General features: G+C 48.7%; 1 long non-coding RNA gene across 1 annotated transcript; it reads left to right on the top strand.

Annotated features, from left to right (window-relative positions):
- The first annotated feature begins 26,697 nt into the window (after positions 1–26,697).
- On the top strand, positions 26,698–63,911 carry LOC112547668 (uncharacterized). The gene is made up of 4 exons (XR_012897604.1): positions 26,698–26,774; positions 41,327–41,396; positions 58,543–58,651; positions 60,418–63,911. It is a non-coding gene; the product is annotated as an uncharacterized LOC112547668 (long non-coding RNA).
- Positions 63,912–71,941: the final 8,030 nt, after the last annotated feature.

Genomic DNA, 71,941 nt, shown 5'->3' with positions numbered 1-71,941 from the left:
TTTAGAGCTCTGTTATGTCCCCCTTTAATCCACTCTTTTCCAAGCTAAACATACCCAGTCCTTTAGCTTTTGATCATATGGCTTGTGTTCCATCCCTTTGTTGCTTGTCTCTGGATTCTTTCCAGTTTCCCTAGATCCTTTCTATATACTGATGAGCAAACTGGATACAGCGCTCCAGCACCAAGTACAGTTGTGCTCTCACCTCCCATGACTGGCATGCCATGCCTCTGTTAATACAACCTAACACTATATTTGCTTTTTCTGTCACAGCCCCACCTTGCTGACTCATGTGAGACTGTGATCCACCGTAACTCCCAGACCATCCTCAGCTGTGCCACTCCCAAACCAATTCTCCCCCATTCTGCATTAGTGCCTTTGGTGTTGAATTTCATTGTGTTGTCAATAGCTCAGTTCTCCAATTGATCAGGATCCCTTTGAATTGTAGCTCTATACTCCAAAGTGTTAGGAAGCCCCCAAGCTTTGTGTCAGACTCCATACAAGCCCAAGTGTTTGCACAGCAATTTCACAGATCCTGGCCCTCACCTCCTGAGCCTATGCCAGCAGATCTGGGCCAGTCCCAGGTGTTTAATTGCTTTGTGGATGTACCCTTAGTCCTTCATGCTTCTCAGCAGAGCTGCAGAGGCCTCCCAGTTCTAGCTGTCATGCTGAGTCAGCTGAATAGCTCCCTCTAGACTAGAGTAAAAGGACGGTCTGAACATGAGCACTGCCAGGCACTCTAGTGGTGGGCTATGGCCATGGATCCACCCTCTGCTGCACTGGCTGGCAGACTGAAGCCAGCACAAGGTGAATGTGCCGCAATACCTGCTTCTTGAAATGAGGAGCCACCTCTAAGCACTGTCCCCCCTGCTGTCTCCAAGAAGCACATGTGCACCCTGGTGGTGGAACTGGGAATTGCTGGTGCTTCTGTGGACCTTGCGCCACCTTCTACTTCCCACTGTGGCTGTAGCTCAAAGCCACATTTTCTGTAATAAGTTACAAGCCCATAACAATTCTGCCTTATTGATTTGGAAGATGAAATTCATATCTGCAATGTTGCTTGTTTGCCCTTTGTTCATTTCCTCTGTTTGCTTTCTTTTATTAGCTGGAGACCAGCACAAGTCTGGAGGATCTAGACAGTGTTGTATAACAGCCCCCTCCTGCAGACTTCAGCACACACATGGCAGCACAACTGCACTGGCTCTGCCATCCATGCAGAACACAGAGAGAACACCGAGGAAGCAAGCTCAGCCAAGCATCATGGCAAACCAAGAGGAGGTGTGCACCTAACAATAACTGACAAGAGATCAGTACGCTGAGAATGAACAACAAAATTCACAGCTAAATGAAAGTAATTAAAATACACAAAATAAAAATCAGAGCTGCCCTTGTTTGGTTTTTTACAAACTGCAGCAAAGCTACAAACAGTAAACGGAAGGGAAGAATTGGCATAGAATCATAGAACCATAGAGCTGGAAGAAGGCCATCAAGTCCGGCCCCTTGCCAGCCTCCTGATCTCCACGACTTTTCAAAGATAATGGCCAAAGGCTCCTCAATGACATTTACCAACTCCCTCAGTACACTCGGATGTATTAAGTCCGGACCCATGGATTTATGTACTTTTAGCATTTCTAAATAGTTCCTAACCTGTTCTTTCCACACCAAGGGCTGTCCACCTTCATCCCATATTATGCCACTTAGTGCATTATTCTGGTAACTGACCTTGTCCATGAATTCAGAAGCAAAGAAAGCATTAAGTACTTCAGAGTTCCCCACATCATCTGTCACTAGGTTACTGCCCTCATCCAGTAGGGGCCCCACATCCAGTAGGGGCTCTGATCACCTTTTTCTTGCTAATATGCCTGTAGAAACCTTTCTTGTTATCCTTCACATCACTTGTGAGTCAATTCCAATTACACTTTCACCTTCCTGATAACTCCCCTGCATTCTCGAGCTATACATTTAAACCCCTCCCTAGTCATCTGTCCAAGTTTCCACTTTTGTAAGTTCCCTTTTTGTGCTTAAGTTCACCAAGGATTTCTCCGGTGAGCCAATCCGGTTTCCTACCATATTTGCTTCTCTTGCTACGCATTGGAATGGTTTCTTTCCATGCCTTCAATAAGGCTTCTTTAAAATACTAACAGCTCTCCTGGGCTCCTTTCCCCTTCATGTTAGCATCCCAGGGGATTCTGCCCATCACGTCTCTGAGGGAATCGAAGTCTGCTTTTCTGAAGTTCCAGGTGTGTATTTTACTACTCTCTTTTCTTCCTTTGGTCAGGATCCTGAAATCTACCATCTCATGATCACTGCTTCCCAGGTTGTCACCCACCTCCACTTCCCCTATTACCTCCTCCCTGTTTGTGAGCAGCAGGTCAAGCTGTGCACAGCCCCTTGTTGGATCCTGCAGCACTTGTAGCAAGACGTTATCCCCAAAATTCTCCAGAAACTTCCTGGATTGTCTGTGTACTGACTTACACATTGGTTTCCCAACAGATGTCAGGGTGATTAAAGTCCCCCATGAGAACCAGGGCCTGAGATCTGGGAACTTCTCTCAGTTGTCCGAAGAAAGGCTCATCTGCCTCATCCATCTGCTTTGGTGACCTGTAGCAGACACCAAACACAATCGCAGAGCCTGTGGAGAGAGCCTGAAAGCGATTACTTACCTCCGTAGGAATGGTGGATTCCTGTGCTGGCCTTTTTTTCCTTCTAGAAGTTACGCAGGGGCTGGAGCAGGAGGAGGCAGGAACCTGTCCAGTAGGGTCTGGAGGTGACCTCTGAGGGCACGGCTCTGCTCCTCCAGCACCTCCAAACTCCGCTGGCGCAGCCGCAGGTCCTCCCGGACCCAGTGGTCCTGGGTGCGGAGCTGGTGCTCCAGGAGCCGCAGGTGCCGCCGCTGGTAGTCCTCCTGGTTCCTGGCGCGCCTGCTGGCCCGGGTGCGGGTGGCTGTTGCAGGCGGGGTGGTGCGCCCTGCATTCCCAGGTGCTGCGGCTGAGGTGAAACAAGAGCAGTGGTCAGTTCTCCCTGGGGACAAGGTGGGTGAAACCCAGCCCCCCTCTGCAAGGCCAGGGCCCCTGCATGGCACCCAGCTGCTGCTCCATGGTGGGCAAGGCCCAGGCACACGGTCCCTGGGCTCCCTCTCCCCCCACCCTCCTGTACACAGAAGGGGAGCATGATGGCACTCACATGTGGAGCCCTCCCCGGCCTCGGACGACACAGGCGATGCTCTGTGGGGTGCCTCGTGGGTCCTGGGTCCTGGGTCCTGGGCAGGCTCCCTGCAGGCTCCTGGCTCTCGGCGTCCTCCTGCTCCTCCTCCTCCGTGTCTGGGATGGGTTCCTCTGCCCCGAGGTCGATCACCACCCGGGGGGCATGGACAGCATGAGCCCCCAGGATGCGGTCCAGGGCCTCAAAGTGGGGACAGGTCTCCGGGTCAGCCCCTGGCTGGGAGGCCCTGGAGCAGGCATGCCACAGGTCCTTGATCTTGCAGCGACCTGCTCCCGGGTCCGCACGTGGCCTCTGGCGGCCAGGCTGGCAGCCATGCGGCTGTACACTGCCGCGTTCCTGTGGCTAGTACGGAGATCGTGGAGGCTTCCCCCCAAACCTGGATGAGGTCCACGATCTCCGCACTAGACCAATCGGGCGCCCGCCTCTTGCTGGTTCATCCCGTGCCAGCCTGGTCCCGGGAAGAGGGGGAGGGCTGGGTGGCAGCGGGTGGCTGGTTCATCCCGTGCCAGGTGCAGGGTCTGCTGGCGGAGTGCTGGCAGGCTTGCAACTGGCACAAGCACTGTAGCCAGACCGTGGCCGTTTAAGGGCTCCGGGGCCGGAAGGGGGGCAGAAGAGTTTTCCTGGTTTGGCCCAGAGTGGCCACCAGGGCAAGCTGGGGAGGGCTAGCCTCCCACTAGTTCAAATTAAGTGGCTACACAGCCCTTAATTCAAACTACTTAATTCGAACTAGGCATTAGTCCTCATAGAATGAGGTTTACCTAGTTCAAATTAAGCGCTCTGCTAGTTCGAATTAAGTTCAAACTAGCGGTTTGCCTGTGTAGCGCTTATTAAAGTTAATTCGAACTAACGTCTGTTAGTTCGAATTAACTTTGCAGTGTAGACATACCCACATTTATTTGGGCATAAGCTTTCATTGGCTGGAGCTCACTTCATCAGATCCATGCATCTTTAAAGTGCCACTGGACGCCTCGTTATTTGAGTTGATTAGTTATAGTCAAGGAGAAATGCAAATAAGTCTGTTCAGACGTGCTCATAGAAATATGACATATGACACAACTTAATTCCAGTTCCATCAATAGCTCTCATGAGAAAGAGACGGCATCTCTCACTTCACCTGTCTTCATCCCTACTGATGATTATAATACATTTCACTGATCTCGCTTTCATCCAGGTACCTCAAAATGCTCAATAGACATTAATTAGCAAAGTCTCACAAAAACCTGGGAGGCAGAAGTGTAGTGAGGGTGTTACGCGCCCAGGGGCAAAGGAAAAAATTGCTCTCCCCTCTCCCCCGCCTCCGCGATGTGGCAGGGCCCAGAACCTAGTGCACAGCTGAGCCTGACCCTGGGAGGAGCGGGGAGGGGAACTTGTAACGCATCTTCCCCCGTCCTCTTCAGTTTAGGGCCGGGCTTCCACATTCACTAACCCTATGGCGGAGATGGAGGAGGGTTGGGCTAGGAGCAGAGAGGCAGGGAGGAGGCTCCAGCTGCCGGCGGCAGGCAGAGTAGGAACAGGTGAGCCAAAGGATGACAGGGGGAGCAGAATGGGATTAAATTGGTGCCTCCCTAGCATGGTGCCCAGGGGCAACTGACCCCTCTGGTCCCCACGCTACGCCACTGCCCCCCCTCCTGCAAATCTATCATCTTCTGTATGTGCAAGATCTGTGAGAACCATCCCATGAATCTGCAGTTAGTGTCTGCAGTGCCTGTTTCTGGGGGGTGTCTCAATGCTGCCACATTCTCCTCCAAAGAGGGGGCTTCCCAAAGCAGGTCCTTGCTGCTGACCCCCAATGTGTTCACAGGTCCAGTCTCCTTTCAATGGGCCCACTGCCCAGGGCTCATTGGTCTTGGCTCTGGCTTCCATCCCTTCTCCAACCCTTGCAACTGCCCAGAGGTGTTCACCTTCCGCCTTATCCATTCCCACCTTATTGCCTCACAGGGACAGTCTCTACCTCACTTGTCCTAGGGACTATTCTACCAAGACGTAATACAAAGTTTCCATGTAAAAGGACTCAATACCAAGCTAAAAACTTCAATGAGAGAATGATTAATGCAGAAAAGTGTCTACATCTGCTGCAGGGAGACACCTCTGCCTGCCTCCACCCCTCTGCCCCAGAGTCTACAGCCTCATTGCACAGTGGGAGAGGGGAAGGAAAGGGCTGAGGCCCATCCAATGGGACTGGAGCAGTCATGACCAAGCCATGCCCAGGAGCCATTCCATTGCTGGTGCTGTGTTGCTTCAGGCACGCTGAAATGCAGTCACCTTTGGGGTGGGGCTGGACAGCTGTTTAACACCTGCACAAGGGGTTTCAGGCAGGGGGCAGTGCGGGCTGCCTTCCCGCAGAGCCCCTGTCAGAACCGCTGTGCCCTCCTGGCTAGGAAAAGAATAAACAGGAGGATTGGAAATTAGACAGGGAATGAATCACCCACACTAGGCCCCAACTGGAGTATCGTGTCCAGTTCTAGGCACCACATTTCAGGAAAGATGTGGAGGAACTGGAGAAAGTCCAGAGAAGAGCAACACAAATGATGAAAGGTCTAGAGAACACGAGCTGTGAGACAAGGCTGAAGGAACTAGGTTTGTTTGGTTTGGAAAAGGGAAGACTGAAAAGGGACATGAGAGCAGCTTTCAAGTATCTAAGGGTATGTCTACACTACAGCGCTAATTCGAACTAACTTAGTTCGAATTAGTTAATTCGAACTAAGCTAATTCGAACTAACACATCCAGACTAAAAAAATAGTTTGAATTAGCGTTTGGCTAATTCGAACTAGCATGTCCACATTAAGTGGACCCTGAACCGGGGTTAAGGATGGCCGGAAGCTGTGCCGGCAGGGCATCAGAGGAGGACTTAGAGCGTGGAGCTGCTGCCTCAGGCTAGCCAAGGGCTGTGCTTAAAGGGACCCGACCCCCACCCCAGACAGACAGTTCTCAGGGGTGCCCTGCTTGCAAAGCAGTCCTGGCTTGGAGTGCCCTGAGTGCCCACACTGGGCACATCACAGCACTCGGCCATCAGCCCGGCTGCACTTGCCGCAGGCTGCCATGTGGGGAGACGGGACAATTGGGGGGTTGCAGGAGAGCTTCCACCCCCAGAAGCCCGCAGAGCCAGCCCAGTCCTCCCCATCGGGGGCTCGTACCCCATTCCTCCTTCACCTCCTTCCACTTACCCTTCCCTAGCCCCCCTTCCTGATGTACAAAATAAAGAAAACGTGTCTTCCAAAATAGAATCTGTCTTTATTGAACAAAACTGGGGGAGACTGGGAAAAGGAGGTGGGAGAGGGGAAGAGAGAGGCTGGGAGAGGGGAGGGCAACTAAAATGATCAGGGGTTTGGAACAGGTCCCATATGAAGAGAGGCTAAAGAGACTGGGACTGTTCAGCTTAGAAAAGAGGAGACTGAGGGGGGGTATGATAGAGGTCTATAAAAGCATGAGTGGGGTGGAGAGGGTGCATACCCTTGTCCCACCTCCTTTGTGCCCCTTCTCTGAGGCTCTACTCCTGCTCACTCCATCCTCCCTCCCTCCCCCACTTTCACCAAGCTGAGGGTGTGGTCCAGATTCTGGTCTTGGATTAAGGGATCTGGAGTGTGAGAAGGGGTCTGAGCTGATCTTGGAGAAGGCAGTTGGGGTGCAGGAGGTGCAGGCTCTGGGAAGGTGTTAGGATGCAGGAGTGCCCAGAGCTAGGGCAGGGGTTTGGGGTGCTGGAGGGGGTTCATGACTGGGGTAGGGTTTCGGGATGTGGGCTCCAGCTGGGCCCTGCTGACCTCTGGTGGCTCCTGGGTGGGGGTGCAGTGGGGCTAAGGCAGGCTTAGCCACTGGCCTTGCACCACTCCCAAAAGCAGCCAGCAAACTCTCTCCATCCCAAGCCCTCTTGTGTCCCCTCTCTTTTCTGTGGAGATGGGATACATAGTGGGAGGGGGGCACCCTGACATCAGCACCCCCCTCTCTCTCTCCTGCCCAGCAAGCAGGAGGCTCCTGAGGGGACAGCTTCAAACAGAGGGCAGGAGCTGCACAGCAGTGTGGGGAGAGGCAGCTGAAGTGCGGGCACTTGATAGCCTCTTGGCTGAACCAGTCAGGATCACCTGTCAGAGGCTCCAAGATCTACTAGTAGATCCTGATCGACTGGTTGGTGACCACTGAGCTAGGGCAACTCAACTTTGGAAGCCCTGGGGGCCTCACTGATACTCAGAGAACATGCTGAGGGCCTCAACTTCAGAGTGGTTACATATACAAGCAAATATATATGCAAATACCTTCTTTCATACTGACAGACATGAATCCAAAGATCAAGGCAAGACTACACAACACACAGGCCCCATTTAAGTCCGTTCTGCTGATATTAATCAAATGCAACATTCCACCCACATTACAGCACTTTTCACAAGCAATGACAGTCCAAGAATTTAACTATGCATCTCAACAGAAGACCATTACATTGACTCCTTTTTTGTTTTTGCTCCCACCCGCGGGACCACATAAACCCAAATCGCACCGCGGTCTGCAAACAAACCAGCCATGGACAGCATGCGGCCAGCGGGTCATGTGTTGAGTAGCCCTGGGTGCTTGGTCCTGCTGTAAGGGCAGGGGACTGGACTCTATAACCTCTCAAGGCCCCTTCTAGCTCTAGTGTTCTGTGATTCTATACTGCCCGCATGGGGTTAGATAGGGGCTGGTGCCCCCTAGAGGGGACGGGTCTCCAGAGCCCATCCATACCTCCGTGAGCCAGGGTTCCTAGGTGCTACAGTGATACAAATAATAATGATCATTATAGTAATAAAAGCAAAGTCCACACTGGCAAGATGTAGCACAGTAAATCAATTCCCTGTGCTGTAACTCCTGAGGTGCCCATATTGGTAAGGCACATGTTGTGCAATACCTCCGCAGATGCTGCGCTCGAGATAAAACAACTCAACAAGAAGCATAGAGCTTGCTGCACTCTGGACATAGTGAAACTTGAACTGTTTCCTGTTTTCACTTTTTGGGCACTTCTGGAAATGGCCCGTAATCCCTCAAGTCCCCTCTGGTCCTTGTTTGGAACTGTCTGTCCTAGAGGTATGCACATATCCCCTTTCAGAGCTCTGTTTGGGACTGCCAGCACGCTGGGTGGATTTGCTCTGGGACACAAAGCAAACCAGGTGGAATGCTCCTGCTGTTGAACACAGAGGCAGGAGTGAGTGAGTGAGTGAGTGTGAGAGAGAAAGAGAGAGATGTAATGAGTTGGGGAGGAGGCTAAGCTATCGGGGTTTCCCCTTCCCCCTGCCTCAGGATGGGTTGTTTCCTGGCAGTGCCTGAGCTTAAAGGCAGCATGCTGAAATTCCCCAAAAAACATTGTCTCTCTCCCCAACACACACACACACACACACACACACACGCACGCAAGCACACCCTCCCTGTCACACTCTCCACTCTTCTGTGACTTCTGTTGAAAAGCAGCTGACAATGTAGCAGGATGACCATGGAGCAATAGGATTGTGAAACATGCATCATGTGACACTGACTGTCCCATGCAGCATTGTAAACCCTTCCCAGAGTACGGTACAGCCAGTTGCACAGGGGGGTAGCTACCACAATACACTGCTCTCAGTAGAGTTGCAAGCGCTGCTAATGTGCTTCACCCTCGCAAGGAGCACAGTGTGGACCTATAACAGTCGTTTCCCTGCAGTCGTTTCACAGCCTGTGAGCAGCACTGTAACTCCGGTGCAGACATAGCCAAAGTACTCTCTGGCTTGATCTCATTAACTTCTAAAGCTAGTAAAGACAAACCAAGCTGTGCTTCAGCATGTGCTAAACTGGGAAGTCAAAGCCTAAGTCTACAATGCCTACAGTGCTCTACACTCTCCCTCCAAAATTTTGCCACACACCTCTAGCTGAGGTACCTATGTCAGCAACCCCTCTGGTATTGGTGCAATTATCCTGATATAAGAGTACATCTGTTGTCCTATGTAAGGTCCTTTGGGCTGTGGGCAGGAGAAGTGTGTAGCTAAGCTGGCAGAACTGCTTCTTTGGCTTGCACTGGACCTCACTAGGGGTCTATACCAGGAGGAGATCTTTAGTGTAGGCAAGCTCCTGCTCGTACAAGGTATTCCTTAGAAAATCCTTTCTCACCACAGCCTTTTCAGTGCTTGTAGAGATGAACACTGAGAGCTTCCTTCTCCACTCTGCTAAAACAGTTTTACTTCTGTGTGACTCCACCAATGTGAAATGAGCCACACTGGCACAGTCCAATGTAGGAGAAGAGAGAATCAGTTCCTATAGGATTTTTCAAAGTGAGCCTGTCAGGGGGTACACCCCTGATGGGGGCTGCAGCCCCCCTTATACTGACCCGCGTCTCAGTCCGGTTCTATCCCGCACCCAAAGTCCCCCAAAAGTCCAGGCCCCTCTATCAGGGGATATACAGTATCAAGGGCCTAGTCCCCCTGAGAAGCCTCTCCTGGCCCCAGGCCTGGTTATCCGGGGTGGGGCCGGCGTGGTAGGGGGACCCGGGCCCTCCCTCTCCACCGGGTCCCAGCCCAGGGCCCTTTAGGCAGGGTCTATGGCTCCTGCCGGCTCGGCGGGGAATCCGGCCGATACGCACCGAGCCAAACTTTGTATCCCCTGCCCTGGGCTGCTTCCTGCCGCGCCCCGGTTCCCTGGGGTCCATTGGCCTCTGAGGCAGACCTGCCGGGGTTGTGGGTACGCTCCGGTCTCCCGGGGTCGGGGTCCGCTTCCTTGGTGGCAGGGTCCAGCACTGGCAGCGACTCTGGTCCCAGCGGCTGCAAAAACACAACACTGCACTGCACTGCACTGCACTGCACTGCACTGGCCTGGCCTCCTCCCTCACCCAGCTGTTTTCCTGCCTGGTGGGCTCCCTCTGCCTTTATACCTGGCCTCTGCTGGGAGCATGCCCAGCAGGGCCGGAAGGGCGGGACCCTCTCCGCCAGCTGGGCCTGGGCTACTCCCTGCCCTGCAGTGCGGGCCCTGTTCGTCCCGTCACAGAGCCAAAGGTCATTGATCTAAGAATAGAAACCTGGGGCCAGATCCTAGTTTAACCCAATGGAGCCATATCAATTTATCCCTGCAGAGCAGCTGGTCCCAGGAGTTCTTATTCCCAATCTCCTGTTCTAATATTTTAATCACCATCTCCTCTTTCTATTACCATGGCTTGTTTTAAATGGACTCTTGCAGGAAGTAATCCAAGATGATGTGGAAACTCATCCTACCAGTCTAGCAGTTGTTGGGATAAATACTGCTCTTCCCCAAATTCCACTTTCTATCCTGTTCTTTCTTTCACTCATCACTGCAAGTTGCTTTCCCTTTCTCAATGCATAGGAATAATCCTACCCAACTCTCCGAAGCACTGTATCTCGAACTTAGCCTTCACTGTCCAGTATTTTTGCAAGCCTTGGTTTGAATAAATTGTACATCTTTGTAATTGCGATAATGAATTCACATAAGTTACAGTCTGCACAGATTTCTGATGAGATCTCATCTACCAGCCCTTTGAAGCCATTTTAGTTCTGTGGCCTTTAGCAACATTTCTAAGGCCCTAAAGGAAAGGAGCATGGCTATACTTCACTGCCTGAAAATTTGTTTTTAAAGAAAAGGAGCATGGCTATACTTCACTGCCTGAAAATTTGTTTTTAAAAATGGTACTATATGTATTGTCGTCCCAAGCTGCATTCTGCCTCCTTTTGCACCTGATTGTCTATTGTGCACTGCTTTGTGCAGTCATTGACACCAGTACAAAGTGAATGTGCAGTGGGTATAAAGGTTACCTGATTAGCATGGCAGCATTTTACACCCCCAATGCGCTGGTATAAATGTTGGCACACAGTGAAGAGTGGTGGACAATCAGCCTCCATGTTCTTAAAACTCTTTCAATGTTATTTATTTAATTAACCAATACTCACTGGTGATAACATTTGTTGTAATTTTTGCTAATAAATTTAATCAAATAATTGTGGATAAATATTTTCATTATTCAGCCAGCTGTGGCGGTGTTTTTGCATTCCATTTGGAGTTGAATAGTTTGTCTGTATTGCATAATGCTCCTGATTGGAGCTGGTCAGGATTTTCCATCCAAATAGGTTTCCCTGGGAAAATGATCATCGACACCAAAAGTGAAATGTTTCACAATTTCGACACATCTCCGGACACAACAAGCAGGAAGGTTGTACGCCCTGGGAAGTGGAGAGCAATTGTTCCACAGTGCACTCTGGCCACTCACTGCCATTCTCCTACACCCATAGGCTGGGAACAGGGCTGGTGCTGTGCCCATACACAGGTTCCAGAGGGTCATTCTACTCACTGCAAAATCTCTTTACAAGATCAGGGTGGTTTAAAAGGGCTCAGGCATGACTGAGAGTCTGTCCCCATATTTCATATTGTCTCCATTCATCCACCAATGATAATCCCATTCGCATTACGTTTTCATTGACCCACCGTTCCTGCCCACACACCCAGCTTCCCAATTTACATGATTCCTAGGAAAGCTGAGGCTGCCTCCTAGCTTCTTCTGGTTTCTGTGAAAGTAAAGCCTCCTCATCTGCTCTGATCCCATCACTCCATGAGAGTAGAGTGCAATGAAATAGTTTGTATTTGGTTTTAAGTGATAGCATAATAGAAGGTTATTATAGGTTTAATGCTTGAGTCTCAATTTGCATTTTTAAAAGTCACGATCTCATCCACTCTTGGAATACTGCATTTTGTGTTTACTGCTGAGAATGATTCCATGTTTGATAGGTTATAATTAAAGTAGGCACATTAAGGATTTAATAGCGCTTCTTATTGTTACAAAGGATTAAAGGGGTGTTCGAATTTATTCTTTCACTTAATGACTTTGATTAAATGAGAATAGTGAGATACTGGTTCAGTCTCTGACCTTGAGAAAGTGACATGGCACCTCCGTGGATCAATCAATTCCCAATGTAAAAAATGGGCTGTAGCACATCCAGGTCAATGGTTTGACTTAGACTTACTGACCAGGGGCCACGTTGCCCTCTTATGTAATTAGATGAGCAGTGTGTGCTGTGTTCCCCCTCTGGGCCTGACTCCCATCCATGCTATTGGTGCGCTGTCGGTGACTGCAGCCCCGATGTCTGCGACACTGCAGAGAACAGAGCCACCTTTCAGTGTCACTAAGAAGCAGCCCCTTGATTCTTACTAATGTGGGATCTGATCTTGTGGGGTGCTTAGCACTTGGCTCAGTGCTGACTGACTGCCACGGCAGCTGGGACAGGTGAGCACTTCGCAGCAGCCAGCTCTCACTAGCCATTTGTAATTACTGGATGCCAACACATTTTGCCCACGTCGCATTGTTTCTGCTCCATGATTGGATTATTTGAAACGTATTTGCGTAGGGGGAATAATGGGTGTCATTAGTGACGGTGCAATCCACGCCTGCTCAAGGAGCGCCTAGAGCCGTGGTCACCAACCAGTAGATCGCGATCTACCGGTAGATCTCAGGGGCTCTAAGAGTAGCTCTTGAGCCCGCTCTGAACTGCGCACCTGCACAGTACATTTACATTAGATTTCCTCATGTAATGTAGGCGGGGCTTCAAGGAAGGGGCGGGGCAGTAGATCTTCACCTGTTCTGAGACTTAAAAAGTGATCTTGGGTGTAAAAAGGTTGTAGACCACTGACCTAGACCATACAACAGAGGCTCATGTGTTGCGCTGTAGAGCTCCCAAGTTTGATCCCAACCAGAGTCCATCAATTTTACAATGATATGTAGCCAGCGCTGTGGCTGGGGAAGTATGGTGCCTGAGACCACACCCCCTTCTGCCCCAGATCCCAGCCCTTCCCACCCTTGACCTGCCCCCTTCCTCTCCTTTCCCCAAGCCCTGCCCCTGCTCCATCTCCACCCCACCCATTCCCTCTCCTGACACCATTACACCCAAGCTCCGTCATCTGAGCAAGGGGACCTGGGGGATTACAGAGGGGGCTTGGGGCTGGCAGCAAAGGTTGCCCCCCCCCCCCCCCACATTCACTGTGGTAGGAGGAAGTGGAGCAACCCAGCCCCAGCCTATAATGCTCCCCCAAGCCCAGGGCCCAGCTGCATCGCTCGGGGGAGCAGAGGGAGTGGAGTGGGCTGGGGTTTAGTGCTCTGACCCCCACTTCTGGGATGAAGTGGAGCACCCTGGATGGGAGAGACTGGGGAGGAGCAGAGTGGAGCAAGCTGCTGGGTTGCTCCACTTCCCAAGGCTTCCAACACCACTGGTCGGACTGGGAGTGGGTTAGCACCTGCCCCTGCTGCTGGTGTCAGGCCCTTTCGTAATTCCCAGGCCATCTGGGCCTCGCAGGGTCCCCTAAAGCATGGGGCCCTGAGTAGCCACCTTGAACAGCAATATGGATGGGACGGCCATGCACGTAGCCAATACCAAACGCACACATGCCCTTGGCTTTTATGCAAACCCAGAAAGGACACAGAGTCTCCAACATTCCTGCAAAGAAAGCTGTAAAATTCAGCTGTTGCCCAGATTTCAAAGGGCACACGTATCCCAAAATGTACTCCAGCTAACGGCAACTGTAATACAGGCAGTCGGATCCGCACGTACGAACGGAGCTTTCTCGCCCCGGAAGTCGGGGCGAGAAAGCCCCGTTTGTAAGCTGCTCCGGTGCCCCTGGTCTGCTGGAGACCGTCTCCAGCAGACCAGGGGCACCCAGACTAAAGCCGCAGCCGCGGCGGGGTCCCTCGCCTCTGAGGCTTTGCCAGAGCAAAGCCTCAGAGGCGCGGCACCCCGCTGCCACTGCGGCTCTGCTCCCCGTGTCCCTGGTCTGCTGGGGGGGGGGGGGGGCGCAGCTAGTGTGCTCCCCCCCCCCAGCAGACCAGGCTTTTGTTTTGGACTCTGGGGCAGAGCAGCTGGGGCGCTGCCGATTGGTCCTGCAGCGCCCGTGGGCACTACTGGACCAACCCAGCAGCACCCCAGCTGCTCTGCCCCAGGTCCTGATTCAGCCGCTGCTGGTCAGTTTCAGCAGCGGCTGAATCAGGACGCCTGGGGCAGAGCAGATGGGGTGCTGCTGTGTTGGTCCAGTAGCACCCCAGCTGCTCTGCCCCAGGCGTCCCCAAGTCAGCTTCTGCTGAAACTGACCAGCGCTGACTACAGGAAGCCCCAGGCAGAGTAGCTCTGCCCCGGGCTTCCTGGAATCAGCTGCTGATCAGTTTCAGCAGCAGCTGACTTGGGGACGCCTGGGGTTCTTAAGTTGATTCTGTATGTAAGTCAGAACTGGCGGTCAGTTTCAGCAGTGTCTGAATCTGGACGCCAGTTCTGACTTACATACAGATTCAACTTAAGAACAAACCTACAGTCCCTATCTTGTACGTAACCCGGGGACTGCCTGTATGTGCATTCAGCCACGTATATCTATCTCATAGAGCTAGAAGGGACCAAAACCAGTCCCCACCCTCATGGCAAAACCAAGTACCATCCCAGACAGATTTGCCCCAGACCTCTAAATGGCCCCCTCAAGGATTGAGCTCACAAGGCTGGGTTTAATAAGTCAATGCTGAAACCCCTGAGTTATCCCTCCCTCTTTGAGAGTAAGAAACCAGAACATCACCAAGTCAAGGGTTAATTTGAAAGACAGGCTTTTACAGACAAGGTCAAAACTAGATGGGAGTTTCTGCTAATCAGAATGGGAGAAGGGGACAGATGAGTAAACAAATGAGTCTGAAAACCTGATATTAAAAGTTTAATATGTAACAATCCAGGGCTATGTCTGCACTGGCACGTTCTCATGCAAAAACTCTTTCAGAAGAGACCGTCTACACTGGCATGTGCTTTTGTGCAGAAGCATCCATGCCAGTGTAGACGCTCTCTTGCGCAAGAAAGCTCTGACGGCCATTTTAACCATCGGGCTTTCTTGCGCAAGAAATTCATGTTGCCTGTCTACACTGGCCTCTTGCGCAAGAACAGTTGCACAAAAGGGCTTATTCCTGAGTGGGAGTGTCAGAGTTCTGGCGCAAGAAGCCCTGATTTCATACATTAGAACGTCAGTTTACTTGCGCAAGAACAAGTGTCGACAGTTTTTGCACAAGAGTGGCCGCTTTTGCGCAAGATCACGCCAGTGTAGACACACCCCAGGAGGATTATTGTTTTGTAGAAAATAGTTACAAAAATAGCTAATAAACTATTCTTTGGAGCAGTCCTCTGATGTTATCTTGAAAGGGGTTTTCCTAACACTCTTTCTCTAGAGTGGATGAGCAACCAGCCACTGTGAACCTGGTGTTAATTATTCACTACATTCCAGATGACGGGTAAATATCTGGACTGTTAAACCTATTGCTTATGTTTGTGTGTGTAAATCTAATAAACTGCAGTGTTGAACAAAGGTATGCTCACTGGCATTACTCCTTAGTCAGACAGAATTGCTGCGTTCCTGTAGTTTTATTCCTTATACTGCCTGGAGTGAAATAACTAAGTTTCCCCTGTTGGGGGTTTTATAACCACCAGGTAACACATTGGGTGGCACCACTGAAATCCCATAATTTGAGGGCTGATGTGTAATTTAAGGAGCACAGGCCTTAGCATGTCTGCCTGCACAATAGTCCTCCAAGGAGCAAAACAAAAGCGTTGTGCTCATGGTTGAATTAAACATCTGTTCAGACTTCAGAAGCATATTTACATGCTCCCCTCACTTACGCTGGTGTAAATCAGAAGCAACTCCACTGAACTCGATAAGCCAGATCCCCAGCTGTTGTAAATCAGAATAGCACCATTGGAGTTACACTATCTGAAGATAAAGACCCTAAGTCAATGGAGCATAACCAGGTAAAGGGAAGGGAATATTTAGCCACGTGTGTGGTGAGCTCACCAGCTGAGTGGTGTGAGGAAGCTACCTCTGTTGCTTCCCAGGATGTCTCTGTCACATGGGAAGACTTAGTTGCCAGAGGCTGATAAACACTTAGCAGCAGTATTTAATTAAAGGGGTGAATAAATATCTTTGCCATAAAAAAGCTGTAGCTGCACCTGAACTGGGCTGTGACTTGGATGCAAAACTTCCTGCATAGCCCAAAATCACAAATGGCCAGATCAGCTCTTTGGCAAACTGCAAAATGCCAATGTCCCTGTTGCTAAACCAATGTCTTCCCGTGCACTTGGAGCCAAGCTGCCAGCTGGTGTTAACTGGAATAGTTCCACTGCAGTCAATCCAGCCACACTGATTTGCACCAGCTGGCTCACTGCATGGCATGCTCCCATTTTCTGATCAGCAACATGGCTGAGCTGCAACAGTCTTGTATTAAATTATTCATCTCCAATAAGGATTTAATTAAAATTTCATAAGACAATTGTTGCATGTTTGAAAGCTGGCTGATTGTGGAGGAAACATTTGTCAAGATCTGACAAGGCTGTAGTGAGATCTTTATCTGTTATGGAGCTTGTTGACCTCCATGAATAATTTTCCATAAATAACCAGTTTGGGGACATAATCTTACAGTCTGTGCCCAGGCAAAAAATACCACTGCCTACTAGTTAGTTCGAGTCAGGACTTGGCTACTTTTTACCAGCAACCTAAACTAGATGGCTGCCTCTAGACTGGCAAGTTTTTCCGCAAAAGCAGCTGCTTTTGCGGAAAAATTTGCCAACTGTCTACACTGGCCAATTGAATTTTTGCAAGAACACTGACTTCCTACTGTCTGAAATCAGTGCTTCTTGCGGAAATACTATGCTGCTCCCATTTGGGCAAAAGCTTTTGTGCAAAAGGGCCAGTGTAGACAGCTCAGATTCGTTTTGTGCAAAAAAACCCTGATCGCGAAAATGGCGATCGGGGCTTTTTTGCGGAAAAGCATCCGTGCCAATCTAGACACGCTTTTGCGCAAATGCTTTTAACAGAAAACTTTTCCGTTAAAAGCACTTGCGGGAAATCATGCCAGTCTAGACTTAGCCGGTGAGTGTCTCTTTTGACGTAATAAGAAAAGGATGAATGAGGATAAGGTACTAGCAACCTACTCATAGGGACTCCAGCTCCCCATTCCAGCCCTTTGAGGCAGGGGAATGGCATAAAGGGGTTAAGTAACTGCTCAAGATCATACACACAAAGTATGTAGCAGAGGAAGGATATGTCTACACTACCCCACTAGTTCGAACTAGGAGGGTAATGTAGGCATACCGCACTTGCAAATGAAGCCCGGGATTTGAATTTCCCGGGCTTCATTTGCATAAACTGGGTGCCACCATTTTTAAATCCCTGCTCGTTCAAACCCTGTGCTGCGCGGCTACACGCGGCACGAACTAGGTAGTTCGGACTAGGCTTCCTAGTCCGAACTACCGTTACTCCTCATTCCACTAGGAAGCCTAGTCCGAACTATCTAGTCCGTGCCGCGTGTAGCCGCGCGGCACTGGGTTCGAACGAGCAGGGATTTAAAAATGGCAGCGCCCAGTTTATGCAAATGAAGCCCGGGAAATTCAAATCCCGGGCTTCATTTGCAAGTGCGGTATGCCTACATTACCCCGCTAGTTCGAACTAGGAGGGTAGTGTAGACATACACGAAGAAACGGAACCCTTGCCTTCCAAATCACTGGACCATCCTTCCTCTCTGCTGAAGAGGAAGTCAAGAAGATTAGATTCAATTTTTGGCTATGCCATAGACTCACAATTTGACCTTGGGCAAGTCATGTCCCTGTTCCATGCCTGAGTTTCCCCATCTATAAAAAGGAGACAGCCATACCTTAACTTGTGAACTGCCTGAGGCAAAGGATGTCTCTTTATCTATGTTTTTATAGCACCTAGCAGAGTGGAGCCCTGATCTTGACTACAGACTGTTTGAAATAATAATAATTAATACTTACCTTTATTGAGTGTTTTGAAGTCTACACTTGTCGGCAGAGCACTCAGCATTATTATAAGTGAGATTATGGTATAATTAATTACCAAAATATATTTGAATAGTGATGTATGAAAATATGTATCTTCTGCAGAGCTGTTTGTCTTTGTGTTTGTTATTAATAATCCCTCAGTATTTATTCAATATGCAAGGACTCTTCACAGCATCATAACAGGCTGTTGGACTGAAACAATTTTCCACTGGCCACATGGAGAGTGTGGAGGCAATAAGCCCACAGCGATAAGCCCTTAATATCAAGGGAGACCATATTGCAGCCTCCGTGCAAAACAGTGGTCCTCTGCAATGCCCCTTGTGGACTTCTCTTACGCCCACGACTGAGGAAAGCCCACAGAGATGACAGCTCTCACAATATACCTTTCAGTCTCATTGGTTCTTGGCACGGGGCTTATGGTTCCCCTGTGGGACCATGGCCATCTTCCTTTCTTGTATGGTTGGTAGGAGGGAGAACTGGAAAGCAGTCAATGTTGTAGCACAAGGTCAAAGTCTGGAAAAGCTTGACATTCTCAGCTGCCTCTCAACCTGAGCCACACAGAGCAAAATGCAGCATTACCTGCTGGGTCCTGGGACTGTAGGCCATGATACGGAGGAGAATGGCTGCCTGTGCACGTGTGGCCCAATGGCTCAAATCAAGCCATCAATGTTACCCCATGCGGTAGCCATATCCCGCTGCCCCTCCCTGGCACAACACTCATACTCAGCATTTTATTTTCAGAAATTCCACTATGTGGCTGCCCACTGAGAGCAATGATGGCTGCATAACTAGTGCAGTTCTGGACTGGAAGCCCACCGTTACAACGGGCAGCCTGACAGCCGCAGTGAACACCCCCCAAAATACAAACCGCCAACGCTCTGGTGCTCATAGGCTGTTCTGGGCCCCAGTCAAGGGACGACACTGGTTCTGACACTAATACATGGCTCTTTAGGGTTGCACATTTTCATGTTCATGAGCAGGGCTGGCCTACAACATTTTGGCACATGAGGCGGGGAGTCAAATGCCCTCTCGCTACACCAGCAGCAGACACAATTTTCTATACTCTGCGTCCTAGTGGTACTTCCCTCCCCACAGTCTGGCACCTGAGGCGGCCGCCTCAGTTCGCCTCATGTAAGGCCAGCCTTGGTCATGAGGGATGGCCAAGAACCTGGGGACTAATGGGTTAATTGTACCTAGCCAGGTAGCAGTCAGCCAATAGAAATGCAGATAGGAATTTCAAACTGGGACAAAGGGGTTTTCCCTTTTTTGTCTCTGAGCCACTTTGCTCTAGATACTGAGAGAGAAAGAAGACATGTCTCTCTTCAAGAAAAAGACTCTTCATAATTTGTAAGTAGGGTAAAGTATAGATAAATCTATTAGGTTTTATTTTCTGTTGGGGGACTTTGGATCTGATGTCTGTGCTGTTAGAAATGGGTTTTCCTCCCTTTTGTAACTAAGTTTTGGCCCATGGGAGCCCCCATGAGTATATTAATTGGCGACTTTTTCCATCTAGTCATTATGCTTGCAACAGGAGTATTGTTTTGATAATAAAAGTTCTTTCCTTTTTTATTAACCTGGTATTGGTTCATTTCTGTGTCCTGGAGTATTTGTCTGTGGGATCTGCATGCCTCTGACTAGGAGATAGCAGCCACAGAATGCAGTTTATATTTTCTCTTTCTTTTTCAAGCTCTTTGGAGAAAAGAGCTTGGGTGCCCTGGGGTTGGTTTCAAGGGTCCACCCCTGTTTGTGGGTTCAAAAGCACTTGATGGTGGCAGCAGATTTTATCCCCAAAATCTAGGTTTTTAAAATTTTGGGGGGAAGTTTTATACCAAAGCCTGGAAAGATATTAACATAAACCTCAAGCATTTGTGAGAGTAGAAAACTTAGATTCATCAAATTCTTTGGAAAAGAACCTTCCTCCACATCCAAGGATGCACAAATGGATGGGAAATTGTTTCTTATGTTCCCAGTGTGGAAAGTCAGCAGAAGAATCAAGCCACAGTGCAACTTAATGGCATCAGGAAAAATATTTCATGTGATGATACAAAGAAAGGAGAAATGGAGCCTGTGGGGCAGATCTGAAACTGGTGTAAATCAGTGTGGTTCCATGAAAGGTAACAGAGGTTTGGTTCACACAATTTTATTTGAGAGGTTTGGAACAGCTCTTATTTAATCTAAACTTTTTCATCCTTGTGCCTGACCATGTTTATTGGCTCAAGCAAGATTCCTGCTCATTGGGGGAAATTCACCATAGCATCGGGTTGAGGCATGATTTAATCGTGTGAGAAGTTCTACCCTTCTGCTTTATGGGATTGGATTATGAATATAAATATGCATAACTCAAAGATGCTTTGGACAAAATACCTCATGTAATTTATTAAATTCAATGTTACCATCTGCTGCATCTGTGTATCTTATTTTGGTGCATGCATCCTTCTTGTATGTAAACTTAGAAATAAGAGGAATGAGATTGTTTATGGTTTTAAAGCAAATGACAGAAGAAGCCTTAATGACTGGGCAATCAACTCAATGACTTGTTAACAGCCTTGTTTGCTCTTTAAGTCTGAGCAGTGGTTGGTCCTAGGAAGACATGTGACTATGCCATCTGGTACCAGTTTGGCCAGGTAATTCTCCAGGGAAGAGGGGACAGAGAACATCTGTCTCCATCCCTAGAGGTGTTTAAGTCTCGGCTTGACAAAGCCCTGGACGGGTTGATTTAGTTGGAATTGGTCCTGCCTAGAGCAGGGGGCTGGACTTGATGACCTTCTGAGGTCTCTTCCAGTTCTATTATTCTATGATTCTATATGATTCTATGATTCTATAACAAAAGATTCCCATCCAGGGAAAGTCTATGAAAACAAAGGGAAGCTATCAATCTTTTTGTCTTTGGCTGGCATGACACACCCAAGAGGAGAGCTAGGGACCCAAGTCAGAGACAAAGATCATCTTTGACTTGAAAGCATGCCTAAAATGAGAACAGGTTTTAGGGTGAATCTTATAAATATTTTCGAAAGTTTGTTTGTCCCGAAAGATCACTAAAATGGTAAGAGCTAGAAACACAAAATTTTGAACAGATACTACTGATTTCCTAACTTAAAGAACTGGATTGGTTATAGATCAAAATCAGTTCCCCCAGAATCCCAATTGTGCCCACTGATAATTAGCTTTTAGTAGCGCCTGGTCATAGGCATTTGCTGGACTCTTCTATTAAGCATGTCACATAAACTGCAACTATGAGATCCTTTCCCTATGATAAAAGAAAAAGTATTTCCAATAAAATGTTATGTTAAAGTAATTTACATAGTTCATTCATTACACCTTTTGTAGTCAAGAAATGAGTTAAATGTAAATGAGTTTTGTAAGCACATCACTAGCTATGTTAATTACTTAAAGTAATATATAAGAGAAAAATATTTCCAATAAAATATGCTATATTAATGTAATTGACGCAGTTCATTCATCACACCTTTTGCTATATTTTCCCCGGGCGACGCTGAGTATTTCTGCTAGGGTATGTCTACACTACCCCGCTAGTTCGAACTAGTGGGGTAATGTAGGCATACCACACTTGCAAATGAAGCCCGGGATTTGAATTTCCCGGGCTTCATTTGCATAAGCCGGCCGGCGCCATTTTTAAATGCCGGCTTGTTCGAACCCCGTGCCGCGCGACTACACGCGGCACAGGCTAGATAGTTTGAACTAGCAAGCCATTCCAAACTATCTGTACGCATCATGGAACGAGGTGTACAGATAGTTCAGAATGGCTTTCTAGTTCCGACTATCTAGCCCGTGCCGCGTGTAGCCGCGCGGCACGGGGTTCGAACAAGCCGGCATTTAAAAATGGCGCCGGCCGGCTTATGCAAATGAAGCCCGGGAAATTCAAATCCCAGGCTTCATTTGCAAGTGCGGTATGCCTACATTACCACCCTAGTTCGAACTAGGGTGGTAGTGTAGACATACCCCTAGTTTGTAATAAGTATTAGTGTATGAAAAATTATGTGGCTTACTTTGATCTGTCTCTTTTCACTTGCAATCACTTAAATCATGCTGTTTGTACTAAATAAAATATTTTAGTTTACTATTAAGTCCAGTGTAAATAATTGTTACTTCTCTTTCACTGATAAATAGGGTATGAGCTTTCTTTGTGTAAAACATTTACTCAGAGAAAAACACATTTATTTGGGTTTTGATCCCTTTTAAGGGTTGGTTTTCTGGGTTCTGTGCCCTGGAACTTCATTCTCCCAGGACTGAAGTGGTTAAGTGTCTGCATTGCTCTTCAGGGGGGATGGTTACTCCAGTTCTGTGCCTTGTCTGAAAGAGACCGAGAATCTGACCCAGCAAGACAGAGCAGTATGGAGCCTCAGAAAACAAGAAGGTGAGTGTCAGTGGCATAATCAGTACACCGGGAAACAATCCCAAAGGTTCTTCTGTGACTGCACCCTGTCACAAATCCCAGTTCAGGACACTTGGTTAGGGCTTTCAAAGGGGCCTATGAGAACTAAGGGCCAGGGAAAAAATTTTCAGAGTCATACAGTATGTCTAGACTGAAAGAACGCGTCTGCTTTTCCGGAAAAAAAAACCAGAAAAGCAGACACGTTTTTTCAGCATCCCTGTAAACCTCACTTTATGAGGAAGAAGGAATATTTTGAAAGCGAGTTTTTTCCCGACATTTGGCCCTGTGTAGATGGGCCAAATGTCGGAAGAGCATCTTTAGGAAGAAAAGCAGAAAAAGATACACAAATTGTGTTTCACAATTTGTGTATCTTTTTCTGATATAAGTCTGCAGTCTAGACAGAGCCATAGAGCAAGGGTGGGCAATAATTTTTGGGGTGGGACCTGAAGAGGAAGAGGTGGGACCTAAACAGGAAGGGGTAGGGCCTAAACAGGAAGGGGTGGAGCTACCCCCACCAGACCATGATTGATCTGGGGTGAGGGAGCCTCTTTGCCCCCCTTCCCACTAGGCACCCATGCCCTGGAAGAGACCAATCAGGGTCTGGGGGCGGGGGAGCACGGGAAGCCTCCTCCCGCCCTGTGAGGATCACATGGCACTTTGAAGCTCCGCGGGCTCCTTGCAGGGCTGGGGCAGAGTGAAGGAAGCTTCATGCAGCTCCCCTGCCCCCAGGCCAAGATTGGCCTGGGGGAGGGGGAGCATGCGAAGCTTCCTCTGCTCTTCCCCCCCCCTCCCAACCTGTGAGCAGCACGTGGTGCTTCAAAGCACCACATGCTCCTGGCAGGATGGAAGGAGGTTTGGCAAGCTCCCCCACCCCCAGGCCAATTAAGGTCTGGGGGTGGGGGAGCAAGCAAAGCCTTCTCTGCTCTGCCCCCTCTCTGAGAGCCATGCATGGCACTTTGAAGTGCCACGCGCTGTTTGCAGGGCAGGGGCAGAGCGGAGAAGGCTTTACTTGCTCCCTGCCCCCCCCCCCCAAGCCCCAATTGGCCTGGGGGCCAGGGGAGCAGCAGGGTTTATGCAGGCCCGATCCACCCACTTGGCAGGCCAGATCTGGTGCACAGAGGCCCTTTTGCCCTCCCCTGCCATAGAGCATAAGGCCAGAATAAGCCACTAGGTCACTCTAATCTGATCTCCTGTTTAATACAGTCCACTACACCTCACTCAGCCACTCCCACATCAAGCCCAGCCACCAGAGTGAGCCCAAAGTATAACCCTGCACACCTGCCACTGCACACACAACCCTTGCAGACAAGTGAAAAGCATGGAGAAGGAAATGGCACTGCAGTATTTGATGGTAGGATTTTTGCTTGTTCTGCAGTCTACAATCTGTATTACGCACCTACTGAACAGCTGGGATTTGTATCCATGCTTTCAGGGAGCTGCTTTTTTTTCCTAGTTACATCAACTCCTTCCATTTCTATTGCAAAATGGTTGCAGCAAAATGCTCTTCAAAGACATTGAAAATGCTATTCCTTTTTCTGTCACTTTTCAGGGTTTCGTTTCATAACCACTGGTTACTGCCCTCCTTAGGTGTTGCACCAGATACCATTTCTTCACAGTTGGACCCAGCATTGTCAGCACAGCTAGTCAATTAAAGATCAAACAGATTTGTGAACATATTGACAAATAGAGGGCCTGATCCTTAGCTGGAGTCAGTTGGAACACAGTCATACAATGGAACCCTGAAAATTACACCACGTGCTCAGACTGTCTGATTTTGTGGGATCATCTTGTTGGGGGTTCTTAAGAATCCAGAAGACCTCTGAGGGCTCCTGAAAAGTCTACAAATACTGAGTCACAGATTCTTGAAGGAGCCATTATTTATTCAGACACATGTGATTCACTATTGGCTATGCTCCTGGTTTAAAGTTCCATCCAGTAAGGGAGAATAGCAGGAGTGACTTAGGAAAGGAATCCCAGGAGAAAGAGTGAGACAGCCTAAGAGAAGCGAACAATCTGCTAGGGATGTGAATGTTTCATTGATTAGCTGGTAAGCCTCATCCCTTAATATTACCAGTTGAGGTTAACTGGTGGGGACTTGCTTCTTGGTATTTGTGCTAGAGATGGGAATGGGGGAGGAACTTTTTTGCAATGCATTCTGTTACTGAGGGTCTGTCTAGACTACATGGCTCCGTTGACAGAGCCATACAGATGAGTTTACTAGACATAGGAAAATGAAGCGGCGATTTAAATAATCGCCGCTTCATTTACATCAAAATGGCCGCTGCACTTTGCCGTTTTGGCAGCACAGCGGGGCAGTCTAGAAGCATCATGGTCGACAAGGGAAGCTTTGTCGACCGCTCCGGTAAATGAGGTTTACTGGAGCAGTCGACAAAGGCTTCCCTTGTCGACCATGGTGCGTCCAGACTGCCCCGCTGTGCCGCCAAACAGCTGATCAGCACAGCGTGGTGGCCATTTTGATGTAAATGAAGCGGCGATTATTTAAATTGCCGCTTCATTTTCCTATGTCTAGTAAACTCATCTGTATGGCTCTGTCAACGGAGCCATGTAGTCTAGACACACCCTGAAAGTCTAGTCTGCAGAGAAGCTCATATGCAGCCTTCAAGACAGGGCTATAAATTATAACGTAGAAATAGTCCCCTGTGCAAGCAGAACCCCCAGGGCAGCCCCCTTTGCCTCAGACTTTACCATTCCTTCTGTGTAGCTCCTCTTGGAAGTTCAACACAGACTTTTTCACCCACTTAAACTTTTATAGGGCAAGCAAACGCCATTTGCTCTTTCAGGGAATGAATTTTGCAAAGCCGTCGGAGACCCAGCACAAGCAGTTCAACTCGCTAAAATAAGTTGAGTTTGGGTTTTGTCCTCTAGCAATCAGTATTCAGCTGCTCTGCAGAGAAACAAGACCACTTGCCTCTACCTAGCAAAGGTGTTGAGCAGCCCTAATCTTGACAAAATCTAAATAGAGGTGTATCTAGTAAACTGGAAGGGAAAACAATGCCTGTGGCAGTGCTGCAGAGTCCATAAATCTGTATGCTGATAAATTACTTCAGAAAGTGCACCTCCCTGACACCAAATCCTAATTCACAGGGGGGGAGTGAGCAATAATTATTGCACAGGCTGCTGTTATCGGGACCCAGACAGCCCATATTTCTCTTTTATTGCCATCAGTTTTCAGGAATGCATCCATTGGAAAAATCTTTTCTAAATGTTGAATTTACTTGCTGCCAGGTGAGATTCACTGACACTGGGTAAGTTTATGACACAATAACTAACATATAGTTAATGGATGCCTCCTGTGCTGTTTCTTCCTCTCTACAAGATATGATGGAATGAACTCAGGAGAGAGACTCCCAGCACTACTTACCTTAGCGACTCAAACCCCACCAGTCTGGCTTCACAACTCATGAGACTGGCTTTACAATCAGGAGGGGTTTTTTTCTAAAGTGATCCATTTGGGCTTCAGTTGCCAGCTGTCTAATCACACAAACCCAAATACCCTTCCCCCACCCTCTTCCCCAAGGCCCCGCCCCTTCTCTAAGGCCCCATCCTGCTCACACCATTCCCTGTCTCTCCCTTGCTTACTCTCCATCACCCTCACTCACTTCACCAGGCTGGGATTGGGGCTGAGGGGTTCAGAGTGTGGAAGGGGATTCCAGGCTGAGGTGTAGGAGGGGGAGCAAGCTATGATAGGGAGTCTGGGTGTTAGAAGGGCTCAAGACTGGGGGTTGGAGTATTGGAGGTGTTCTGGGCTGGGGCAGAGGGTGTGGGTGTTTGTTCTGAGAGAGAACCCAGGGCTGTGGCAGGGAGTTGGTACCTGGGAGAGAAGACTCCAGGAGGGCAGCGCTGACCTCCGACAGCTCCCTGTCAGTGATGATGAGGGTCTAAGGCAGGCTCCCTGCCTGCAACTGGCATGTCCTTGCGTGCCTTGTGAGGGGGGCCAGGAGGCCTGCAGGCACCACCCCTGAAGCTCACATTGGCTGCAGTTCCCTGTCCCCCAGACATGAAATCCAATACAGCATGGAACCTGGGAGGAGCACAGGTTGCAGGAGAGAAGAGTTTGGAGGAGGCACTAGGCAGTCTTTGTGCATACACATGGCAAGCATGCTGGCTGCAGTTTGCACTGTGAAGAGCTCTGTCATGATTATGAGGATTAGACAGCAGCCTGGAGATTAAGGGGTTAACTACACCTAGCCAGGTGGAGTGACCAATAGGAATGTAGGTGGGACTTTTCAAACTGGGACAAAGGAATTTGTTTTTTTTCCTTTCTCCCCTTTTGTCTCTCTGAGAGTTCTCTGCAGCTACAGAGAGGGACAAGCATGTCTCTCTCTCTCCAAGACTTCATTCTCCATTTTCTGTAAGTAGGGTAAAGTTTAGGTAGTTTCGTTAGGCGTTATTGTTTTAAAGGTTGGGTATGAGATCTGGCACTGTTTAAAAGATGTTTTGGCTTTTCTTTGTAACTAAGTTCTAGGCCCATGTAGTTTCTCCATGAGTATATTTTGTTACCGTCCTATCTAGTCATCATGCCTGCAACAGGAATATTGTGGTAATAATAAAAGTTCCTTCCTTTCTTTTTATTAACCTGGAAGTGGTTAAGTGTGTGCCCTGATTTTTATTTTAGGGTAAGATTTCCCAAATGATCTTTCCCCTGGTTTCTTTAGCAACATTTGGGTGGTGGCAGCGGAAGTTTTATTCCCAAGATCTAGGTTTTTAAGATTTTGGGGGAAGTTTTATATCAAAGCCTGGTAGGTAAAGCTTTGGGGTACACTTGCTGGCCCCCACTTCTGCATTTATCATGCCAGAGTGGGGAAGGAGCCATGACAAGCTCTCTTAAGGGAGACCCAGTTTAATTTCACCAGCCTGTAGGACTTTCATGTTATTACCCAGCAAACCACACTTTTGAGAGATCAGAGCCTTGGGGTTGCTGTGTGCAAGGGGATTTTTTCAGGTTGGGGGGGTTGGTTTTTTTGTTGTTGTTCTTATTGTTGCCAATATTTTGAGGAGAAAGACAGACTCTTCACTTTCCTGAAAGAAATGCCTTATACTGTGGTGCTTCTCTTTGATACTTAAATAGCAGGATGTCAAAATTCTCTCCAAATATTTATTCAGGCTCACAACCGCATTTCTTCCCCATTGCTCCATCATAGCCCTCCCCACCCCAGCCTGTGTGGCACTTTGGTATATTAGTAAAATTGTCCCCATTTTGCAGATGGGGAAACAAACTTGTAGAAAATTGAGGTTGAAAGATACCTGGGGGGATCATCTAATCCAACCATCTGCTTAAAGCAGGACCAACCTCAGCTAAATCATCCCAGACTGGGCTTTTTCAAGATGGTTGAAACAAAAATACCGAACAGCCCCCCCCCCCCCCAAAAAAAAACACCGGGAAAAAATTCTGTTGAAGGGGGGGACCAAAATGGGGGGGGGAACCAAAGTTGTTGAGCAAAAGAAAAAAAAAGGACTCCAAGGACTTATTAAGCCCCCCAATATTTTTTTTAAATGAAACAGCATTAAAACAGCATGTCCCCTATAAGTGTAAGGATAGCAACAGGGGAACGGTTGAGCACTAAGACCCAGGGGAAGAATTGCTTCCCCTAGGTCTTTTGGCCGGCAGCCACTTTGTGCCAGCAGCCTTATGAACCAGGTAAGCATGGGGGCTGGGGTTGGGGTGTTAAGAGCAGGGGAGGTCTGGGGGTGTTGGGAGGCCGGGCACTTGAGTGTTTGTGGGGTTGCCAGGTGCCCGGCATTTTCACCTCCTGTCCGGGAAAAAATTCAGAAAATACCGGACATTTTAGGTGTCAGATATTCTCTGAATATTTTTACTGGACAGGAGCCAAAAATACCGGACTCTCTGGGTGAATACCGGACACCTGGCAACCCTATTCAAGCCTCACCTTAAAAACCTCTAGGGATGAATATTCCACCACCTCCTTAGGTAACTCATTCCACCCTCCTTGGGAAATCGTTTTCGCTAATGCAGTGGTCACCGACCATGGATCGGGATCTACCAGTAGATCTTGGAGCCTCTGACAGGTGATCCCGACTGGTTTGGCCAAGAGGCTGTCAAGCGCTGGCACTTCAGTTGACCCTGCACCCACTGTCATGCTGCTCCTGCCCTCTGCTTTAGAGCTGCCCCCTAGGAGCCTCCTGCTTGCTGTGCAGGGTGTGGGAAGGAGAAGATAGGGGCTCGTGTCAGGGTGTCCCTCCTTCCCCACTCTGTACCCCATCTCCACACAGAGAGAAGGGGTTGGAGGGAGGTTGGCAAAGCAAATCTCTGTCACTCTCACATACTGTGTGTGTCTCTGTCAGTCTCTCAAACACGCACTGTCCTTCCCTCTCCTCTCCCGACCCAACACGTTTCTAGGGTTTTGTTGTTACTTCTTTTACTGCTTGCAAAGTGGGTTAGTTTTGGTTTTTGACTGGTCTGTACATTTCATAATTTTCATTTCTCTCTCATGCTTAAATGTAATTCTTTGAGTAGTGAGTTCTAAGATGTGGCTGCAGTAATTATCCCTCTGGAAGTGGCTGGTATGTCCCTGCAGCCCCTGAGAGAGACAGACCGGGGGGGTCTCTACATGCTGTCCTTGCCTGCAGACACCACTCCTGACACTCCCACTGATCAATAACAGGGAATTGTGACCAGTAGAAGCTGTGGGCTCAGTGCCTATAGATGGGGGGCAGCACATGCCACCATGGAGCAATTGCTGTAGATGCCATCTGCTTTCAAGAGTGGTGCAGGGCCAGTGCAGGAGTAAGCGTGCCTTAACCCTGCTGCTCCACCACCTAGAAGCCATCTCAGTTAAATGGTGACACTCAGAGCCTGCTTCCTGACCACACCTATGTCAATAAAAGTCACTTCCTCACATCTGCTGGCAATGCTCCTACTAATGCAGCTCAGTATGCTGTTAGCCTTCTTGCCAAGAAGATTACACAGTTGACTCATATCTAGCGTCTTGTCTACTGTAATCCATAGGTCTTCCTCTGCAGAAGTGCCACTTAGCACAGAAGAATCTCAAACACCGCTTACAGGCTGGGGACTGACAGGCTAAGTGCAGGACTTTGTATTTCTCCTTGTTGAACCTCATCAGATTTCTTTTTGTCCTTGTGATGGATAGGAGGAGTGCTGGCCAGCACTCAGAGTGTGTCTAGACTATACAGTTTTTTTTAAAAAAGCAGCTCACTTTTTCCTTCCCTCATTTCTTGATGCTCTTACTAGGTATTTTAGTGTAAACTTTGTCACTTTTAGGTGCCTCAGTGACTAATATAAAACACTGCTACCAATTCTACACACTTTACATTCCCAGAGAATGTGATCTCCCATTTATTTGCCCTTGCATGTCACACACAGCCCATATCTTTGTATTTATTAATTAAGGACAATTTATTGTTTAAGTCATGGTGTCCTGAAAATATTCAGGGTGCAGCTGTCTTGCTCTTTCTCTCAGATTCTTGCAGAGCAGAAGCAATTCCAGTTCTAGAGCATATTGCATGAAATAATTTTCCTTTTGCTCCTTTCATAGTATCATAGAATCCCAGGGCTGGTAGAGACCTCAGAAAGTCATTGAGTCCAGCCCCCTGCTCAAAGCAGGACCAACCCCAACTAAATCATCCCAGCCAGGGCTTTGTCAAGCCAGGACTTAAAAACCTCTAGGGACAGAGATTCCACCCCCTCCTGAGGGAACCCATTCCAGTGCTTCCCCATCCTCCTAGGGAAATAGTTTTTCCTAATATCCAACCTAGACCTCCCCCACTGCAACTTGAGACCATTGCTCCTTGTTCTGCCATCTGCCCCCACTGAGAACGGCCTCTATCCCTCTTCTTTGGAATCTTCCCCCCTTCAGGTAGTTAAAGACTGCTATCAAATCCCCCCTCACTCTTCTCTTTTGTAGACTAAATAAGCCCACATCCCTCAGGCTATGTCTACACTACAGGGGGTTTTGCGCAAAAGAGAAGTCTTCTGAAAAAACTTCTTCCGAAAGAGAGCGTCTTCACAGCAAAAGCGCATTGAAAAAATGATCTGCTTTTTCAAAAGATAGCATCCACATTGATTGGATGCTATCTCACATTTAAGTTGAAATTACTATGGATGGAGTGGCCACCAGGGCACCTGTTCTTTTCCCTCTTGCCTCTTCTTTCAAAAGAACTCCGTCTTCTCCGTCCACACACACCTTTTTCCAAAAGAGCTCTTTCGGAAAAAGGCTTCTTCCACATAGAAAGAGGTTTACCAATGTTGGAAAAACCCCTCTGTTCTTTCGATTTTCTTTCAAAAGAACGCGATTGCAGTGTGGATGTAATTGAAGTTTTTTCGGAAAAATGACCATTTTTCCAAAAAAACCTCTGTTGTGTAAATATAGCCTCAACCTTTCTTCGTAGGTCATGTGCTTCAGCCTCCTAATCATTTGTGTTGCCCTCCATGGGACTCTTTTAAATGAATCCACATCCATTTTGTAAGGGGGTATGCAATATTCCAGGTGTGACCTTACCAGTGATGAATAAACAGGAATAATCCCTTCTCTAGATCTGCTGGCAATGCTCATCCAAATGCACTCCAATATTCCATTAGCCTTCTTGGCTACAAGGGCAAACTGTTGGCTTATAGCCAGCTTCCTGCAATTCCACTCTCAGGGTATGTCTACACTACCCCGCTAGTTCGAACTAGCGGGGTAATGTAGGCATACCGCAATTGCAAATGAAGCCCGGGATTTGAATTTCCCGGGCTTCATTTGCATAAGCGGGGCGCCACCATTTTTAAATCTCCGCTCGTTCGAACCCCGTGTAGCGCGGCTACACGGGGCACGAACTAGGTAGTTCGAACTAGGCTTCCTAGTTCGAACTACCGTTACTCCTCGTGGAATACCTGTAAATGCCTGTTTACTGAGAGATCTCTCTGTCATTTCCCTCCATTTTTCCAGCATTTTTTGCTACTTTATCTGTCACCTCATTTTCTGCTATCCTAATATGCACTAGGCTATTTCTCTCATCTGTGCCAGTTCCATGGTCAGACACGGCCTGCAGGATCACCGAGAGGTACCCCTTCCTGTTGATGAAGAGGGAGGCCTGGTGGCCCGGGGCACGGATGAGGATGTGAGTCCCATCGATTGCCGCCCCCCCTGCAGTTGGGGAAGCCGAGGGCGCTGTATCCCTGGATGATACGATCCCAGGTCGGTGAGGCGGACGACTCTACGGAGCAGCACCCTGTTGGTGGCCTTCACCACCTGCAGAGAGACACACAAAACCAAGGGTCATTGTGGTGCCCGTTTGGCTGGGAGTGTTCTTTCCCTGCCACTGCCCCGCGCTCCACTCCCAGGAGCAACCCCTGCTGCATTCCTGGCCACCGCAGGCGGTCTGTAGTGCCGGGGAAGGCACTTATACCACCTTCCCCCCCTTTTTCCCTAGGGCAGCCCCCGTCCTCCTTGCAGCCCCCCCGTCTTGGCCCAATGGCCACTGAGTGCAGTACCTGCATGAGCACTGCTCCGACGAAGAATCTCCCCACGCCGAACTGGTTCCCGACGGATCGGTAGCTGTCCAGCGTGGAGAGCTTCCAGAGGGTGATGGCCACCCGCTTGTGGAGGGGAATGGCGGGCCTCATGCGTGTGTCCCATTGCTGCAGAGCAGGGGCGAGCCACTCGCAGAGCTCCAGGAAGGTGTCCTTCTTCATCCTGAAGTTCTGGGTCCACTGTTGGTCTCCCCAGCGCTCCAGGATAATGCGGTCCCACCAGTCGCTGCTGGTGTCCAGATACCAGATGCGGCAGGGCGCACTGGCGTCCAGGCGCCGCTCCTCCAGGGCCCCCAGGGGGGACAGGGGGAGGGCCAGGGGGCCGGCCTGCAGCAGAAGGTGCCAGGCAGCCTCCAGCAATTGCTGCCAGGCTTGCAGCAAGAAGTTTAACATGAGCACCAGAGTTCCCAGGCGTGGCTCTGGCTCCATGGTGGTGAGTGCTGTGGTGTCCCAAACGAGAGCGACCAAAACATGCGGAGAGGAAAACACTTTACTGTCCCTAGGCGAGGTAGGCAAGCAAGAAGGAAGGCTGAGAACTGACTGTCCAGGGGGTTCCCTTTAAGCACGAGCCTCAGACAGCAACCACACAAAGCAACTACTGACCTGATGCCCTGCTGGAACCGGTTTCAGCTGCCCTTAAATGCAAGCCAGCGTCCAATCAGTGTGGACTCGCTATTTCAAAATAGCAAAATGCTATTTCAAATTAGTTTTTGGGTCTAGATGCGTTATTTCAAATTAGCTTATTTTGAATTAACTAATTCAAAATAAATTAATTCGAAATAGCGCTGTAGTGTAGACATACCCTAAGAGATTTCATTATTCTAAGTGCTGGGAAGCAGAATGCTGTCCCCAACCTTCCCAATTTACTTACCTTTAGACCAATCCTTTTATCACTGCTATATTTAATATCTTTGTTTCCTTTTCCCTCTTTTATTTCCATATATAGTTCCATATTTATCCACCGCTAATGTGTTTTCCCCCGACTATATATGCTAATTTATTTTAGGTCCTTTTTTTTATAGTTCTTTGTCGATACAGGTTGGACCTCCCTCATCCAGCACCCTGGGGGACGTGACTGGTCCCGAACAAGGGGATTTGCCTCACCAGGGGAGGTCCCTCGCAACATGGCCTGTGCTGCCCTGCTGCCCCAGCTATAGCTCCAGCCCTCCCCATTGCTGCCTGCCCGGCCATGGCTCCCCAGGCTGGAACTCCATGGTTGTCCCTGGGACCAGAGCTCCGTGGCCAGAGCTCTGTGGATGCAGCTGCTGACTCCTCTGCACTCCACAGCTAGGGCTGGCGCTCCAGGGCTGCTGCTGCTGGCCCCCCACACTCCACAGCCAGAGGGATCAGAACTTCCTGCTGTGCTGCCTACCCCGCTGTACCCCCCACCCCACATGGGGCTCCCGGCTGAATCACTGGCCCTTCCTGCTGGATCCCAGGTTTTGCCAGATCAGCGAGTCCTGGGTAAGAGAGGTACAACCTGTACTCTAATTTTATTAACGTGAGGCATTTTTGTTCCTCCACCCTCCATGCTGTCCAATGAATTCCCAGCATTCTTCATATATAATGTTTAGTGTTTCCTTGTTCCCTGTTTCCTATGACTTTTGCCCACAGGGGTAAGTCCTATAATTTCATTCTTAAGGCAACAGGCTTTTCACCAGCAGCTATCTGTGTTGCACACAAAGGGGTTGTGATGAAGGCACTACATGCAAAGAGTAATGCCTGGGCTTGGTCTTAGGTTCATTTTTGATGCGGAATTAAATGTTTGGCATCTGTATTTAATGACTGATCTTGTTAATTCACTGTAAAGAATTACCATTGCTTTCTTCTCCACACCCCAGTTGGTTCCAGTAATATTCTAAGTAGACTGATTTACCTTTAGTTTTATCTACAGTGTTTTCAGTGTGATCCTTCCGGGTTAGCTTGCTGTCAAATGCCGCACCCAGGATTTTGTAGCTTTTCTCTAGACCTGTTTGCTGTCCGTATGTTTACAATCCTACTTGATTTTCCTTTTATTGAACATCATTTCTTTATCATTGAGAATTGAACATTTAAAGCCCCACATGTTACCCCATTCTGCACTTTTTCCAAGTGCTTCATTAACTTTCTTCTCAACTATTTCCTGAAGCCTGTTTTTAGCCCATATGGCACAATTGTCTGTCAATGAGAAGTTCCTATTCTTGTACTCATCCTTTTTGGGAAATCTTTTATTGTTACATTGAATAAAATAGGACTGATGACATTCCCCTGTGGAGTACCATTTGTGGTTGTAGATATGCTAGAGTAGGTTTTCCCTACTTTGACCTAGTTCTTTTACATAAGAAACCATTTATCTACCCATATATTCTTCTTTTTATGCCCACAGATTGTATTTGATGCAAGAAGCCCTCTCTCATGCTTTTTCATTATCCAGGAAAGTCATTATGCTATATTCTTTATTTCTTATACATTTTTGTGCTTCCATCTCTAATCCCACTAAGGGTATGTCTAGACTACATGGCTCCGTCGACGGAGCCATGTAGATGAGTTTACTAGACATAGGAAAATGAAGTGGCGATTATTTAAATGTAAATAATCACTGCTTCATTTACATCAAAATGGCCGCCGCTCTGTGCCGATCAGCTGTTTGGCAGCACAGCGCAGTAGACTGGATGCGCTGTGGTCAACAAGGGAAGCCTTTGTTGACCGCTCTGGTAAACCTCATTTCACAAGGCATAACGGAGCGGTCCACAAGGGCTTCCCTTGTCAACCACGGCGCGTCCAGACTACCGTGCTGTGCCGCCAACAGCTGATCGGCACAGCATGGTGGCAATGTTGATGTAAATGAAGCGGCGATTATTTAAATCGCAGCTTCATTTTCCTATGTCTAGTAAACTCATCTACATGGCTCCATCAATAGAGCCATGTAGTCTAGACATACCCTAAGTGTTCAGCTCTTCTCCTTCCTCTTCTGAATGCCCTTTGCGCTTCGTTTGCAAGCCCATTTCTCTCAAGGTGTATTGTTAATCTTTCAGTCACTACTCTAGACCCTGACATGATGTAAGGCGAAGTGGACTGCGTACATCAGGTCTTGTTCACAGCTAACTTGATTTTCACACTGAGACTACAGCCTAATTTTTCTGCTCCCGTGCTAGCTCACCTTTTCCCCAGATACATTCCCCATCTTTGCCTGGTGCAGAATTTTTGCTTTTTGAAGTTTCCACATACCTAAGTTCCATTACTATGATATCCTCATCTTCGTTCTACCTCTTCCAGTTCCCATCATTCACTTCAGCGGTATTTTGTTTCTCACATGGATTTCTATGCTCTGATTTTCACCTTTATTAACACTAAGAGATATTTCTCCTAGGGTATGTCTACATTACAGCGTTATTTCAAAATATCTTATTTCAAAATAGTTAATTCGAAATAAGTTATTTTGAAATAACGTGTCTACACACAAAATGTATTTTGAAATAGCGTTTTGCTATTTTGAAATAGCACGTCCACACTGAGTGGACGCTGAATCGCATTTAAGGCCGGCTAGAACCAGGTCCAGCAGGGCATCAGGTCGGGAGTTACTTTGTGTGGCTGCTGCCTGAGGCTATCTGAGGCCTGTGCTTAAAGGGACTCCCCCTGGACAGCCAGTTCTCAGCTTTCCCTGCTTGCTTGTCTATCTCGATGAGGGACAGCAAAGCATTTTGTCTCTATGTGCTCTGGTTGCCCTCACTCGGGACACCACAGCACTCTGCAGCATGAAGCCAGAACTGCCCCGGGCACTCTGGTTCTTCTCCTGGACATGTTGCTGCGAGCCTGGCTGCACTTTCTGCAGGCTGCCATCCAGGAGGTCCATCAGGGGGCTGTCAGTATCCAAGAGGCCCTGCGGAAGAGTTCCAGCCTGAGGAGTGATGAGCCTCCCTGGTCTGCCCCACTGGGGGCTTGTGCCTCATTCCTCCCTCACGTCCTTCCACTTACCTCTCCCTAACCCCCCTTCCTGATGTCAGGTAAAATACACTTATTTTCATGAACACAAACGCTCTTTATTTAACAAAACTGGGGGGAGAGGGAATGAAACTCTGGTGAGACTGGAGAAAGGAGGCAGGAGAGGGGAAGAAAGAGGGTGGAAGAGGGGAGGGGCAAACCTGGGAAGAGAGAGCTGGAAGGGGGAAGAAAGGTGAAGAAGGGAGAGGGGAAGCTCAGGGTTCAGGGTTGGGGTCTCGCCAGACAAACTTGATTTTCATGCAAACCTGCTCCTAGGTTCACATGTGGCCTTTGGTGGCCAGGCTGGCTGCTATCCTGCCATAGACAGCCACGTTCCTCTGTCTGGTGTGGAGATCAGGGACGTTGGGGGCATCCCCCCCAAACCTGAATAAGGTCCATGATCTCCACCCTGGACCAGGAACATACCTGCCTTCTCCGGGCCCTGGCAGGCTCCTGGGTGCTGGCAGACTGCTCCTGGGGAGCGGTGGAGGGCTGGCTGCCAGTGGCTTGCTGGCTCATGTTTTGGGGCCACTAGGTATGGGGCAGTGACTGCTGGCTCTGGGCTGGCAGGCTTGGAGCTGGCACAGGCACTGCTGTTATTTCGAAATAATTTTGCTGTGTAGTCATAACTCTAGGGCTTTCACTTTTTCCCCTCAATTTTTCAAGCCTTGGCGTTCTGCAGTTAAGCCAAGCATCGACTTGTTCTTAGCCTGTATTCCATTTATTGTCCTAACCTGCCAATATATCCGAAAGGCTTTAGTATCTTTATTTTCCCACCATACTTTCTCCAGCTTTCTTTTGTTTTGTCTTTTTATAGCCCTTTGCACAATTGCCTTGTTTCTGTTATATTCAATTAAATCCTCACTATCGACTGTAGTTTTTACTTTCTTATATGCCTTCTTCCTTTCCTTAATTGCTTTTTTATGTTCCTCATTCCACCATGGTACATGGTTTCTACCTTTAGGGTGACTTTATATCTTAGGCATTGCTAACTTTGCTGCCATTGTAACTACTTTAGTTATATTGCTACTCAGCTCCTCAGTGTCACCAGTTACACAATATTTTCATTACATTTTCTTCCAAATAGTTCCCTGTTTTCTTGCTTTTTTACATTCCAAGTGGGGATGCTTTCCTCAACATTGCTTTTATCTTGATGGTCTATGCACCCAGGGAAGTGCTCGCTTCCTATTTCCTCCTCTTTGCTGACTTTATAGCTACATTTGCTTGTGATGCTACTTGATGCAATTTCCAGGTCTAGAATTGGCAGGTTCATTACATCTGGTATTTTTACCATCGTACACTATTGCTAAATTATTTGTATCAATGAATTGACCATTTGCCTTTCTTATATTTTTTTCCTCTTCCCCATAATCTGCTATGGCAATTTATGTCTCTCTCTATATTATATACTAGAAGATTTACTTGGTGCAGCTCAGGTCCTTAACTCATTTTTTTGTTTTTGGGAAATCAAATGGTGGAATGAGAGCTCAGAATGCAGGTTGCCCGGCTGGGAGGAGACTATCCCAGCCCTCTCCCATGATCACTGCTTTCTAGGTTGCCACCCACATCTACTTCCCTTACTAGTTCCACCCTTTTTATGGGCAGCAGGTCAAGCTGTGCATGGCTCCTGGGTGGTTTCATCAGCACTTGTACCAATAAGTTATCCCCAACATTCTCCAAAATCTTCCTGGACTGTCAGTATACTGCTGTATTGGTCTCCCAAGAGACATCAGGGAGGTGAAAGTCCCCCGTTGGACCCAGGGCCTTGATTGTCTAAAGAAGTCTTGTGTACCTTATCCATCTGATCTGGTGGTCTATAGAAGACGCCAACCACAGGAAGGAAGACAAGCCTCCATCTTAAGTTCCTTGACTGACCAGCATGGGATTTGAACCCACAACCAGATGAGCTATCTGATTAAACTTTTAATCATTCTTGTGGCTCTTCTTTGAACATAAATGCAAATGAGATTAAGACAGCTCCTTGACAGAGACCTCTCCTCACTGTAGTTGTAACTACTTCTCACTACTCTTGTGCTACCTTTGTACATGTCCATGTTTGAACGTGTTTCTGCATGATCTCAAGCACCAGCATATCTGTTCTCTAGGAACTCTGTCACAAGCCTTCTCTAAACACACAAACACTCATACTATTCCCTTGTATTGCTCCTGGAATTTCTCCTACAATACTTGGACAGCAAACATTGCATTGTTGGCCTTCTTGGCACAAACCAAAATCAGGTGCTGTCTAATTGATGCTCAGGTTCCTCACATAATTTTTCTCAAGAATTCATTCCAGCCATTTCATAGTGTGACTCATCCATTTGCATTCTTGTACATCCCCTTTGTGCTGGGAGACATGCACTTCTTTCACTCCTCAGGCACGTTTTCAGTTCAGGAGATTGAATTGAAGATGTTTGTCATCATCGCTACTTCCTCACAGTATAATGAGTTAAATTCTCCTATTGGTCCATCTGTTCTCACTGCCTTCTGATGTTTTATCATCCACTCTCTGCCTGAGTCTCTACCACAATGTTAGTGTTGTGAAGTGGTTGACTATGCCTGCGTCTGACAGTGGTTTCCTCAGGTTCTTTTCACTGAGTAAAAGTTTCTCTTAAAACTGCAGCCATCTCCTAACAATTTTGCCATCTTCCAGCAGCATTCTTGCTTTTTCCTTTATGAAACCCCTCATGTCGTCAGAGCTTCTTTGCCGAAGTGCCACTGAACTGCATGTTACCTTTCTTCTTTCCTTCATCTGTCATCCTACATGTCTCACATTGGGATTCTGCAATGGCTGGTTTTGACTTTTTCTTTACCAGCTTTCATTCCTCATAACTTTCCACTCTTCTCACTTTCTTCTATCATTTGAACCTTTCTTGCCTCTTCTTTTCCACTTCCTGTATATCACTGGACCACCTCCCTGTCTTTTCCCATGACATTTTCCCATTGTTGACTGGGTTGCCTCTCATAATTGTCTCTCCCTGGAATTTAGCCTTCTGCTTTCCTTCTCATCCCAGCCTCTCTTCTGTTCTGAGAAGGTGGTGTGTACACTACCCTCCTCCAAGGACTTCTCTTGATTGGCTGGAAGACAGTGGAGCTCTGCCTGCCATTACTCTCTGGATCTTCTGTTGCCAAGTACTGGGTTTTTTCCCTATCCAGCTCCTAATTCTCTAGAATCATGTCCTCTCCTCTGCTGCCTAGCCATTTCCTTGGCCTTTGTTTATTCCAGCTCCCTGGAGTCTTCTGGCCCCCTCTGCTCTTAATGAGTCAATTCACTATGGGTACATCTACACAGCGGGGCTATTTTGGGATATGGGAACTATCCCGAAATAGCTACCCTACGTCTTTTAAATGCACCCATTATTTTGAAAAATATTTCAAAATAATGGGTGCATTTAAAAGACCATTTCAGCCTCCCAGTAACCCTCATTCCACGAGGGCTAAGGGATGTGTCAGAATAGCATGTTATTTTGAAATTTGCTGCTGTGCAGATGCACCAAATTTCTAAATATGTTATTTTGAAATACAAAATTAAGATCAGATGCACACTTTACGTAGCGCAAATTGCGTATCTTATTTCGAGTTTAGGGTGCTGTGTAGTTGCCTATGCTATACCAACATAGAGGTACAGGGCTGTGTGTGTGTGTGTGTGAGAGAGAGAGAGAGAGAGAGAGAGAGAGAGAGAGAGAGAGAGAGAGATTAAAAAACCTGGGGTTATCAAATACAAAAACCCTCTGACTTCTTTCCAGTCATCCCTTTCCTTCAACCAACATTCTCTTCCCTCCCCAGCATTGCTGGTAAGTGATGCTCAGGTGGGCAGATTTGTAGGAAATGGGACTTTAACAGTCTCAGAACTGCTGCTGCTGTGTCATCCATCTAGCTGCCAGCAACTGCTTGCATTCCTGAGCCCCTGGTCCCTTTCACCCTAGATGCTTCCAGAAATCTGTCTCTCTCTCTGGTTGCTCTTCATATGCTGATTAGGTTTGCACTGGGAGAGAATCTTCCCAATTCAGCAACACACACACAAATGCTCACCTTTGCTCATCTGCAGGGGGAGAGAAGAAAGCTGTAGGAAGCAGATAAGCCAAGCGGAGAGGTGTAAAATGGAAAGCTGCGAGGGGAAGGGCAGAAATGGCCAAAGGGATGTAACTTTTTTACCTCTCACCAGTTTCTGTATTTTGAAAGTGTGTTAAATTCCCTTTGGGGTACTAGAGGACTATGTAATTAACGATGGCACTATAAATAATAATAATTATTATAATAATAATAAGCCACACAATAAGAGGGGCTGTGCTAACATAGTAATAACTCTTTCCTCAGATAATAAACTCCCAGGCTGAATATTTCTATAAACAACTCAACCACCAACTTTGGAATTTATTTAGCTGAGGATTTGGTTATTACACCTCATAAATAAGAAGTATCCTCAAGTTACCATTATAATAAAACTGTTACAATGCATTGCTTTTTATATAGGAATTATGCAAAGCACTTTAGTGTGACAGAAAATTTATTCACTGGCTTTTGCTACATGTTCAAGTGCAAAACTGCTGTACTTTGGGTTCATACCTATCTAGCTTGATTGGTACTGCTGTGATGGTCCTGGGCTATGCAGATAAATGAAGTACACTGAATGTCATTAACCGGGTACTTTGGAATCCTAGAGGGAGAAAAATGCACATTTTTATTATATTCTGAATGAATAGGAAATTTCCCCATAGTCTAGTTAACTTTTTTTCATCTTGTAAGGTTGAAGAGACAACAATATGTACCATACTAATAACCTGAGCTGTGCAAATAACTAAGTTTTTGGTTCACTGGCAGTTCAAAAAATTGTTTTGACTGAATCAGAACCAATGTTTTTTAGAATTTTTGGTGAACTGAAAAAGTTGGAAATATTTCATGTCCGGTATTGGCCATGAAAGCAAAGGCATCAAGGGTGAGTTTTCCCACTGCTGAGGAAAAGGCAGCAGTGAAGTAGTGATAGTTCCATGATTATGACTCAACTCCCACCTCTCTTCCCTTCTAGGTGATCCCATACCGGTTGTCTAGGTTGGGGCTTTCTCCAGTTGCAGGTGTTCCTCTCACAGCCACTGGGCCAGATAACAAATGTGAGACTGACTTTAAAGACTTGTGGTGAAGTCTCTCACATGAGATGTGAGAAAACCAAGCTTAAGGGATTTGAGCCTGGACAAGATAAGACCAGGGAGTAGAAACAGGCCTTCCTGAGTATACCTCTGGGACTATGCTACCCACTAACATCAAACAAACTGGGATTTAGCAGCTCTGGAAAGGGGAAGAAGGTGGTAAAGGGACACTTTTCTATTTACCCAAAGGGGATTAGAAACTTCAGAAAATGACAGAAATCTGTTCTTTACAAAAACTTCCAAATAAAAACATTTTCCAAAACATTTGAGAAACTTCACAATTTTCTTCTGCTGCCTTTCTTCCTCCAGCTCTGACACAGATGGACAAGCTGATGCCCCAAACGTTTAAGTGATGGTCCCAAGATCAGAGTGAAAGAAAGTGGGTGAGCTAATATCTCTTATTGGACCAATGCCTGTTGGTGACAGAGAAAAGCTTTTGAGCTGCACAGAGCTCTCCTTCTTAAGATCAAGCAGATGATTTAGTAGTGAGGGTTAGAACAGGTCCTCAGCTCCCCACTTTGAGGCTCACCAGCCTCTAGCGGCAAGTACTCAGCATGTTGCAGGATTGAAAACAAAGAGACCAAACCCCTGAGATCAATAGTTCCCAATCCAAACCTTTTACCCTGTTTTCAGATGTATTGCTTTCTGTGATCTCAGCATAGAGGGCACCGTTTTAAAATGGTGTTCTCTGCACAGTGTGACCTCACACACACCGTAAATGTGAGGTCACACTACACGGAGGATACATTTTGTGTAACTAAGGGTACGTCTAGACTACAGGGTTTTGTCGACAGAAGTTTTGTGGACAGATACTGTCGACAAAGCTTCTGTCGACAAAGAGCGTCTAGACTACATTCAGTTCTGTCGACAAAGCAAGCTGCTTTGTCGACAAAACCCTGTAGTCTGGACACAACCCTAGATGCAATAACACCTTCTGTCGACAGAACTCTGTCGACAAAAGGTGTTATGCCTTGTAAAATGAGGTTTACCAGCGTCGACAAAACTGCTGAGTTCTGTCAACGTTATGTCGACAGAACTCAGCGGTAGAGTAGACGCAGGTATAGTTTTGTCGACAAAAGTCCACTTTTGTCGACAAAACTCTGTAGTCTAGACACACCCAAAATGGTATCTCATGCACACCAGCAGAGTCCTTCATGTAGTGTGACCTCACATGTGCCATGACAGGTATGGAGAAAGTGAATAAGGAAAAGTTATTTACGTGTTCCCATAACATAAGAACTAGGTGTCACCAATGAAATTTGGTTTAAAACCAACAAAAGGACATTTTTCTTCATGCAGCACACAGTCAACTTGTGGAATTTCTTGACAAAAGATGTGGTGAAGACCAGAACTTTAACAGGGTTCAAAAAAGAACTAGATACATTCATGAAGGTTAGGTCCATCAATGGCTATTAGCAGGGCTTGACAAACAGTGGTGAAATCTACTCACCAGCCCCGCACTGCGCATGTGAAAGACCCTCATTGCGCATGCGTGCGCCACCGGTGAACGGAGTGACCGGCTGAAATCTAGTCGCCACGGGCAAGTAGATTCACTGATTTGTTGAGCCCTGGCTATTAGCCAAGATGGGTAGGAATGGTATACCTAGCCTCTGTCAGAGGCTGGAATTGGATGACAGGAGAGGGATCGTGTGATGATTCCCTGTTTGGTTCATTCCCTTTGGAGCATCTGGCATTGTCCACTGCACTAGATGGACCTTTGATTGGATCCAGTATGGCTGTTCTGATGTTCTTATGTTCTTAAGTGCAAGGTCACTCTGTAGAGAGGATCTCATTTTACTATCCCGCACAAGAGGGACTGCCATAATGCCATCTACTGATAGAGCAACCCCATTTGGGGTTGTGACTATTGTTTGGGAACCAAATCAGACCAAAAATAATCATACGACTCACAAGTAAACCTCCTGCTCTTCTCTGGTTGCACAACTCCCAGGTCCACAGTTGTTTGTAGATGTATAGGCCATATAGCTACTGGAACGGTATTGGCTGGGTATGTGTCTAGAGACATAACTTTTAAACTGGAAATCCTTTGGTATTTACCCTTGCAATATTTACAGGAAACATTCACCCAAATGTCCACTAGACATTGTGATGGACCGGGCCAGGTCAGGGCACTGCTAAGGGCATCAGTTCAGGGCGAATTGCTCAAAACCAGGGCTACTTACAGCCCTCGACTAGAGACCTTTCCCAAATAGGCCACAAACCAGTCACACAGAGCACTTCAGCTGCCAATTTGGCCAACAGAAAGCCGCACAAGCAAAACCCCTCAGACACCTCAGCTCTCCCTTTGCCTCAATCAGCCCTGGGCCTTACGCACAGCTAAGAGGTTATAAAACCTGATATCACCTGATCTCACCAACTCCGAACAGATCCTCCCAGTTCCAAATTACTAGCCACAGTCCCCAGTCAATTTACACTTTAGATCTTACCCACAAGGGCACGCTGGGCCAATCTTTTAGAATCTAAAATCTAAGGGTTTATTAATAAAAGAAAGAAAAGGTTGAGAATAAGATTGTTAAGGAGAATACATTAAATACATCAATTACCAAGTTCTTCATGCAGGCTCTTAGCAGAGATGTTACAAACTTCTAGCTTAAAAGTCTCTGGTGTACATCCTGTGTCAGGATGGGTCTCTGTCCCTCGCAAGGATGCATCTGGAATCAGTAGCAAGACTGAAGACAAGATGGAGACAGCCTCATGGCACTTTTATATTCCTGGTGTATCCCAAACTGCAGCTGGTCACATGATCAAGTGACCTATCTCTGTTTCACATGCCAGCAGCCATGAGGTATTGGCTGGTCTTCAGTCTTCCAGATGCATTCCTCAAGTGTGTATTGGCCTCTCCAAGAGCCATTGTCCATGAAGCAGTGCTAGTTAGCACAGCCATTCACTGACCAATCCTTCCTCACGATAGGCAGTCCAGGCCCATTGCTCACTCCTAGACAGAACATTTACAATACAAGAACAGAGCCCATATTCATAACTTCACATACAGAAATCACACAAGTACATGAGTATCATACAGAGAACCAGTAGAGCATGAGCTTTTATTTGATACCTCACATGGCCCACTTAGTACAGAATTTGGGGCAAACACCACCTGTGGGTGCACCAGTGAGCTGTCTGCTCACTTTAAAATCCAATAACGTGACAAATGTCTAAAAGGAGATTTATTGTGCAATGACAAAGCTCTGTCTCTACGGCAAACACTGTATAAATTAATGGCCTGCCACTTATTGTCTTGCTTTGCTAAGCTTTTCAAACATACTTTATGCCTGACAATAAAGAGACCAAACATGAGGAAGAACAGTGGATCTGAATGCCACAACTTGCATAATAGTCAGGAGACAGACGTGTGAGGAGTTTGTAAGTAAAATAGACTACATAATGCAATTTGTGTGTGTGCCTTTTTATTGTGGTCCAGTGGATACTATTCCGATGGGGGAGTTAAAAAACATGATTTCCATTTCTAGCTGTGTGTGACGGGCCATCACTGCACCAGGGGGAGGCCGGCTGGAGCCACCCCCCACCGGGAACCGGCGGCCAGCCCCGAGCCCCCCAGCGTTACCCCGGCGGAAGCCGGAGGAGCCGGCAGGACCACTTGCTGCCACGCCTGCGCCGGCAGGGGAGCGTTGGCCCCTCCCTCGAAGCCCCACGGGGAGGGGGCGGGGCGGAGCGCAGCGGGCGTGCAGCAGGGGCGGAGGCCGGCACGCTGCTGGAAGGGGAGGGGCCCCGGCAGCGGCCGGCGCAGTGGGCCACTTTGAAAAGGCTCGCCGCCGGCGCGGTTGGGGGCAGCCTCCCCACAGCGGCGGAGGAGCGGCCCCCAACCGAGGACAGACTCCGAGCGCCACCCAGGCCGGCAGGCAGCCAGACCTTGGCCCCGGGGCCATAGGGACAGCCGTCACCACCAGCGGTCGGCCAGCCCCTCCTTCGACGAGGGCCGAACCCCACCACGCCAGACCCGGAGGGAATGGCCAAGCCGAGAGCGGACCCGGCTAAGGGAGCTCTCCCCGGCGACTTCCCCCGGACGACCCCGGATCCGAGCGATCGAACCAGCGTAAGTTCTGGGGTTTGAGGCGGCGCCGCCAAGAGCCGCCAGAAGGGAGGAAGGAGCCCGGGGCAGGACACTTTTGGCATCCATGGGTGGATGGATTATGGAGGGAGTGACCCCCCGTCCACCGCGCCGGGGCACTAGCAAGCTGAGAGGGGGTGATCGCACCCTGAACCCCTCACACTGTGCCACTGAAATGCGTGATCTTTGGCAAATCATTTAAATTCATTGTGCCTCAGTTTCCTCATACATAAACTGGTTTTAATGATATTTACCCTCCTTTGTGAGCTATGAACAAAAAGCACTTTATAATCAAGAGCTGGCTGGAAAACTAAAAATTTTCCTGGCAGAAATGTTGTGGAAATTGGGCCTATAAATCTACCTGGAAGATCATGGGTTCAACTGTAAAAAGTATGTGAAATTTCATAAGATGTCTCAATAACCAATACAAAGAAATGTTGAGGGGAAAATGTAAGAAATACAGAAAGACTGAATTAGTGGAAACAAAAAGGCTCTTGAGATAACTCAAGGTTGTGTTTAGATTATGCCTGTTAAAGAAGTTTGGGACCAGAAATCAGTGTAGTACCTGACTGGTCCCAAACGAGAGAATATGCCAGACCAGGGGAGGTTCCTCCCAACATGGCCCATGCTGCCCTGCTGCCCCAGCTAGAGCTCAAGCTCTGCCCCACTGCTGCATGCCTGGCTGGAGCTCCCCAGACTGGAGTTCCAAGGCTGCCGCCAGGGCTGGAGGTCCGTGGTCAGAGCTCTGGGGTTGCCACAGCTGGAGGGTCCAGAACTTACTGCGGCTCACCTTGCCCCTCCACACAGGTCCCCAACACGGGGCTCCTGGCTGAGTCGCCGGCCCCTCCTGCTGCTCCTGCCCCACGGCCCACCCTCCCTATGCCTGGGCTCTGTGGTCCAGGCACATCCATGGTCCTGACAGATCCTGTTGCTAGACCAGAGAGTCCTGGCTAAGGGACCTGTAGTAACAGCTCAGCACTGGGACCCAGGAACTGACTCTGCAGCTGATGCATTGGGAGTTGCCTATACTCCATTGTAAGCCCAGGTCTGTGGAGCTTGTGGTGCTGATATTTGCAAGCCCAGACTTGAGAGTCCATGTTGCATCATGAACCTGGGTTTACAATTTCTATCACATCCATTCTCACTGTGGCAGAGCTTCCGACTTGGGTCTGCAGCTTGAACTGGATCCATGCTGCAAAAAGACAGGGGTTGTACCCAAGTCTCAGTAAGGCTATGGGTACGTCTACACTACAACGTTAATTCGAACTAACTTAGTTCGAATTAGTTAATTCGAACTAAGCTAATTTGAACTAACGGATCTAGACTAAAAAACTAGTTCGAATTAGCGAACAGGCTGTGTCTAGACTGCAGGCTTCTTTCGAAAGAGCGCGTCTAGACTACAATGCGCGGATCGAAAGATCGATCCGCTTTTTCGAAAAAGAGCATCCAGACTGCTGGATGCTCTTTCGAAATTGAAAGCCACCCGGAACTGCTTCTGCCAGGGCATGGGGGCAGCATTTCCTTCCGGGTGCTGCCTGCCTGCCCTTTGCAGAGACGCGTGGTGAGAGGGACGCCCCTGAACACCCGTTGCTCTGCTCCTGCAGCTGCCTTTGCTGTCCCTTGAGGAATTTTGCAAGGCATTGCAGTGCTGCTTTGGAGTGCTCAGCTTCCTGGGACACCCCAGCAGCTTTTTTCTTTTGAGGTTTTTCTGCTTGCAGACCCTTATTTGTGGCATGGAGCCAGAGCTGCCCCTGGGCAGGCGATGGCCCCACACCACCATACTGCAGCTGTTGCTGCATCTTCGTGAGACAATCATGAGGCTCCTTCCCGAGCTGGACCCAGACCAGAGGGACGAGGGGTTCCCCCGTCCGGCAGCCACACTGCCCTTGCCTCCGAACTTTTTCGTGGACAGGCGTGTTTGGAGGTTTGACACCAGCTCTGACTGGTGGGACCGGCTCGTGATGGAGATCTGGGATGACCAAGACTGGCTACGGAACTTCCGCATGAGAAAGACCACTTTCCAGGAGCTGTGTACCTGGCTCGCCCCTGCTCTGCAACGGCAAGACACCCACCTGCGGCCCGCCATCCCCCTGGAAAAGAGGGTCGCCATTGCCCTCTGGAAGCTGGCAACCCCCGACAGCTACTGCTCCGTGGGACACCAATTTGGCGTGGGGAGATCTACTGTCGGGGCCATCTTGATGGAGGTAAGTCATTGTCTGGGGACAGTCACAGTTTGGGGTGGGGGGAAGGGAGACTGTCAGGAAGGGCCAAGTGGAGTGGGAGTGGGAGTGGGAGTGGGAGGGAGCTCCTCCACTCACCCTGAATTGTGGGGGGGGGGTTCTGAGGAGGGGATTCCCGGGCTGGTTGAGAGGGAAGGTGGGCGGTGGGTTCTCCTCCTAAGATATAAGGCACCCCTTCTAACACTTTGTTGTCTGTCTCGTTCTGCAGGTGGTGAGGGCCATCAATTCGGAGCTGCTCAACAGGCTCATCTGTCTACCGGATCTGGACAGCGTCATGGCCGGCTTTGCTGCCCTCGGCTTCCCCAATTGCGGAGGAGCGCTCGATGGGACACACATTGCCATCCGTGCACCGCCCCATCGAGCAGCCCAATTCATCAATCGAAAGGGCTACTTTTCTACGGTCCTCCAGGCCCTGGTCGACCATCGTGGACAGTTTTCGGACATTTGTGTTGGGTGGTCAGGGCGGGCACATGATGCCCGCATCTTCAGAAACTCGTACCTGTACCGGAGGCTTCAGGCAGGAACATTTTTCCCCCATCGCCAGTTTGCGGTTGGGGATGTGCACATGCCGGTGTGCATAGTGGCTGATGCCGCCTATCCCCTGATGCCGTGGCTGATGAAGCCCTACACCGGACAGCTGGATGCGAGCAAGGAGCAGTTTAATGCTCGCCTTAACCGGGCTCGCAACCAGGTCGAATGTGCATTTGGCCGTTTAAAGGGCAGATTCCGGTGCTTGCTCACACGCCTCGACATGGGGGAGACCAACATCCCCGAGATGGTGGCCGCGTGTTGCGTCCTCCATAACCTCGTGGAGAGGAAAGGGGAGGCCTTCCTACCAGGGTGGGGGAGAGCTGCTGATGCCCAGGAGAGGCTCTTTGCCCAGCCCCGGACAGCTGCCATCCGCCAGGCTCACCGGTCTGCAGTTGGCATCCGCGAGGCCCTCCGGGAGCAATTCTCCAGTGGAGGCCACTGAGTGCGCTGAGGGGCTTCTGCCTGGGGACTGGGCCCTGGCCCCCAATAGAAGCTTCCCTCCACAACCCATCTCCTGACCCGGTGATTGAAACCTGGAGGGGGGAAGGGGACTGGAAACCTGGAGGGGGGAAGGGGATCAGGTTGAACGGGGCTTGGCAGATTTCCCTTTCCTGGCTGGGCCTCGTGTTTGGGGTGCTCCCCGGCTACGGGATCGGGTGATGCACCTGTCGGTTGGCTGGCTGCTGGGGGGCTCTTGGGACGTGGAAGCCTGGGGGAGAGGAGGGCCAGGGGGAGAGAGGGGCTGGGGAGCTGGGGGGGCTGGGGGAGAGGGAGGTCCAAGGGGGGAAAGGGCTGCTGTTGTGGAAGGGGGGTTTGGTGGGGTGGGGTCATGGGGTGCTGGAGGAGCAGGACCAGGCACAGCAGCAGGCAAGCCGCTGACCTCCCTCAGGGTGGCGTACAGCACCGTGCGCTGCAGGACCAGCTCATTCATGAGCCGATCACGCCACCGCTCCTCTGCCTCCGCCCTCTGTAGAAGGATGGCGTTCTGCTCCTGCACAGCCTCGACGTGCTGCCGGAGGATGTCGGCGTAGACACACCTGTGTCTGCGGCTCCCATGTCTCCGAGGTGGAGATGGAGATGGAGGTGGGGCTGGGGTGCTGCGGCCCTCTTCCACGGCTGGTCCGGCTGTGGCGGAAAAGAAGAAGACACAATCAGTCCTATAAACTGGACTCTGTAGCACTTACAATACTAACAGGATGGTTTATTAGGGGATGAGCTTTCCAGGGCCAGACCCACTTCCTCAGATCAGAGTAACACGGCTACATTTCTATCACAATCAGTCATGTGTGCAACAGCTGTCCAAAAGGGCATGCCCTCTCCCTGAGACAGGGGAATCAGACATTCTGAAGGTAACACTGTGTGTGACCTGGGCATCAGCCTGAGCATGACAGGTTTCCCTTGTGCATCACCCACTGTACACCCACCTACCTCCCCCCCCCCCGGGTGTTACACAACCTCACTGTACTCACCTGCTGCTTCCTCTCCCGCGCCAGATGACACCTGGGAGGCCTCAGAGGTCTGGGTGACTGGCTCCAGTGTGAGGGTCACTGTCTCCTCGCTGTCCTCCTCCTCTGGGCCCACGTCCCCGTCTCCAGACTGCTGTAGCTCCCCCTCTGGAGCGTCCACCACGGGGTCTGCCAGTCCGGACTGCACGAACCTCCGTGGTGTGCGTGCTTCTGCACTGCCACCCAGGATCTGGTCCAGCTCGGCGTAGTAGGGGCAGTAGTGGGGGGCTGCCCCAGACCGGGAGCTCTCCTCCCTGGCTTTGGTGTAGCCCTGCCGCAGCTCCTTCACTTTGGAGCGCACCTGGTCCTGGGTGCGGGGGTAGTGGCCCTTCTGGGCCAGGGCTTCAGCCATGCGGCCTTAAATGTCGGCATTTCGCCGCCGGCTTTTGAGGGCCTGTAAGGCCTCCTCCTCTCCCCACAGCTCCAGCAGGCTCTTTATCTCTGCGCCAGACCATGATGGTGCCCGGCGTTTGGAGCCCCTGGCTGGGTCCCCAGAAGGCTCGGTGGAAGGGCCAGGACGGTCTTGGGGCTGGGACATGCTGCAGCAAAGTCGCCGTGTGCTCTGGCTCCTTGTCTGCAACAAGTGGCTGTGAGGGTGCGCCTGTCCCTTTAAGGAATGGCTGCAGCCATGAACCACAGACGTGCAACCCATGGCCCAGATTGTCCACCAGGGCTTGTTCCTGGAGGCCAATAATTTCGAAAGAAAGGGCTCTCCCCGTCCAGACTCACGTTCTTTCGACGGATCTCCCTCGAAAAAGGCGTTCTTCCTCGTGAAACGAGGTTTACCGCCGTCGAAAGAAAAGCCGCGTTCTTTCGATTTAATTTCGAAAGAACGCGGCTTGAGTCTGGACGCAGGGGAAGTTCTTTCGAAAAAAGGCTACTTTTTTCGAAAGAACCCCTGAGTGTGGACACGGCCACAGAGTGGACCCTGAACTGGCCTTAAGGATGGCCGGAAGCAGTGCCGGCAGGGCATCAGAGGAGGACTTAGAGCGTGGAGATGCTGTCTCAGGCTAGCCGAGGGCTGCGCTTAAAGGGTCCCGACCCCCACCCCGGACAGACAGTTCTCAGGGGTGCCCCGCTTGCAAAGCAGTCCTGGCTTGGAATGCCCGGAGTATCCACACTGGGCACATCACACCACTCGGCCATCAGCCCGGCTGCACTTGCCGCAGGCTGCCATCTGGGGAGAGGGGGCAATCGGGGGGCTGCAGGAGAGCTTCCACCCCCAGAAGCCCACAGAGCCAGCCCAGTCCTCCCCATTGGGGGCTCGTACCCCATTCCTCCCTCACCTCCTTCCACTTACCCTTCCCTAGCCCCCCTTCTTATTGATGTACAAAATAAAGATAACGTTTCTTCCAACATTGACTCTGTCTTTATTGAACAAAACTGGGGGAGACTGGGAAAAGGAGGTGGGAGAGGGGAAGAGAAAGGCTGGGAGAGGGGAGGGCAACTAACATGATCAGGGGTTGGGAACAGGTCCCATATGAAGAGAGGCTACAGAGACTGGGACTGTTCAGCTTAGAAAAGAGGAGACGGAGGGGGGACAGGATAGAGGTCTCTAAAAGCAGGGGTTGGGTGGAGAGGGTGCATTCATAAAAGTTCTTCCTGAGTTCCCATAAAGAAGGACTAGAGGACACCAAAGGAAAGGAATGGGTAGCAGGCTTGAAACTAGTAAGAGAAAGTTGTTGTTCTTGACAAAGCAAATAGTTAACCTGCGGAACTCCTTGCTGCAGGAGGCTGTGAAGGCTACAACTAGAACAGAGTTGAAAGGGAAGTGAGATCAAGTCATGGAGGTTGGGTCCATGGAGTAGTCTTAGCCAGGGGGTAAGAGTGGTGTCCCTGCCCAAAGTTTGTGGAAGGCTGGAGAGGGATGGCACGAGACAAATGGCTTGGTCACTGTCTTCGGTCCATCCCCTCCAGGGTCCCTAGGGTTGGCCGCTGTCGGCAGACAGGCTACTGGGCTAGATGGACCTTTGGTCTGACCCAGGACGGCCATTGTAAGCTCAGGGCTCAGGGTTGGGGGTCTCAGTGGACCCCCTTGATTTTCATGCACACCTGCTCCTGGGTGGCCAGGCTGGCAGCTCTCCTGCCCTAGACGGCCACTTTCCTGTGCCTAGTGCGGAGATCGTGGACGAGGTCCACGATGTCCGCACTAGCCCAGGAAGGTGCCCGCCTCTTGTGGTCCAGGGCAAGCTCCCGGGAGCCACCAGCCTGGTCCCGGGAAGAGAGGGTGGGCTGGGGGACATCGGGTGGGTGGCTCTGTGCCGTGCCAGGTGCAGGGTCTAGACACAGCCACTGTGTCTGTGAGCTCAAAAGGAAAAGGAACAAGCCTCTGTTGCTTCCGCTGCCGAATTAAGCCCTCCAGTTGGTAGCAGTAGTAGATTCAAATCCTCAGGTGACCAGCCACTAGAACACAGAATGATCGAGTGGCACAAACAAACATGCTCTCCTGGAGTACTTAGTTTAGTGCAGACTAATGTTGTGCAATCCTCTTGTTAAAGTATTGGCAGAGCATCACTCATTTGGGCCTTAGAAGTTTTTTCAAACACGTGTTAGAATGAAATCTTTGGATCTGAGTGCAGCCAGCCACGCCTGTAAAACAAAAGACACAACTTCCTGAGCACAGCACAGCAGGGTCATCACCAGGCCACAGGAAAACAGAGGAAGGTGAGCCTGTTGGTGACACTGCTATTTCAGACTGTAAATAAAACCCAGAGCTGCGGAGCTGTGTTTGAAGGATGTGAGAAGAGCAGATTCCCTTCTCTCATATCTTACCCTTTTCTGTAGCCTGATGCTTTGTTTTTTTCTCTGATTTTTTCTTTTGTCTTTCCAGTCCGGACAGTTATTCATAGAAAAGAAATGTTAACTTCACAGCTATGCCCAGCTTCCCAATTCTACTGTATGCCTGGCGTACAGCAAGATATCTGCTCCTTTCAGCTTTCATTATTGAAGTTGTCTCCTTGCCCTACCCCCGCACCATCTCCCTGGTCTTTCTCAGGGTCTGTTGAAGAGACTGAGTTGTCCATATTTCGATTAATTAATTCCGATGAGATCAAGGGCCTCTTGCGCTAGGTGCTGCACAAGCATACCACATGAGAGGGCTCCTACCCCAAACAGCTTACAGTCGAAACAGGCAAAGGGCAGGATGGGAAAGTGCACAAAAAGGTGAGGTAACTAGCTCATGGTTACATGGGCAGTGCAGAGACTAGAACTCAGCCTCCCGGCTGGTTCACTTGCCAGAATTCAACGGCACGTGGCCATGATCTCGGAGCTATGAATGAGAATTGTGACCCAGTTGCATTAGGCACTACATATGTACATCTTAAAAAGTTAGTCCCTGCACCAGGGTTGTGAGAAGACACAGCAACCCCTCCCCCAAAACCCCACACATTACCATGAGATTTACCAAATATTTGTTCTAGTGGAATAAATGTGTTAAATTATAGATTAGAATCAGTACAAAGAAATCTTTACAAATGTTTAAACAAAAGACAGAACTATGTAGCACTTTAAAGACTAACAAGATGGTTTATTAGGTGATGAGCTTTCGTGGGCCAGACCCACTTCCTCAGATCAATATGTGGAAGAAAATCAGCACAACCACGTATACCAAAGTGATACAATAAAACAAAAAAAAGTGAACGCATGTGAAATTGACAAATCAAATTTTAGAACAGAGTGCGGGTAAGGGGCGAAGGTAAGTTTCTGTGAGGTAGTGACATGGGGTGATAATAGGGGAAGCAGACAAAGGTGGGTGGCAGGAATGAGGGAGCCATGAAATCAGGGCATGTTTGCACAATAGGTCATTGTCTCATCTTATTCCCACTGTGAATCATTTCCATCAAAACTCAGGCTACATTTTCCATCATTTTGGCTTGGACAGTCTTCCCACCACCCAGATGTCACTTGTCTTTTTATGCCGATGCCTGAGCACATGCTGAACATTAAACATGTGAGCAGTCCCACTGATCTGAATGCCAGCCAAAATCAAGCATGGCCTCAAGTGTTTTGCCTGGTTTCCCTTGGTTTGTGAGCTCTTCAGGTCAGGGACTGTAGAATTAGTCAGGGCCACACTGAAATCAATGGGAGTGTCTGGGCATGTCTACAGTAGGAAATTATTTCAAAATAACTTATATTAATCCGAGGCAGGCTCCATTATTGTGGACCTCAGCTTAGAGTCCCAGGAAGCACTGGGGAGTTATTACTTCGAATGACTCTGGGGAGTAGTTATTTCAACATAGTGATGGCTGAGTGGCCACACTTATTTTGAAATAAGCATTATTCCCTAAGGAAAGCAGGAGTACAGATTTCAAAATAACTAGCACATTAGTTCAAAATAACAGGCTATGTACTGTGGATGCACCACTTGTTATTTCAAAATAAGGGGGATTACTCTGAAAAATCTCTGTGGTGTAGACCTGGGCTCTGTGTTTGTTCAACACTTAGTACAATGAGGTCCAAATCCTGATCATATTTGCCAATTATAAGCTCTCTGGGCAGTGCCCATTGTTTTGATCTGTGTCTATATAAAGCCTGGCACAACAGGACCCTGGTCCATGAGAGATGCTTTTGCATGCTGTCACAGGCCTCCTACTGCTTCTGGTCATGGTGTGCCAAGCTGTGGGCCGTGGTGTCAATTTTCTGCAACACATTCTATAAAAGGGTAATTTTCACCAGTGGCTCAAGCTGGAGAACTTGGAGGCAGTTCTAGATTTCATAGGCCTCACCGGAGGCACTTTGAACCATGGGCTTGCCTACTTGGGCCAAAGCTAGGGTGCAAACTTAGCCCCTGGGAGGTCTGAACATGCCCCCAAATTAGGAGTAGAGTGAGGGGTGTGATATGGAAAATGTAAAAGAAAACAGGGAGAAAATTTTTGTTTAAATTTTCCACAGAGAATTTTGGGAGACATTCAAATACCACAAAAATTTGGCCAAAAACCAAAATATTTTTATTTTAGCTATAGGATATTGGGAGTGGAAGCTTGACTTTTGACCAAAAATTAAAATGTTCATTGAAAGCAGACACTTTTCACATGCATACACACACACACACACACACACACACAAATTATGTCAAGGAGCCAATTTTCTATTAAAAACAGTTTTCTGGTTGTAAATCTTTAACCAATCCTAGGTGTGTACTAACTCTACCACACCATGAATGTTAGGTTCCATGGCCCTGTGTGTATTGGGAGTCTTTTTTAATTTCCTGCCAGCATTTTTCAATAAGCACTAAAAGCTATAAAGAAACACAGTCTGTTAAGGCTGATGTGAGCTGCTGAAAGGGCACAGACTGCAGTCACCTGGGAGCAAGGCTGGATAGAGGTTGCCAGCCAGAGCAGGTTGCCTTCTCATCATCCCAATAAAGGAGTAAATGATATTTAGTGGGAATCTGGATGCTGCTTTGTTTTGGATCAGTCCTTGTGAACCACAGACCACAGCCAAGCAGCCATCTCTTTGCTCCTTAATAGCAGATTCTCACAGCCCACCCAGCCTCTCCTTAGCATCATTCAGTGTGGGAGATTAGTGCAGCTGCCTTCATCAGAGCACTGAATTTTAAATTTAGGAGTAGTTCTTCCTGTGGATCTTAGTGCCAACATATTGGGTACGTCTAGACTACATGGCTCCATCGATGGAGCCATGTAGATTTGTTTGTTCGGCAAAGGGAAATGAAGCCTCTATTTAAATAATCGCGGCTTCATTTAAATGTAAATGGCTGCCCCGCTCTGCTGATCAGATGTTTGTCAGCAGATCGGGGCAGTCTGGATGCTCCCCTGCCGACATGAAAGCCCTTTATCGAGGGCGTCCTACAAGGCATAACGGGGAGGTCGAGCTTTCAGACTGCCCCGATCTGCCGACAAATAGCTGATCGGCAGAACGGGGCAGCCATTTAAATTTAAATGAAGCCGCGATTATTTAAATCGCAGCTTCATTTCTCTTTGCCGATCAGCCTAATCTACATGGCTCCATTGATGGAGCCATGTAGTTTAGACACACCCATTGATAGGGCCCTAATCACTGAGGGTACGTCTACACTAGCCCCCTAGATCAATCTAGGGAGGCTAATGAGGGCGACCGGAATTGCAAATCAAGCTTGGGATTTAAATATCCCGCACTTGATTTGCATGTTCCTGGCCGGTCGCCGTTTTAGAAATTGAGTAGCCCGAAGTAACTGCCCACATCTACATGTGGCAGTGAAACGGGATTCCGATTTAAAGCCCCTAACTCGAATTAGCTGGTAAACCTCATTGCAGGAGGACTACCAGCTAATTTGAGTTAGGGCTTTAAATCTTAATCCCATTTCACTGCCATGTGTAGACACGGGCAGTTACTTTGGGCTAGTGAATTTCTAAAATGACGACTGGCCAGGAACATGCAAATCAAGCACAGGATATTTAAATTCCGGGCTTGATTTGTAATTTTGGTTGCCCTCATTAGTCTCCCTAGATTGATCTAGGGGGCTAGTGTAGACGTACCCAGAGATATCCAATCTGTAAGTCACACTAACCTTGAACATCTGACAAAAATGAAACACAGTAAATATGGGGGGAATATTCATTGAATAGTTTATCTGAAATATTTTATTAAATCAGTCTAATACATTCATTAATTTAATAGCCTTTGGCCAGCTGGAGTGATCAGTTACAAATTCAGGACAAATACAGTATGTGATAGGAAACAACTCTAGGAACAATTCATAAAAACAGTCTGTACAATTGAGACTAGCAAAACATGTAGGCTATGTCGACACTGGCAGCTTCTTGTGCAAAAACTCTTCCATGAGAGAGCATCTACACTGCCATGTGCTTTTGCGCAAAAGCATCCATGGCAGTGTAGATGCTCTCTTGCGCAAAAAGCCTCTGATGGCCATTTTAACCATAGGGACTTCTTGCGCAAGAAATTCATGTTGCCTGTCTACACTACCCTCTTGTGGAAGAGCTCTTGTGCAAGAGGGCTTATTCCTCGTGGGGAGAGGATTAACTTTTCTGGAAGAAGCCCTGTTCTACAACGCTGTACTGTAAATTTACTTCTGGAAGAACGCTCATGCAGTATAGCAAGCCAGCAAGTTTTTGCGGAAGAACATATGTTCTTGTGCAAGAAGCTGCCAGTGTAGACATAGCCGTAGATGGTATCATGAGCTTTCGTGGGCACATCCCACTTCTTCAGATGACCAGAGGGTTGGATATCCAGAACTAAAATAAATAGGGGAGAAGGGGGAGAGGGGTAAACAAGAAGATTTAGTAGGTATAAAAAAATATATCAAGGGGAAAACCGAGCTAGAATGTAACAGGAAAAACAAATAGTCTATAAACACCTAAAGACTGGATTGTCAAAAGAGGCAGATAAGAACCATTAGTAGGCAACAGAGAAGAGGAGTACTAACACCAGATACTACACAGACAAAGAATCATTGGCACCTTCATTGTTTGGTAGGTTGATAATGTCCCAGCCATCTGGTATCTTTATTTAATCCATTATCAAAAGCAATCTTTCTCCGAAAGCATACCACTGACACCCACTATTGCAAGGAATTAATCCCACCATCATTTCTGACTGAAAGATCCAGGCAATGAACTTGTATCATTTGATCGCTCCTGTGGCATTAAATCTTTATTTGCCTGAATAACTAGGATTCATCATCTCCGGTGGCAAGAGTGGCAGTTGATGTGTTGCGTCAAACTAAGGCACCTTTGCATGATTAACTCCATGATAGTCTCTGGCAGAGCCCTTCGGAGAGCTGTTTCAATATTCTACTTGGAAAAGACCAAGAACAATTAATAGCCTGGAAAGTTGTGTGTGCTGTTTGTGGCAGGCAAGAGTGTTTCATTTGCCTTACAACTCCTCAGTGTGACAAATAGTTCCATCATGTATTGGAACTCCCATCCAGCAGAAGGAAGAACTTTCTTGGGCGCAATCATGGCGATTTCTTAGGGGCAGCGCTTTTACAGAGAGGCAGCAATCTCAGAAGGGGCATAGGGCCTGCAATATGTGAATGGATTTCTTCTTGCCATTGTAATTCCGTGCCACCTAATGGCTCTCCATTTATTTCATGGCTTTCTAATTGCATCCACAACTGCTGCAAGTAGTTCCAATGAGCCCATGTTAAATTCCCAGAGATACCACCTCGTGCATGAAGCAGAGGACCAAAGGGTCCTGATCAGGAGCATTTTCACAGCCCTGCAGGTGCAGAGTTATTTTTAGCCTTCTTCCCTACCCCAATTGTATAAAATATTCTTCCTAACAGTCTGTGTGGGTGTGTGGTTTTGCAGTGCATTCTTAGAGAAAAAGGAGGTGCATTCCACTACAAAGATAGCTGTATTGCAAGCATGGGTGCAGCCATTCAATCAAAAATAAAGCCTCTGCCTTTCTTTCTGGAAATACATTTTCTGTGGTTCCTCTCTTCTGATTGAACCAATGCAGAAGGAACTAGAGAGTTTCTCTTTGTACCCAGGATCAGGTATCACAAGGAAAGCATAACAGGAAGTTGGATGTATGCAGGTTGCTAGACTTTATCTTAGTCACTGCCTGCTTGCAGACACAAGTCATCTCAATAATCCTTAATGTAGAGAAAACCACATTACAATGGAGAAATACCGTACTTTAACAACTGGCACTTTTTTTCAAATATATGTGTTCGGTTGATAGCAAACTGCTGCAGGGTTCAGTGAAATACTACACAACACTGTGTATTTATTGACCAAAGCGGAAGACTATGTCCAAAGAGTACAAAGGTTTATTGATTTGTTTTCTTGTAGCAGGTAGTTTTCCTTGCGAGCCATGGCATGATCATGATTTGTTTTCATCTCTAACTTTTGTATGTCTATTGATTTAGAACAGGAGAGAGAAAGAAAACTTGAAACCAGGTCCTCTGATCTGTCATCCCTGTGCTAGCCAAGAACTTGAGTGCTTTGAGGGAGATTATAAATTCATAACTACTTTGAATTAGGTATCATACCTAGACTGCAATCGAAAATCTTCCTGGGGCATTCATTAAAGAACTAATATGTTTTGTCTCCATTAAGGAGGAAACTCAGTATGTCCCATTGCTAACCTGAATTTTTATACTTTTATGTATTCTCAGCATCAGGCATTTAACTGCAGACTTCTCCATGCTGCATTGGGAATAGGTTTGAATCTCTAACCAATTTCCTGTTGATCTAGAGCACAGGAGAATTAGCAGATGCCTACAGAAAGCTGAAGATCCAAAGACCTCTGCTTTCCAGGAATACGTGACTGTTCTGCAACACGGAAGAGTGACTGGAGACCTGAGGTAATAAGGCTGATTTTTTAAGAGGCAGTACACTGTCTGCACTTTGCCCAGGCATTAGCTCCTGAGGAAAAGCAGATAAGAACATAAGAACGGCCTTACTGGGTCAGACCAAAAGTCCATCTAGCCCAGTAGCCTGTGTGCCGACAGTGGCCAGCACCAGGTGCCCCAGAGAGGGTGGACTGAAGACAGTGATCAAGCGATTTGTCTTCTGCCATCCTTCTCCAGCCTCTGACAGAGGCCAGGGACACCATTTCTATCCCCTAGCTAATAGCCTTTTATGGACCTAACCTCCATGAAATTATCTAGATTCTCTTTAAACTCTGTTATAGTCCTAGCCTTCACAGCCTCCTCTGGCAAGGAGTTCCACAGGTTGATTACACGCTGTGTGAAGAAGAACTTTCCTTTATTAGTTTTAAACCTGCTACCCATTAATTTCATTTGGTGTCCTCTAGTTCTTCTATTACAGGAACTGATAAATAACTTTTCTTTATCTGCCCTTTCCACACTACTCATGATTTTATAGACCTCTATCATATCCCCCCTCAGTCTCCTCTTTTCTAAACTGAAAAGTCCCAGTTGCTTTAACCTCTCTTCATATGGGACCTGTTCCAAACCCCTAATCATTTTAGTTGCCCTTTTCTAAACCCTTTCCAAAGCCAAAATATCTTTTTTGAGGTGAGGAGACTACCGTATTTTCCGGCGTATAAGGCGACTGGGCGTATAAGAAGACCCCCTAATTTTCTAGCTAAAAGATAGGTTTTCGTCTTATACTCGCCGTATAAGACTACTCCCCCTTAAGAGGCCAACCGGCAGCGCCCCAGCGCCCCTCCGCCTCCCCAGCTTTGCTCCCGGTGTCCCTGGTCTGCTGGAGACGGTCCCAAGCAGACCAGGGGCACCGGTACCAAAGCCGCAGCAGTGGCGGGGTCCCGCGCCTCTGAGGCTTTGCCAGAGCAAAGCCTCAGAGGCGCAGGACCCCGCCGCTGCTGCGGCTTTGCTCCCGGTGTCCCTGGTCTGCTGGAGACGGTCCCCAGCAGACCAGAGGCACCGGGAGCAAAGCCGAAGTGGCGGCGGGGTGCCGCGCTTCTGAGGCTTTGCTGTGGCAAAGCCTCAGAGGCGCGGGACCCCGCTGCTGCTGCGGCTTTGCTCCCGGTACCTCTGGTCTGCTGGGGACCGTCTCCAGCAGACCAGGGACACCGGGAGCAAAGCCTCTGAGGACGCCAGCAGTGGGACAGCCATGGCGCGTCTGGGCTGCCCCGCTGCCGGCTTCCTCCGAGGCTTTGCAAAGCCGTGGAGGGGCTCGGGCAGTGGGGCAGCCGAGGTGCGCCTGGGCTGCCCCGCTGCCGGAGCCCCTCCGTGGCTTTGCTCCGTGTCTTCCTGATCTGCAGACCAGGGAGACGCGGAGCAGCTTTTTTCGCCCCGGAGTACATGGGCGGCAGGACCGCAAGGTCCCGCAGTCTGTGTCCTTCGGGGCGAGAAAAGCCCCGTTCCTACCTGCAAGTCGGGGACTGCCTGTATACCCAGCGTATAAGATGACCCCCGATTTTTGGGGATGTTTTTTAGCATAAAAAGTCGTCTTATACGCCTGTATTCTTCCAGTGTGAAAGAAAAACCAAGCTCTTTGATAGTGTTCATGAAAGAGAATGTTATATTTTCAAAGCAAAAAGGTCTGGTTTTCAATTTAGGTCTTTTTTGATCCAGGACTAGAGAAACCTGTCTTCTCATCGAAAACTTTATTGACAATGATACAGCTCTGTGAAACTTTTCAGTTTTGACAGGATCTTTTAGTGAGATACATCTGATTGAAAACATCCCAGCCAGCTCTGCTCTACTGCTACCTACACCCCCAATGGGAATTCAAATGTAGAACTCTGCGAACGATCACATGGGGTGCACTGAATTTCAAGCCCTTGTTGTGAGCAAGATACAAGAAGTCATTCTTCCACTCTACTCTGCACTGATTAGGCCTCAATTGGAGTATTGTGTCCAGTTCTGGGCACCACATTTCAAGAAAGATGTAGAGAAATTGGAAAAGGTCCAGGGAAGAGCAACAAAAATGATTAAAGGTCTAGAAAACATGAGCTATGAGGGAAGACTGAAGGAATTGGTCTTGTTTAGTTTGGAAAAGAGAAGACCGAGAGGGGACATGATAGCAGTTTTCAGATGTCTAAAAGGGTGTCACAGGGAGGAACAGGGAAAATTGTTCTCCTTGGCCTCTGAGGACAGTACAAGTAGGAATGGGCTTAAACTGCAGCAAGGGAGGTTTAGGTTGGACATTAGGAAAAAATTCCTAACTGTCAGGGTGGTCAAACACTGGAATAAATTGCCAAGGGAGGTGGTGGAATCTCCCTCTCTGGAGATATTTAAGAACAGGTTAGATAGACATCTGTCAGGGATGGTATAGACGGAGCTTGGTCCTGCCTTGAGGGCGGGGGGCTGGACTCGATGACCTCTCGAGGTCCCTTCCAGTTCTATGATTCTATGATTAGGAAAAACTTCCTGTCAGAATGGTTAAACGCTGGAATAAATTGCCTACGGAGGTTGTGGAATCTCCATCACTGGAAATATTTAAGAGCAGGTTAGACAGACACCTGTCAGGGATGATCTAGACAGTGCTTGGTCCTGCTGTGAGGGTAGGGGACTGGACTTGAGGACCTCTTGAGGTCCCTTCCAGTTCTAGTGCTGTTTGATGCTATAAGACCAATTTCATCCAGGACAAGTAATGGAATGACATTACTAGCAGGCCAATTGGCAATCCTCAGAGATGTTCTTTGAGCCCAGAAGAGACTGTAGTAATCATTAAGTCTGACCTGAATAACATGAACCAAAGAAACTCAGTCAGTTATCTGTGCATTAAAAGCTTAACTTCTGATTGAGCTGTAGTAGATTTTTTAGAACGTCCTGATCAAGCAAAATCTTGCAGTAATAAAATAATGACTGTTCTTAGGAGGAAACTTTCTTCAAGAATTATGTTTCTCATATATAAAATTATGGCGACAGGAGACAGTAGGCTAGTTTGGCGCATCAGTAGGGATCACTTACCCCAGCTGGGGTTGTCCCCAATTTAGCCACAGTGAAGTGCATGTTACAGCAGATAGAATCATCAGGCAGTAATAGTGAATGGGACAAATCACCTAAGGGTATGTCGACACTATAGGACATAGTTGAATTAAGATGCACAGTTTCAGCTATGTTAATTGCTTAGCTGAAGTCGAAGAATCTTAACTCTGCTTTTAACGCTGTCTATGCAGCAGGAAGTCGAAGAACGAACGCTCTTCCTTTGGCTTCCTTTACTCCTCATGAAAGCAGGGTTACTGGAAATTAGCTGTCTTAAGTGGACCACTAATTTGAACCCTGGAAGATCGACGACAGCAGCTTTGATCTTCCTCTGTAGTGTACACATACCCTAAGGGTGTGTCTACACAACCGCCTAAACTTGAAATAAGACACAATTTGCACTACACAAATTGCGTGTCTTATCTCTAATTTATTTTGAAATAGTTTATTTTGAAATTTGGTGCGTCTACACAGTGCCAAATTTCAAAATAATGCCCTTATCCCTCGTTCAATGAGGTTTACCAGGATGGTGAAATAGAACACCCATTATTATTCGAATTAACTGGTATTCCTCCTGCAATGAGGTTTACCAGCTAATTCAATTTAGGGGCTTTACATCGGAATCCCGTTTCACTGCTGCTTGCAGACATGGGCAGTTACTTCAGGCTAGTCATTTCTAAAATGGCGACCGGCCAGGAACATGCAAATCAAGCGCAGGATATTTAAATCCCAGGCTTGATTTGCAATTTCAATTGCCCTCATTAGCCTCCCCAGATCAATATAGGGGGCTAGTGTAGACGTACCCATACATTGTAGACTTACCCTAAGGGATTTGGCACCTCTCAACTGTTAATTTTAATAGACAAAATCACACAGATTTTCAAAGGCACCTATTGCTCGAATCCTGCTAAAATTTTTGGGAATTTGGCATCCAAAACGTCAGCGTGGCTTTGAAAATCTCAAGCCATCTCATTCCCTAGAAATTTCTGAAAATTGTAATCAGTTCTCTATGGGAAAAAGTCAGAATCTCTGGCTATATCTACACTACAGCTGTTTTTGTGCAAAAACTTGGGGAGCATCCACACCTCAAATGGGCAGTTAAACAGCAGAACAGAGAGCTTTTTCCGCCATAAGTAAACCTCGTTTTCTGCGGCATAACTGCTTTTAAAGCTACAGCTATTGCGCCAAAAGGCAAGTGTGGACTCTCCAGAGGGAAAAACCTCTATGGGAAAAAAGCACGGGTGAATGGCAATTAGAGCTTTCTTGCACAAGAGCATCCAGCAGTGTGGATGCTCTCTTGCGCAAAAGCACATCACTTTTGCGATGTGCTTTGATGTGTAGACGTGCTCTTGCTCAAGAAGTTTTTGCACAAAAACTCTTGCACAAAAGGCTTCTTGTGCAAGAAGCCTGTAGTGTAGATGTAGCCTCTGAATTTTATTTCTAACCCACAATTTCACGTTTCTTTTCCCCACCCATTTGCTGCCCTCAAAATGAGGCTACAGTGAGACCTAGACTACTTCACAGAGCTATCTTGAGGTATAATTAATGCTTCTGTAACCCATGCCCATGCAGTGGTGCTTTATTCCCTTCTAATGATGGCTGAATCACAGATGGAAGTTGATGACACTCTTGCAGCCTTTGCTATTAGAGATGGGTTATTGACAACCTCTCCTTTAAGATACATGGAGCCCAGGTTCAATTCCCCACCGCTGCAACCCCACATGGGGTGGGGGGGAGGGAGTGTAATAGTTGCAAAGAGTTTGGAGATTCTGTGATGACATATGCTATTTGAGTGCTAAGCACTCTGTTACTATCTTCTGCATGGTTTGAGTAGTAGGCAAACACACCTCTATCCAAGAATGTTTTCATGTAATTGGTATCACCTGTGGAGAGAAAGTAATCATTTCTGAGATGGGCACAAAGGATATAAACAAAATGTGCTCTTCTGTTCATTGCTGCAAAGAAGGACAATCTTAAGCTTCCTTTGCTAAGACACCACGTATTTTCCAGCAATCAGAAAAGACTGATTTTCCATCATTATGCTTATTTTTGTGTGCTTTGAGATTGTATTCTATTTCAATTAAAAATCCATGGAAATTGTTGCTGTGCCTTTTAATGTGATATTGTTAATTAAACTGTGCTCTCATGTACCAAAGTCTTACAAAATGTCTTGGAAAAGGATAAAAAATAATAGCAGGAATAAAATTGGGACAATTTATCTAACAGGAGATTAAAAGGCTTCTTGTTTCCTTTGTGGATTTAGATTTCCAGAATTAAATGAGTGTGAAGTAATAATATTTTTCAGCATAATCATTATCACTTTACTGCAGTTAAATGTATGCAGCACTTCATTGTCATTATACTTAACTCACATAATTCAGCTCCCTTGCTTGCCATGCAAAACAGCTCCACAACTGTGGACCCTGAAATCAGCCCGCCATGAACCAGCCCATCACTCCAGTTGCTGAAGGTGTATCTGGTGCTGAAGATAATTCTAGATTCATGGTGAGAGACGGTTGAAAAACACTTGTTACACCATAGGCCATTGTGACAGGGTGCTGAGTAAGGAGGGTTTACTCTGCCCCCTGCTATTCCAGCCCTAAGCAAGGGGACTAGACTGGGGCTGGTTGAACAGCCCTGTGCCTGCCTAGTAACAATATACAACAGCCAGCCTAATTAGCCAGATGCTATAAAGGCTGGGAAGTCTAAAAAGGAGGAGGAGGGAAGAGAAGAGCTGGGCATAGCGAGGAGCCTGGCAGTTTGGTAGTGAAAAATCTGTACAGAGATAGCAAGATAGCAGTGGTGAGAAACATCTGAAAATAAAGAGGACTGGTGTTTGCATCAACCCGAGGCATCCCTGACTGTGAGGGAAGCATGGGCAAAACCCAGAGAAGCCCAACTTGTGGGCCAAATTTCAGAAAAACCTCCTCTTTCAGAAGAGCCCTTATTCCTCGTGAAATGAGGAATACAGGGTTTCTGAAAGAGCACGTCTGCTCTTTCGCAAAAAATGTCGGAAGAGCAGACATTCCCTCTACATGGCAGAGTTCTTTGAGTGTTTGCTTAGGTCCATTCCGTCTAGGTGTGCGTACCCCGTGCACAAGTTCTGGAACCTTTTAACCTTAGCAGCACCTGTTGGGCCTGCCCCTGGAGTGGCGCCGATATAGCCATGCATATAACCCCCTACTGGCCCTCCCCCCCTTCAGTTCCTTCTTTCCACCCCAAATGGTTGCTGGAAAGCTTCGTTTGCGATCACAAGTGCGCCCTGAGCTACCTAGTGTAAATAGTTATGTAAATAGAGTAGTTTTCAGTTAACTGTTAAATGATAGTTGTTAGTGTTAAATAATATTGTCTCGAGGGGGAGGGATGCCAGGGCCACAAAGCTTCAATCCCTGCCGGAGATGTTCAAAGCCCATGCCATGTGGAGATCCTCACAAGGAGTGTCTTAAGTGCTTGGGAGAGAGCCATCTGACAAATTCCTGCAGAATCTGTAAGTCGTTTAAGCCACGCACCAAGCGAGAGCGAGACTCCAGACTTAAGTTTCTCTTAATGGAGTCCGCATTTCAGCCCTCAGCATTGGACCCAGTACCATCAGTTAGAAGCACGTCAGGGTCGATGACGGATACCAATTGGGCACTGAGGCACTCAGCGGCACCGGGGCACTGTACAGCACTGAGGCACCAGTCTCAATCCCCGGTGCCGGCGACTTCTAAAAAGTCACAAAGAGGAAGATCACCCACCAGGCAAGAACAGGGAGAGCACCATGGGGCTTCCTCGTTGTCATGCCAGCATCTCAGTCTGGCACGAGCCAGCACGCCTGAGGACCAGGACCTGCCTGTGGAGGAGGTCAGGTGACCTTCCTCTCCAGACACCTTTATGGTGGCCTGGGAGCTGATAGATTTAACAGCTTCCCCAGCTCTGGCACCGAGGGGCACGACCAAGGGAGAGGACAGGGACTGTCTCGGTGCCAGATCAGCCACGGCACCACCGACTGCACTGATTCATCTGTCCTCCTCACAGAGGATGCCCCAGCCAAAATTGCTCTTCCCCTGAATAAGATGGTGGCAAAGATCACAAAAAACCTGTGGCATACCCCAGCCTCCACTCCCCCGACTCAGAAAGGGGTTGAAAGGAGGTATTTTGTGCCACAGGCAAGGCATGAGCATCTGTTTGCCCATCCAACCCTGGATCGGTGGTGGTTCAAGCAGCCTGCCAGAGAGAAAGGCACGGGCAACCAGGGCCCACTCCAAAGAGCAAAGAACCCAAGATATTTGACCTATTGGGGAGAAAAGCGGATGCCATGGCAGGCCTGCCGCTGAGGATTGCAAATGAGCAAGCAATGCTCAGCAGATACGCTTATAACTCATGACTGGCAATGAATAAACGTAAGGCCCAGCTCTCTGAAGGCTCCCAGCAAGAGTTTGCGGCCAACGCTGAGGAGGGCAAAGTAGTGTTGAAGACGGCCCTTCCAGCCACTCTCAGCGCCGTGGACTCTGTGGCAAGATCGATGGCCACAGGCATAGTAATGTGCAGATGTTCATGGCTTCAAGTATCAGGCATCCCGCAGGAGGTACAAGTGACTCTCTAGGATTTGCCCTTTGAGGGTTCCGGTCTTTCCGCTGAACAGGCTGGTAGCAGATTACATAGTCTGAAGGGTTCTAGGGCAACTTTGAAATCCTTGGGCATCCACACGCATGTGCCACAGTGCCGTCCACTGTTTCAGAGACCACAGAGAGGCCCCCAGCAGGGGCCCAGATACGACAGCAGGAGAAGAAATAGGCCCAACAACAATAACAGAGGGCCTAGGAGGGAGTCACAGTCTAATGTGGACCAGAATCAGGGACACCCCCCAATAAGTCCCAGGGCCCAAGATCAGGCTTTTGAAGGAGCGCCCGGGGCCGGAATACCAGTGTGGAAGCCAGATTGTCCTTTCTGCCACAGGTTGTTCCCTTTCAGTGTGCCTGGTGCTCCATTACGTCAGGCAGTTGGGTTCCAGACATGGTACAAAGGGAATATTCTATCCTATTCCATACTTCCCCACCTTTCCACCCCCATTCCCTGTCCGTCTTCAGGGACCCCTCTCATGAGAATTTGCTTGTTCAGGAGGTCTCTTTGCTGCTGGGGTTGGGAGTGATAGAAGAGGTCCCAACATCATTCAGGGGAAGGGGTCTTTAATCCCAGTATTTCCTAATCTCTCAGTGCAAATGTGGCCTCCGCCCCATCCTCAACATCTGGGGACTCAACGCCTATATACAGAAATCACAGTTCAGGATTGTGATGTTGGCTGCCATTATCTCCTCCCTCAATCTGGGAGACTGGTATGCTGCCCTCGACCTGAAGGAAGCATTCTTCCACATCTTGATTGCCCCACACTACAGGAAATTCCTTCATTTCAAGGTGGGCGAGAACCATTTCCAGTTTGTGGTGCTATCCTTCAGTCTATCCACAGCCCCCAGGGTATTCACCAAATGCATGACAGTGGTCGCTGCCTTCATGAGAAGGAAGGGGTTACACGTTTATCCCTATCTAAACGACTAGCTGATCAGGGGATGGTCCAGAGACCAAGTAATCTCTCATATCAGATTGGCCAGAGACACCTTCGCCGACGGGGGTGATCTTAAATGTGGAGAAGTCTGTTCTCACACCTACTCAGGTGATAGAGTTTGTGGGGGCATGGTTGGACGCTACAATGGGGTGGGCGTCTCTCCCCTGGACCAGGTTTCTCGCCCTGCAGGATACAACAACTGCAGACCATCCCGATGACGATGGAGAGAAATGCTTGAGACTTCTAGGCCATATGGGGGCATGCACATACGTGGTGCAGTATGCCAGGCTACGCCTTCGCCCCTTCCAGAACTGGCTAGCCAGGGTGTACAGGCCAGCTTGCGACCACATAGATATAGTGTTCACAGTTACTCAGGAGATCTTGTCGACCCTGAACTGGTGGCTCGGAGAGTACAGAGTGACCTGTGGGGTCCTGTTCACCCAGGCTCCCCCCTTGATCCAGCTGGTAACGGATACCTCCAATACCGGATGGTGAGCCGACATGCGGGACCTGAGGACACAAGGTATGTGGTCTGCAACAGAGAGAAGCCTTCACATAAATGTCAGGCAACTGAGGGCAGTTCGGCTGGTGTGCTAGGTTTTTATGACCCACTTATGGGGCAAGGTTGTTTTGGTGTGGACAGACAATACGACAGCGATGTACTACAGCAACTGTTGGGGGGGGGAGGGTCGTTCCTCTCCCCTGTGCCAGGAAGCATGAGCCCTCTGGGACCTGTGTATTGCACAAGAGGTACATCTTCAGGAGACCTACCTCTCAGGGTCCTCCAACACCCTAGCAGATCACCTCAGCCAGGCCTTCTCACCGTATGAGTGGTCCTTCAAGGCAGAGGTGGCACAATCTCTTTTCCAAAGGTGGGAAACCCCCTGACTGGACCTGTTCACAGCACAGACCAACAGGAAATTTCCAAGGTTCTGTTCCTACAAGGGCTTGGGCCAGGGTTCAGTGGGGGATGCCCTGATAGAGAAGTGTCCGGGGGGTCTCCTTTACGCCTTCCCCCCCTTCCCTGTAGTACATGAAGTACTCTTGAGGGTCAAGAGATACGGGGTGACACTGAGCCTCATAGTCCCAGCGTGGGCCTGTCAGCACTGGTACACGACCCTGGTCTGTCTGTTAGTGGAGCACCCCACTCCCGTGCCGACAATCCTAGATCTGCTGTTGCAAGATCTCGACCAAAGTTGGCTTTGCCACCCAAACCTGCAAACCCTTCACCTGATGGCCTGGAAAATCAGTGGCTGCGGGGGCAGGAGCTCCTTTGCTCAGACCCAGTGAAACTGGTGTTGGTGGAGATCAGAAAACCTTCGACCAGGGCAGCATATCGAGCTAAATGGAAAATGTTTTCGGTATGGGTCACTGGTAAGGGTGGGGATCCTGTCTGAGCCTCTATCCTGTTGATCCTAGACTACCTACTTGATCTTAAGGAGCAAGGGTTGTCTACCTCATCACTCAGGCTATGTCTAGACTGCAAGCCTCTTTCGAAAGAGCGCGTCTAGACTACAATACGCGGATCGGAAAATCGATCCGCTTTTTCAAAAAAGAGCGTCCTGACTGCTGGACGCTCTTTCGAAATTCAAAGCCACCCGGAACTGCTTCTGCCAGGGCATGGGGGCAGCATTTCCTTCCGGGTGCTGCTGCCTGCCTGCCCTTTGCAGAGACGCCGCGTGGTGAAAGGGACACTCCTGAACACCCGTTGCTCTGCTCCTGCAGCTGCCTTTGCTGTCCAGTGCTCAGCTTCCTGGGACAACCCAGCAGCTTTTTTCTGTGGAGGTTTTTCTGGTTTAGACCCATTTTTGTGGCATGGAGCCAGAGCTGCCCCTGGGCAGGTGATGGCCCCCCCCCATCATACTGCAACTGTTGCTGCATCTGCATGACACAGTCATGAGGCTACTTCCCCAACTGGACCCAGACCAGAGGTACGAAGGGCTCCTCCGTCAAGCAGCCGCACTGCCCTTGTCTCCAAACTTCTTTGTGGACAGGCGTGTTTGGAGGTTTGACACCAGCTCTGACTGGTGGGACCGGCTCGTGATGGAGATCTGGGATGACCAAGACTGGCTACGGAACTTCCGCATGAGAAAGACCACTTTCCAGGAGCTGTGTACCTGGCTCGCCCCTGCTCTGCAACGGCAAGACACCCACCTGCAGCCCGCTATCCCCGTGGAAAAGAGGGTCGCCATTGCCCTCTGGAAGCTGGCAACCCCCGACAGCTACCGCTCCGTGGGACACCAATTTGGAGTGGGCAGGTCTACCGTGGGCCAAGTGGAGTGGGAGTGGGAGGGAGCTCCTCCACTCACCCTGAATTGTTGGGGGGGAGGGTTCTGAGGAGGGGATTCCCGGGGTGTTTGAGAGGGAAGGTGGGCGGTGGGTTCTCCTCCTAAGAGATAAGGCACCCCTTCTAACATTTTGTTGTCTGTCTCGTTCTGCAGGTGGTGAGGGCCATCAATTCGGAGCTGCTCAACAGGCTCTTCTGTCTACAAGATCTGGACAGCGTCATGGCCGGCTTTGCTGCCCTTGGCTTCCCGAATTGTGGAGGAGCGCTCGATGGGACACACATTCCAATCCGAGCACCGCCCCATCGAGCAGCCCAATTCATTAACAGAAAGGGCTACTTTTCTATGGTCCTCCAGGCCCTGGTCGACCATCGTGGACAGTTTTCGGACATTTGTGTTGGGTGGTCAGGGCGGGCACATGATGCCCGCATCTTCAGGAACTCGTACCTCTACCGGAGGCTTCAGGCAAGAACATTTTTCCCGCATCACGAGTTTGCGGTTGGGGATGTGCACGTGCCGGTGTGCATAGTGGCTGATACCGCCTATCCCCTGATGCCGTGGCTGATGAAGCCCTACACCGGCCACCTGGATGCGAGCAAGGAGCAGTTTAATGCTCACCTTAACCGGGCTCGCAACCAGGTGGAATGTGCATTTGGACGTTTAAAAGGCAGATTCCGGTGCTTACTCACACGCCTAGACATGGGGGAGAGCAACATCCCTGAGGTGGTGGCTGCGTGTTGCGTTCTCCATAACCTGGTGGAGAGGAAAGGGGAGGCCTTCCTACCAGGGTAGGGTAGAGGTGCTGATGGACAGGAGAGGCACTTTGCCCAGCCCCGGACAGCTGCCATCCGCCAGGCTCACCGGTCTGCTGTTGGCATACGGGAGGCCCTACGGGAGCAATTCTCAAGTGGAGGCCACTGACTTTACTGAGGGGCTTCTGCCTGGGGACTGGGCCCCGGCCCAAAAGAAGCTTCCCTCCACAACCCATCTCCAGACCCTGTTTGGAGAAATCATTAACACCAGGGTTTGTCGCAAAATAATATGTTCTGTTTAATTTTTTTAAATATCTCTCAAAAAATAGTATAAGTGTTGCAAACATAAAAAAGCTTTTTTTCATTTTTGATGTTGACAAAACTATGTACAATAAACCTTTTGTTGAACCCTTTCTTTGTGATTTAACTGGGGTGATGGAGGTGCTTGAAACCTGGAGGGGGGTAGGGGTCTTGAAACCTGGAGGGGGGGAAGGGGACTTGAAACCTGGATGGGGGGAAGGGAACTTGAAACCTGGAGGGAGGGAAGGGGATCAGGTTGCACGGTACTTGCCTGATTTCCCTCTCCTGCCTGGGCCTCGTGTTCGGGGTGCACCATGGCCACGGGATCGGGTGGTGCACCTGTCGGTTGGCTGGCTGGGGTGCTCTTGGGACGTGGAGGCCTGGGGGAGAGGAGGACCAGGGGGAGAGAGGGGCTGGGGAACTGGGGGGGCTGGGGGAGAGGGAGGTCCAAGGGGGGAAAGGGATGCTGTTGTGGAAGGGGGGTTGGTGGGGCGGGGTCATGGGGTGCTGGAGGAGCAGGACCAGGCACAGGAGCAGGCAAGCCGCAGACCTCCCTGAGAGTGGCAGTCAGGGACGTGCGCTGCAGAAACAGCTCCTCCATCAGCCGGTCACGCCAGCGATCCTCTGCCTCCGCCCTCTCTCTCAGGATGGAGTTGAGCTTCTGCACGGCCTCCACGTGCTGCCTCAGGATGTCCGCATAGACACGCCTGTGTCTGCGGCTCCCATGTCCCCGAGATGGAGATGGAGGTGGGGCTGGGGTGCTGCGGCCCTCTTCCATGGCTGGTCCGGCTGTGGAGGAAAAGAAGAAGACACAATCAGTCCTAAAAAACTGGACTCTGTAGCACTTAAAATACTAACAGGATGGTTTAGAATCATAGAATCATAGGACTGGAAGGGACCTCAAGAGGTCATCGAGTCCAGCCCCCCGCCCTCAAAGCAGGACCAAGCTCCACCTACACCATCCCTGACAGATGTCTATCTAACCTGTTCTTAAATATCTCCAGAGAGGGAGATTCCACCACCTCCCTTGGCAATTTATTCCAATATTTGACCACCCTGACAGTTAGGAATTTTTTCCTAATGTCCAATCTAAACCTCCCCTGCTGCACTTTAAGCCCATTACTCCTTGTCCGGTCCTCAGAAACCAAGAGGAACAAATTTTCTCCTTCCTCCTTGTGACACCCTTTTAGATATTTGAAAACCGCTATCATGTCCCCCCTTAATCTTCTTTTTTCCAAACTAAACAAGCCCAGTTCATGAAACCTGGCTTCATAGGTCATGTTCTCTAGACCTTTAATCATTCTTGTCGCTCTTCTCTGTACCCTTTCCAATTTCTCCACATCTTTCTTGAAATGTG

This window comes from Pelodiscus sinensis, chromosome 25 (genome assembly GCF_049634645.1).
Source record: "Pelodiscus sinensis isolate JC-2024 chromosome 25, ASM4963464v1, whole genome shotgun sequence".
Classification (NCBI taxonomy): Eukaryota; Metazoa; Chordata; order Testudines; family Trionychidae; genus Pelodiscus; species Pelodiscus sinensis.
The sequence above is the reverse complement of the archived record's forward strand: the minus strand, read 5'-3'. Positions and strand labels throughout refer to the sequence as shown.